Raw genomic sequence first — 72,089 nt, 5'->3', positions numbered from 1 at the left:
GTCCACGGGGCCCACTGGTCAGGTTTGACCAGTCGCCCCGCCTTCATCCTCCTCTGGCCGAACAGAGGTGAGGGCTCCGGCGATCAACGCCGGCGAATGACGGCTCCTCAAGGGCATCCGAGACTAGGTATGGATCCGCCACTCCCAGGCGGTCCTCCCGGTGGTCGACTAGCCGGTGGGGACGGGGGGAATCGTCAGCGGCGAGCTCCGCGACGGAGGGAGCTTCGGGCATGATTGGGGGATTTGTCTCCAGCGGCTCCCGATCAGAATTGAGCTTGGGGTGGACTCACGTGATGAAGAGAGGGCCTCTGGTGAAGAGAGTGGAGAGGGGGAGGCCCTGGTGGCGCCGAAGTGAACGAGGCAGTGGCGGCGGCCGTGGTTGCCGGAGAAGAAGAAGACGATCCCTCTGGTCTTTCTACTGCTACGGCCGGATCAGTGAGGGAGTGTGGGAGGTTGCTTGAGGGTTTGGTTACCTCGGGGGGTCCTTATATAGCGATCGGGGGTGGTTCCGATGATGGCCGAGGATAAGAACGCCGGCGACCGCCGTACTGTGCTGCAGCGCGACGTGGCAGCGACGAGGGCTTGCGGACAAGGCTGTGGATGATCTTGAGCTGTTCAAGGGGGCAGCTGGCGAGCGCTGGTGGCTCGGGCGGCGCCGTCCACGGCAGAGGCTGCTGTGGCCGCCCGCTAGCCGCCATTGCCGACCTGACAGCGGCGCTGTTGGGCGCCAGGGGGGCTTGGCTGGTTCCTGCGAGCGAATGAGGTCGGGGGGTGCGGCTCTGCAGGTGAGCAAGGGCCGGGGCGCGACGCGGCGACCCGAGCGCACGCACGTGCAAAACGCGCGCTGTGGGCGCTCCCAGAGCACGCACGGGACGTGCTCGACAATATGCCAAGGCATGCTAGGGGCCTCCAAACCACAAGGGAGTTAGCAGGGTGAGGCACTAGGCTAGTTCAAGTTCATGGGACAAGCTGGTTTGGTCAGGGATCAAGTTCACAATGTAATCTTGAAATCATGCCAAATCTGGTTGTGCACACAGGGTGTTTGACAAAATGCCAAAGGCATCTAGGCAATTCTTGGGGTGGCCAAATTCTCCAGATCAGGGTCTCTTTAGTTGAAAGAGAGGGTGGTGAGGTTAGTTTGACAAAATCAGAAACTTGTTAGTGCAAGTTTTGCAAAACATCAGTTTTGGACAGAAAGAAAAAGGCATGGTTTCATGATCTAGAAATCTTCCAATGGGTCCCTTCTTCTGGACTTAAGGGTTTTGCAAGGTGGGCTATAAGCAGGAGAAAACTCAAGGGTACTAGAGCAAATTAAATTAGGGTTGCTGTAGAAAAAGCCAAACTGGACCAGAAAGCAAAAGAGGTTGATTCACTCAAATTTTTCAAAGAACACCACTGGGTTTTTGCATAAAGTTGAATTACATACCACTACTAATATCCCACAATTTTGGTGGAAGCTAGAAAGAAATATTTAAATGGGTTGTAGTGCAAAATTGCCCACTGGACCAGATTTGAAAACTTGGAGTAGAGGTCAAAATATTAAGTGAATGAATTATATTTTTCCATAAAAGTGATTCAAAAACATCACATGACATCTCCAATTTTTGGTTGGAATTTTAGATAAATATATCAAGAGGTTGAAGTGCAAATTGGGTCCTGAAACTTAAAAAAACATTTCAAGGAATAAATCTCAGGGAGAATTAGTTATGCAATTAAATCCACTTTTAAGAGAAATGTTTTTTTCTCGAGGGAGAAAACAAGCCCAGTAATATATTTGGAAACTTTCACTTGGGATAAAACTCCATAAAAATCCAAGAAAGGATGGTATTGAAATCAAAGAAAACCCAGAAAAATGAAAAGTTTAATTTTCCTGGCAAAATTTTAATTAGTAAAACAAGGTTAAAATTTTGGGGTGTCACACAAAAGTGTTTGGAAAAGTAGATACGACGGAGACGTATCAACTCCCCCAAGGTTAAACCCTTGCTTGTCCTCAAGCAATTCAGTTGACAAACTGAAAGAAATAAAGAAAAACTTTTACAAACTCTGTTTGCTCTTGTTGTTGTAAATATGTCAAGCTAGCATTCAAGTTTTCAGCAAAGATTATAACTAACCATATTTGCAATAATTCTAAGGTCTCATGATTACCCATATCAATAGCATAATCAACTAGCAAGCCATAATAATAAATCTCGGATGACAACACTTTCTCAAAACAATCATAATATGATATAACAAGATGGTATCTCGCTAGCCCTTTCTAAGACCGTAAAACACAAATGCAGAGCACCTTTAAAGATCAAGGACTGACTAGACATTGTAATTCATGGTAAAAGAGATCCAATCATAGTCACACCCAATATAAATTAACAATAATGAGTACAAATGACAGCGGTGCTCTCCAACTAGTGCTTTTTAATAAGAGGATGATGACTCATCATAAAAGTAAATAGATAGGCCCTTTGTAGAGGGAAGCAGGGACCAGAGCTCGGTTTTGAAATAGAGGTGAATAATATTTTGAGCGGTATACTTTCATTGTCAACATAACAACCAAGAGATGGTGATATCTTCTATGCTACACACATTATAGGCGGTTCCCAAACAGAATGGTAAAGTTTATACTGCCCCTCCACCAACAAACATCAATCCATGGCTTGCTCGAAACAACGAGTGCCTCCAACATGCATCAGGTCCCAGGGGGAGTTCTGTTTTGCAATTATTTTTGATTTAGTTTGCATAAAGCATGGGACTGGGCATCCCGGTGACCAGCCATTTTCTTGTGAGTGAGGAGCGGAGTCCACTCCTCTTGAGAATAACCCGCCTAGAATGGAAGATACAGGCAGCCCTAGTTGATACATGAGCTATTCGAGCATACAAAAAAGGATGATTATTTGAAGGTTTAGAGTTTGGCACATACAAATTTACTTGGAACGACAGGTAGATACTGCATATAGGAAGGTATAGTGGACTCATCTGGAATAACTTTGGGGTTTAAGGAATTGGATGCACAAGCAGTATTCCCGCTTAGTACAGGTGAAGGCTAGCAAAAGACTGGGAAGCGACCAGCTAGAGAGCGACAACAGCCATGTACATGCATTAAAATTAATAAACATTGGATGCAAGCATGAGTAGGATATAATCCACCATGAACATAAATATCGTGAAGGCTATGTTGATTTGTTTCAACTACATGCGTGAACATGTGCCAAGTCAAGTCACTTAAATCATTCAAAGGAGGATACCACCCCATCATACCACATCATAACCATCTCAATAGCATGTTGGCATGCAAGGTAAACCATTATAAGTCATAGCTAATCAAGCATGGCATAAGAAACTATGATCTCTAGTTGTCATTGCAAACATGTTTATTCATAACAAGCTGAATCAAGAACAATGAACTCATCATATTTACAAAAACAAAAGAGGTCGAGTTCATACCAGCTTTTCTCATCTCAGTCAGTCCATCATATATCATCATAATTGCCTTTCACTTGCATGACCGAACGATGTGAATAATAACAAGAGTGCACGTGCATTGGACTAAGCTGGAATCTGTGAGCATTCAATAAACAGGAGAAGACAAAGCAATATGGGCTCTTGGTTAAATCAACAATAAAGCATATAAGAGCCACTTCAACAATTTAATTACGGCCTTCTCCTATCGACTTCCTGAGGGAGTCCTGGATTAGGGGGTGTTCGGGTAGCCGGACAATACCTTCAGCCGAACTCCAGGACTATGAAGATACAAGATTGAAGACTTTGTCCCGTGTCCGGATGGGACTTTCCTTGGCGTGGAAGGCAAGCTTGGCGATGCGGATATTCAAGATCTCCTACCATTGTAACCGACTTTGTGTAACCCTAACCCTCTCCGGTGTCTATATAAACCGGAGGGTTTTAGTCCATAGGACAACTTCATCATACAACAATCATACCATAGGCTAGCTTTTAGGGCTTAGCCTCCTTGATCTCGTGGTAGATCTACTCTTGTACTACCCATATCATCAATATTAATCAAGAAGGATGTAGGGTTTTACCTCCATCAAGAGGGCCCGAACCTGGGTAAAACATTGTGTCCCTTGTCTCCTGTTACCATCCGGCCTAGACGCACAGTTCGGGACCCCCTACCCGAGATCCACCGGTTTTGACACCGACATTGGTGCTTTCATTGAGAGTTCCTCTGTGTCGTCGCTTTCAGGCCCGGTGGCTTCTTCGATCATCAACCACGATGGAGTCCAGGGTGAGACTTTTCTCCCCGGACAGATCTTCGTCTTCGGCGGCTTCACACTGCGGGCTAACTCGCTTGGTCACCTTGAGCAGATCGAAAGTTACGCCCCTAGCCATCAGGTCAGGTTTGGAAGCCTAAACTACACGGCTGACATCCGCGGGGACTTGATCTTCGACGGATTCGAGCCACAGCCAAGCGTGCCGCACTGTCTCGATGGGCACGATATAGCTCTGCCGCCGAACAGCGCCTTCGAGGCCGCACACACATCGGTTCCGACCATTGATTCGGAGCCCACTGCGCCAATCGAGGATCAGCGGTTGGACACTGCCTCAGGGGCTGCGATCTCAAAGGCGATCGAGCCGAACTCCAGCCCCGCACTCCACATGGCCCGTGACTCCGAGGAGCCGGATTCCTCTCCGAACTCCGAGCCCCCCGCGCCCCCGCCGATCGAATCCGATTGGGCGCCGATAATGGAGTTCACCGCCACGGACATCTTTCAGCACTCGCCCTTCAGCGACATCCTGAATTCTCTAAAGTCTCTCTCTTTATCAGGAGAGCCCTGGCCGGACTACGGTCAGCAAGGTTGGGATACGGATGATGAAGAAATTCAAAACCCACCCACCACCCACTTCGTAGCCACTGTCGACGACTTAACCGACATGCTTGACTTCGACTCCGAAGACATCGACAGCATGGACGATGATGCAGGAGATGAACAAGAACCAGCACCTGTAGGGCGTTGGAAGGCCACCTTGTCATATGGCATATATATGGTGGACACTCCAAAGGATGGAGATGGCGATGGAACAGCGATAGACGATACCTCTAAGAAACAGCCCAAGCGCCGGCGTCAGCGGCGCCGCTCTAAATCCCGCCAAAGCAAAAACGGTGATTCCGGCATGGGAGATAATACTACTCCGGATAGCGCCGAAGAACACCCCCTCCAGCAAAATTCGGCACAGGAGGACAGAGAAGCCAGCCCTCACGAGAGGGTGGCGGACCAAGAGGTAGAGGACGATAATTATACGCCTCCCTCTGAAGACGAGGCAAGCCTCGACGACGACGAGTTCGTCGTGCCAGAAGATCTTGCCGAACAAGAGCGTTTTAAACGCAGGCTCATGGCCACGGCAAGCAGCCTCAAGAAAAAGCGGCAACAGCTTAGAGATGATCAGGATTTTCTAGCTGACAGATGGACTGAAGTCCTTGCGCCCGAAGAGTATGAACTCGAACGCCCCTCCAAGAGTTACCCAAAGCGCAGGCTGCTACCCCGACTAGAGGAGGAAGCACCTACATCACCAGCGCATGACATGGCCGACCGGCCACCTCGTGGCCGCGACAGAGAGGCCTCTTGGCCCTCCACTCAAGCCATGCCCCGGCACCGCGTCAAGCATACTAAGGCACGGGAAAATGCGCCCGACCTGCGTGACATCCTGGAGGACAAGGCAAGGCAAACAAGATCGATCTACGGATCGCGCAGGCGCCCCACGGCACGTGACGGTGATCGTCACTCCAGACGCGATGAATCCGGCCGGGCCGAACTCAACAGACAAATCTCCTTCGAGCTGCGTCGTGATATAGCCCAATACAGAGGCGCCACACACCCACTATGCTTCACAGATGAAGTAATGGATCATAAAATCCCTGAGGGCTTCAAACCCGTAAACATCGAATCATACGATGGCACAACAGATCCTGCGGTATGGATCGAGGATTATCTCCTTCATATCCTCATGGCCCGCGGCAATGATCTACACGCCATCAAATACCTCCCACTCAAACTTAAGGGACCGGCCCGGCATTGGCTTAACAGCTTGCCATCAAACTCAATCGGTTCTTGGGAGGACCTGGAAGCCGCATTCCTTGACAACTTCCAGGGTACTTATGTGCAACCACCGGACGCCGATGACCTAAGCCACATAATTCAGCAGCCAGAAGAATCGGCCAGGCAATTCTGGACACGGTTCCTAACAAAGAAAAACCAAATAGTCGACTGTCCGGACGCAGAGGCCTTAGTGGCCTTCAAGCATAATATCCGTGACGAGTGGCTGGCCCAGCACCTGGGACAGGAAAAGCCGAAATCTATGGCAGCCCTCACGACACTCATGACCCGCTTTTGCGCGGGAGAAGACAGCTGGTTAGCTCGCAGTAACAACTTAACCAAGAACACTGGTAATTCGAATACCAAGGACAAAAGTGACAGGTCGTGTCGGAACAAACAAAAGCACCGCGTTAATAGCGACAGCAACGAGGATACGGTAGTTAATGCCGGATTCCGAGGCTACAAATCCGGTCAACGGAAACAGCCATTCAAAAGAAAAACTCAGGGCCCGTCCAGTTTGGACCGAATACTCGACCACTTGTGCCAAATACATGGCCCCCCAAAAAGCCAGCCAATCACACCAACAGGGATTGTTGGGTGTTCAAGCAGGCAGGCAAGTTAAGAGCCGAAAACAAAGACAAGGGGCTGCATAGCGATGATGAGGAGGAGCCCAGGCCACCGAACAATAGTGGACAGAAGGGATTTCCCCCGCAAGTGCGGACGGTGAACATGATATACGCAACCCACATCCCCAAGAGGGAGCGAAAGCGTGCGTTACGGGACGTATATGCGATGGAGTCGGTCACCCCAAAGTTCAACCCATGGTCCTCCTGCCCGATCACCTTTGATCGAAGGGACCACCCCACTAGCATCCGTCACGGCGGCTTCGCCGCATTGGTTCTAGACCCAATCATTGACGGATTTCATCTCACAAGAGTCCTCATGGATGGCGGCAGCAGCCTGAACCTGCTTTACCAGGATACAGTGCGAAAGATGGGGATAGATCTCTCGAGGATCAACCCACCAAAACAACCTTTAAAGGTGTCATACCAGGTGTAGAAGCCAACTATACAGGCTCAGTTACATTGGAAGTGGTCTAGGAATCCCCGGATAACTTCCGAAGCGAGGAGTTAATCTTCGACATAGTCCCGTTCCGTAGTGGCTATCACGCATTGCTCGGGCGAACCGCATTCACAAAATTCAATGTGGTACCGCACTATGCATACCTCAAGCTCAAGATGCCAGGCCCTAGAGGAGTAATCACGGTCAATGGGAAAGCTGAACGCTCCCTCCGAACGGTGGAGCACACGACAACGCTCGCAGCAGAAGTACAAAGCAGCCTCTCTAGGCAGTTCTCCAGTTCGGCCTTCAAAAAGCCGGACACTGTCAAGCGCGCCCGGAGTACCCTACAACAAGACCGCCTAGCATGTTCCGAGCTAGCATAGCAATGCGGCCCCAACCCTAGCCCTCGCGATATAGCGAAACCAGCGCTCCGCGTACATAACTACGCTCTTGAAATACCATGGGCACAGGGGAAGGGGCACTATCACGGCACGCCCGAAATACGGCTTAAAACGCACCAGGGGCTGCCGGATTCCTTCCTTTTTCTCTTACTCTCAGGACTCCATACTTCGGACGACCCATTCGGCAATTCAACTGCCGCAAAAACGATGCAAGATCCAGGGAAGCAGACAAGCCACGCCGCACTATGGAACTCCCAGGTGGTCTCTATTGCGAGCAGTATACCTGTTTTTTAATACAATTTCGCAGCCTACCCCTGGCCAGGACATGTTAAATAGTCCAATTTATTTTGCTTATCGCACTATTTGTATCGTTCTGCTTTCATAGCAGCCTTTCTATAAACAATGCATAGCTTTTTGTCTATTTTTTGCATTACCCTCTTTTTATATATATGTTTATTAATAACATGCTGCATCCGTACACTGTGGTACGGCAAAATACGCCAGGGGCTTCAGTACCCGTCAATATGGCGTGAGAAGTCCGTCCACTTTCACAAGTGTGGCACCCCGAACTTATAGCACTATATGCATCGGCTCCGAATCATGATTTGGGTCAATAGTTGGGTTTGCCCGGCTCCTATATTTTGGTGCCTTGCGTTCCGCTATATCGGCTAAGGTAGCACTAGGAGAACCACTGTGATTGTGCCCTAGTTGAGCTGGGCCGAGCACCTCAGTGGAGAAAGCTAAAAACTGACTGCCATGATGAGGCGAGAGACCGGTTGCTGTTCGAGAGGTTTTTCGAGTCCTTAAAGGCTTATGCTGCTTCGAGCGAGGAACTGGCTTTGTCCGGCCAAGGCGTGGATAGCGCCCCGAACTCGGTCTTCAGAATACTAGGGGCTTCGCTGAAATTTAAAATTATAGAGTTCTATGGCTAAGTGAGAGTGTTCAAGCATTATAGTCCGATTGCCTTGTTCGTTGTGCTGACCGCCTCCCTCGACGGACCCAATCATGGGAAAAAGAGCGCTCTGGTTTATCCCGAACACCCCAGCACTAGTGGCATGGGGGCAGAAGCCGACGACTGGCCATCTCTCAATTTTTTGATAAACGGCCGCACAGAAAGTAATATTTTAAATTCAAGCATTTCTTAGCGCATATGAACAAGTTTTCAGCGCACAGGATAACACGAGCGAGTTCATTCAAAAATTACATCCTTGGTACATTCATCCGCCACAAGGCGGGCACCAGCAAGAACATCCTTGTAATAGTTCTCGGGCTTGCGATGCTCCTTCCCCGGCGGCGGCCCATCCTTCACAAGCTTCTCACCGTCCAGCTTACCCCAATGCACCTTTGCACGGGCAAGGGCCCTACGGGCACCCTCGATGCAGACGGAGCGCTTGATGACCTCGAGCATTGGACAAGCCTCCACCAGCCGCCGCACCAGTCCGAAGTAGCTCCCAGGCAAGGCCTCTCTAGGCCACAGCCGAACTATGAAGCCCTTCAGGGCCTGTTCGGCCACCTTGTGGAGCTCGACCAGCTGCTTCAGCTGGTCGCTCAAGGGCACAGGGTGTCCGGCCTCAGCGTACTGAGACCAGAACACCTTCTCCGTCGAGTTGCCTTCCTCGGCTCGGTAGAATGCGGCGGCATCGGATACGCTGCGGGGAAGATCTGCGAATGCCCCTGGAGAGCTCCGGATTCAGGTAAGTAACAAGTAGTTTACTTTTATATGTCTGCTTTGCATATAGAATGCCTTACCTGCCGCTATCTTTTTCACCGCATCCAATTCCTGGAGGGCCTTCTGGGCTTCGGCCTTGGCAAATTTGGTAGTTTTAAGGGCCGCAGCAAGCTCGGACGCTCGCGTCTTCGAGTCGATCTCCAAACTCTCATGTTTCTGCATGAGAACCTGAAGCTCTTGCCGCACCTCGCCGACCTGCGCCTCAAATTTCTCCCGCTCGGTGCGCTCCGTGGCCGCTTTCTTCTCGGCCTCGGATAGCGCCTGCTTGAGGGTCGCCACCTCAGTTGTGGCCCCTACAATAAGTAGTATACTCCTGTCATTTTTTGCAATTGCGCCTTCCTATAGGCATTTTTTCTATAAGGTATTTCTTACCTTCTTTCTCCTCGAGCTGCCGTCTGGCAAGGCCGAGCTCTTGCTCGGTCCGCTCGAGGCCCTGCTTCAGGGCACCCACCTCCGCAGTCAGTGCGGCGGTGGCCAGCAGCGAAGCCTGCATACGTATATTGACTCCTTTTTAGTTAGGCTCCTGCGATATTTAATAGATCCTCTATTCGGCTTTTCTTTCCGAACGCCAAACAGAGCATCAGGGGCTACTGTCTATATGGTAATATTTTTACACATTTTTACTTACCTCAAAGCCTGTTAGAAGGCTAGCACAAGCTTCAGTCAGTCCGCTTTTGGCGGACTGAACCTTCTGGACCACCGTACTCATGATGGCACGATGCTCCTCGTCGATGGAGGCGCCCTTAAGCTCCTCCAGCAGATTATCTGGCGCCTCCGGTTGGACGGAGGACGCCAGCTCAGTAGGCTTGCTCCTCATGGCAGGAGTTCGCCTACTGCGGTCCGAAACCGTTGATGATTCCGGCGCAGTGTCCGGCTTAAAACTGGACTTGGAGCCCAGGGGGGTCTTGTCCCCTTCACTCCTGGAGTCCGGGAGGTTGCCTCGTGGATCCTCCTAGACCACCTCCTCTCGCCCCGGAGCTTGTCGCGACGCCACTTCGGCGTCATCCGCAGCACAGGGGGAAGCAGCGGGCGGAACTGAATTCACGTCCGATGAATCCAGGGAGCCGCTCGACGACTCGTCGAGCCCGTCCTTGGGCGGACTACATGATTATATCCGACATTAGGGAAAGCTGTGCAACAAAAGGAATATCACGAGTTACTCTGGTATCCGAACACTTACGATCTCGCCGGACGCTTGGCCCTGTCCGGCCACTCCTCTTCGTCCTCGTCAGTGTCGGGGACGTAGTCCGGCGGAGGGGTTTTCCTCTTCTTGGACTCCTCGGCCTCCCCTACTGGGGCGGCCTTCCTCTTCTTTCCTCCCCCCGCTGGAGGGGGAGAGGTTTCTTCTTCCTCCTCCTCGTCTTCACGGGAGGAGTGCATCTCGGACTCGTCGGACAACGAGTCTGACACCACCATATGCCGGGAACTCTTTCGAGTCCCCGTGGCCTTCTTCTTCTTGGACTTCTTCTCCGGCACCACATAAGGTGCCGGAACCAGCAGCTTCTCTAGGAGAGTAGGGGCTGGGTCTTCGGGCAAGGGAGCCGGACAGTTAATCTGTCCGGACTTCTCCCGCCAATCCTGTCAAAGGTGAGGGAGTTTAGATCCCGCATAGAGTCAAACTATGAAAAAACTTAACATCCTGTAAAAGATGGAAATATCTTACCTCGCCAGCAAGACGCTGCAAGCTGAATCCGCGGTTTTCGGAGGCAGATGTGGGAGCCTCGGCGCCTTTGGTTAGCCCCCTCCAGACATCTTCGTACATCGTGTCCAAGAGCCTGCTCAGATTTCGGTGCTGCGCCGGGTTGAACTCCCACAAATTGAAGTCCCATTCTTGACATGGAAGGATCCGGCGGACAAGCATGACCTAGATTACGTTGACAAGCTTGAGCTGCTTGTTCACTAGGGACTGGATGCATTTTTGCAGTCCAGTCAACTCTTCTTCGTCGCCCCACGACAAGCTCGTCTCCTTCCAAGACGTGAGCCGCGTAGGGGTCCAGATCGGAATTCAGGGGCTGCGATCCACTTCGGATTGCGTGGCTCGGTGATGTAAAACCACCCTGACTGCCACCCCTTCAAGGTCTCCACAAAGGAGTCCTCGAGCCATAGGACGTTGGCAATTTTGCCCGCCATGGCACCTCCGCACTCCGCCTGGTTGCCGTCCACCACCTTTGGCTTGACGTTGAAGGTCTTGAGCCGGAGGCCGAAATGGGAGCGAATGTAGAGGAAAGCCTCGCACACGATGATAAACACCAAGATATTGAGGATGAAGTTCGGGGCCAGATCGTGGAAATCTAGGCCATAGTAGAACATGAGCCCGCGGACAAATGGGTGGAGAGGAAAACCCAGTCCGCGGAGGAAGTGGGGAAGAAATACTACCCTCTCATGGGGCCTTGGGGTGGGGAGAAGCTGCCCCTCCTCAGGAAGCCGGTGCACGATGTCTTTGGACAATTATCCGGCCTTCCTTAACCTTTTGACATGGCCCTCCGTGATGGAGGAAACCATCCACTTGCCTCCCGCTTCGGACATTGTCGGAGAGGGTTGAGGTAGGAAGTGCGGGCTTGGGCCCTGGAGCTCGGGTGCGCAGAAGATGGATAGGCAAAGGAGGAAGAAGGCGTAGGTAAAAAGGTGGATCCTTATCCCCTTATATGGGCGGATGCGACTATGCATCCCCACCAGCCTAGTAAAACTCGCTTGCCTCCCAAGCGCCGTGATAAGTGGCGCGGTTGGGTTACCCACGTCCGTATTGATGAGAATCATGTAAATGAAGGGGACACGATCTCTGCTTTGACAAGACGTGCCAAGGAAACCGCCTCGCAAAACACGCTGAGGTGGAAAAGCAAAAACGATTCGGACAAAGGCTTGGCCGTAGTGTGATGTCACGCTGCGGAGTACGTCAGCAGATTAGATTTGTGCTAATATTATTCTCTCTGTGCCAATACGTGGAAACTTATTTTGCAGAGTCGGACACTACTCTTGGTGTTTACAAACTTTTATGAAGAATTTGGAGGAGGAACCCGCCTTGCAATGCCGAAGACAATTTGCACGCCGGACTCGTCGTCATTGAAGCCTGGTTCATGGGCTACTGAGGGAGTCCTGGATTAGGGGGTGTTCGGGTAGCCGGACAATACCTTCAGCCGAACTCCAGGACTATGAAGATACAAGATTGAAGACTTCGTCCCATGTCCGGATGGGACTTTCCTTGGCGTGGAAGGCAAGCTTGGCGATGCGGATATTCAAGATCTCCTACCATTGTAACCGACTTTGTGTAACCCTAACCCTCTCCGGTGTCTATATAAACCGGAGGGTTTTAGTCCGTAGGACAACTTCATCATACAACAATCATACCATAGGCTAGATTTTAGGGTTTAGCCTCCTTGATCTCGTCGTAGATCTACTCTTGTACTACCCATATCATCAATATTAATCAAGCAGGACGTAGGGTTTTACCTCCATCAAGAGGGCCCGAACCTGGGTAAAACATTTTGTCCCTTGTCTCCTGTTACCATCCGGCCTAGACGCATAGTTCGGGACCCCCTACCCAAGATCCGCAGATTTTGACACCGACACCCCCAAAGAAAGAAAAGAAATAAAACTATTTACACGGGAAAGCTCCCAACAAGCAAAAGAAGAACTGGAAATATTTTTGGGTTTTCTTTTTAATTACTACTACAAGCATGGAAAGTAAATTAATTAAAAGCTACAACTAATTTTTTTAGTTTTTTCTTAAGGTTTATTAAACACACAAGAAGAAAGCATAAAAGGAAATAAACTAGCATGGATGATACAATGAAAAAGTATGAGCACCGACATCTAGCAATGAGTGTGTGTGAACATAAATGTAATGTCGGTGAGAAATACGTACTCCCCCAAGCTTAGGCTTTTGGCCTAAGTTGGTTTATGGCCACGGCTGGCCTGGCTGATATCCATAATAATAGTTGGGGTCGTACTGCGATGAGGAAGAAGAAGGCTCCGATTACCACTGGCGGGCAATCATCTCTCGATCCCACTGATAGTTAGACTGTCGTGAAGGATCAAATTGTGGTTCCGGTTCTGGCTCCTCGGCTGGTGCAGGGTTCCGGTAGGCATGAATAGTCGTCAACGGAACAAGGTACGTGCCTACAGTCAAATCAAACAAAGAAGGAGCAGGCAAGGTAATAGTCTCAGGATGATGTTTATTAAAGAACAAATGATATTTAGGCTCTCCTGCCCTATTCTTAATAATAAAATCATGTGCCACCATACTTTTATAATCTAGGTAAACACGAGGCAGCACTTTTTCTTCCTTCTCAGCATGCCTAATAGGTATGTTAAAATGTGCAGCTAGGCATGTAGCATAGATGCCTCCAAATATGGGACCCTTAGTACGGTTCATACTTAACCGTCTAGCAATAATGCCGCCCATACTAAAATAGTTATCACCGTATAAGCCGTGCTGCAAAATAATAATATCAGGGATACTCAGGTTTCCACAGTTTCCGCGGCCAGTTAAGCAACGACTAGCAAATAATGCAAAGTAGTGAAAAACAGGAAAATGTATGCTAGTGATTCGTGCATCGGAAACCTTCCTTGTTTCCCCTACAGTGATAGTGTCAATAAATCCCTCCACATCATCACGATGTGGTTCTTCTGTCTTGCCCCCAAAAGGGACTAAACAAATCCGACAGAAATCATAAAGTGCCATCTCCTTATGCTCATCATATAAATGAAATTCCACCATAGGTGGTGAGTTCTTAGAATGAAAATGAAAGTTTTGCACAAAGGTATTTGTGAGCAAGAGATACTGATCGCATTGGTCGTGGAGGAAGGCGGTAAGGCCTGTAGTCTGAGCCAACTCATGAAAATCTTCATAAATCCCGGCTGCTCTTAAGAAATCCTAGGAAGGCCATTCACACGCCCGAACCTCTGCGGTGCGCGGCAAATTATACTTAGGCTTTGGTGCCTTTTCCTTCGAGCTTTGGCTCGATGAGCCTCTCAAAAATCTCCTCATCATTTTCAAGGAACAATCTCCCCAAGCAGTTTTGTGAGAGGTGCTTTGAGCAAGGAGATCGAAAATGGCAACAAAGTGAGCTTGGACTCGGGTTTAAGTTGGTTTTTCGTGTGTGCGGGAGGAAGAAGAAGAGGATGGGTGCAGGAATAAGTGGAGGAGGGCCACCGTGGGCCCACGAGGCAGGGGGCGCGCCCAGGGGGGCAGGGCGCGCACTCCACCCTCGTGACCAGGTGGCAGCTCCCCCCGCGGTAATTTTTGCACCATAAATCCTCAAATATTCCCGAAAAAATCATATTGAATTGGCATGTCATTCTGAGGACTTTTATTTTCGGGACATTTTTATATTGCACGGATAAATCAGGAAACCGACAAAAAAATACTATTTTTACTTTATTTCAACTAAATAACAGAAAGTATAAAGAGGGTACAGAAGGTTGTGCTTCTAGTTTCATCCATCTCATGCTCGTCAAAAGGAATCCACTAACAAGGTTGATCAAGTCTTGTTAACGAACTCATTCCGAATAACATGGAACCGGAGAAATTTCGAATAACACTATGTTACCTCAACGGGGATATGCACATCCCCAATAATAAGAATATCATATTTCTTCTTGACAGTAGGAAGAGGAAATTCAAAACCTCCAAATATAATCGATGGAATTTTTCCGATAGAATTGATACTATGAACTTGAGGTTGTTTCCTCGGAAAGTGTACCATATGCTCATTACCATTAACATGAAAAGTGGCATCGCCTTTATTGCAAACAATAACAGCCCCTGCAGTATTAAGAAAAGGTCTTCCAATAATAATAGACATACTATCCTCCTCGGGAATATCAAGAATAACAAAGTCCGTCAAAATAGTAATGTTTGCAACCACAACAGGCACATCCTCACAAATACCGACAGGTATAGCAGTTGATTTATCAGCCATTTGCAAAGATATTTCAGTAGGTGTCGACTTATTCAAGTCAAGTCTACGATATAAAGAGAGAGGCATAACACTAACTATCGGTGTACTAGAATAGGGGTACCCTAGTACCCCGAACTTGTGCATGGGCAGTTGCAGCACCCCGCGGCAAGGCTTGCCGGGCGAATGCCAAGATCCTCCGTGGTTCCCTTGGAGCCATTCAAGAACAAAGTATTTAAGCTCAGGAGACAAGTCCCCGGCAAGAGGAGCTTGCCGGGAAGGCCAACCAAGGCACTCCAAGGAACTTGCCGCGACGCGCCACGCGCTTCGGCAAGGCAACAAGGCCCCGGCAAGAGGAGCTTGCCGGGAAGACCAACCAAGGTACCTCGAGGCCCGGTGAGCGACAAGCTTCCGGACCCGACAAGATAACAGCAGCGGCAAGGCGCTTGCCGCGGCAGGCGGCCACTCTGTGCCCACGCTCCAGCGCATCCACCAATGTGTCGCTCTGGGGGCCTCTCCAAGCGCGCGTGGCGGGAGGCTGTGCAGCCAGCGGTGCGCAGTGGCATGCGAAGCTGACAAAATCGCCATCGTGGCGAACGGTGGCGCCCCTAACGGTCCTTTTGTGCACTGTTTGGGCGACCCAGACGGGCATTTAATGCCCTTGTCCCCTGCCGTCAGGGTTAGGTAGGGTGCACTGTACAAGTAACTATACCAGCCACCCCACTTTTTACATTGGTACCCTTCTCTGCGTTGCCACCTGCCGGTGACCCCTTGAGAATATAAAAGAAGGCCCATGTGCAACGTAGAGAGGGTTCGATTCATTCGTAAGCCAGGAACACTTAGCTCTCGCGAGCAAGAACACAAGATAATCAAACAAGCAGCAGTACGAGTGTTATCTCTCCGGAGAGCTCCGAAGCTGGGTAAACTGCTCGTGTGCTTCGCCTCGATCTGCTCTTCGTGTGATCTCCGCCCCCCGCCGAACCGAAAGGGGCCCGGTCCGCCGGCCCCATAGGTGTTCATGGATTCAGTTTCCCCGACATCTTTGGCGCGCCAGGTAGGGGGCGTCGAGATTGTGTGAACCTGGTCCGGCGTTCACACGAGCTAGATCTTCATTCCCTTCATCAACATGCCACCGAAGAAGAAGATTTCGGCGGCAGCCGCTCCGTCCACGTCACTTCCGCCACCGTTGGAGCAAACGGGTGGTGGAATGGACGCCGGCGGAAGAATGGACGTCGACGAGGAAGCTTATGATGCTGCCCAGTCCAAGGACAAGGCTGCACAAACCTCAGTGACTGTACATGTTCCGCGCCACTCTCAGGAGGCGCAAGACCAATAGCGTCATGGCACTCACAGTGCCATACGCGTGATAGGCCAAGACCAAGCTGGTGGATCTCGGGGCGCTCAAGACCAGCATGCACTCCAGCGTGCTGGCACGAGCGGGGCACGGTCGCCTGGACGGGATACTGCTCCTTCTAACATAGTTAGAAGTCCGAGCACGTCCCGCTCCTCACGCCGTCCGCCACTGCCACCCACCACTCCAGCAGAAGCTTTGGCGCGAGCTCAACTGCTCCTAGATTACCCTCCAACGTCGGACAAGATCGACGAATGGAGGGCCACCATTCAGAGTCTCATCGGCTACGCCAACGGCGACACTCCACGGCGGCCGAGCGCGTCGCCGCTGCGGCAGGGTTGCCGGGCGCGAGCCGGGGGCGACGAAACGGGTGGAGGTGCAACTACCATGCAATCACCTCCCCGAAGGCCAAGATCGCTGACTCGCCGAATCCACCTCGACAGCGACTCCACCGCATCGTCGGATCCACGAGCTCGTCGCGATCAGCGCCAAGTTCTTCATGATCGACAACAAGAAGACGCTCGAACTCGCATCGAGAGCCGAAGAGAAGCGCGACGTCAATCCGACAAGCGCGCTGGGCCCTCTGTTGACATGCATGCGCCAGGGGAACCAGGCGATCTTCCGTACGCGGTAGGTTGCCCTGCGTTCACTCGTGAGCTGCGGCAAGTCCAGTGGCCCAGCACAAAGAACTTCAAGCCAGACGTACCGGAGAAGTACGGCGGCAAGACGCATCCGTCGGAGTTCCTCAGCATCTACACCATTGCGGTGCAGGATGCCGGGGGACGGGATGACAAGATCCTTGCCAACTACTTCCCACTGGTGCTCAAGCCCAACATCAGATCCTGGCTCATGCACTTGCCGGACAACTCCATATCCTCTTGGGCTGATCTGTGCCATCAGTTTGTCGGTGCCTCCACAGGCGGACACAAGCCTCATGGCTAGGAGAGTGATCTTCATCTGCTCGCCCCAGAAGGAAGGAGAGCCCCTGCGCAAGTACATTCAGAGATTCAGCAGTGTGCAGCACAACATCCCAGACGTCCACCCTGCCGCGGTGATCAGCGCGTTCCATCAGAACGTGCGAAACCGCAGGATGCGGGAGGAAATGGCGATGTGCAAGATCAGGGACGTCAGTGAGTTATATGCACCGGCCGACAAGTGTGCACGTGCTGAGGAAGGGAGGACACTCCCCGAAGAGAATGTAGGAGCGGGAGGATCTGACAGTGAAGATGCTGCCCCGGCAAGGAAAAACCGGCGGCGGAACAACAGGAGGAGGAAAGGCAAAGAGGTGCTAGTTGTTGAGCAGTCCGGCAACGGTGGTGACGCCAAGAAAGCCAAAGCTGGTGACTCCGGCAAGGAGGTTGCCACGGAGGTGGCGGTCGCCGACAAGCAGGACGGCACCAACAAGCAGTATTGCAAGATCCACCGCACCAAGGGCCATGATCTCCAGAGCTGCAGGAAAGTCGAGCAGCTTGTTGAGCAACAGAAAGCTGAATACGAGCGGCGCGACAAGGAGAAGGCCCGGGAAGGTACTGGGGGATCCGGCAAGAAACGTCCCGGTCGAGGAGGACGCCACGGCAAGGCCAAGCAGCGGCAAGGAGACAGACCTCCTCACGGCCGCGACAAGGATGAAGATGACGACGACGATGAAGACATGGATGATGAGGAGACTGATGAGCAGGAGTTCTAGAAAGCCACAGAGGTCCTGTGCGTTGACGGTGGTGCTTCTCTGCATACCTCGCACTGTCAGCTCAAGCAGTGGGTGCAGGAAGTTAATGCAGCAGAACCACCCGTCGAGTCGCGCAGGCCCCTGAAATGGTCCAGCATGCCTATCATCTTTGATATTGAGGACCACCCTGATCGCATAACTGCGGTCGGGTGCTTGCCGATGTTGGTTTCACCAACAATCCGCAACCTCAAGGTCACTAAGATGCTAGTTGACGGCGGGGCCGGCTTGAACCTGATCTCCTCCGCGCTGCTCCAGAAACTCCAGATCCTTGACAGCGAGCTCGAAGAGACAGGTACATTTCAAGGAATCAACCCGGGAAGGAGCAAGCCGAAGGGAAAGATCATGTTGCCGGTAACATTCGGCAGCGAGCTGAACTTCAGGACTGAGAGGGTCACGTTTGATGTTGCTGACTTTCCATTACCTTACAATGGAATCCTTGGCCGTCCGGCACTCGCCAAGTTCATGGCAGCCTCTCACTATGCGTACAACGTACTGAAAATGCCAGGCCTGATAAGTGTCATCTCTGTCCCTGGCGACAAGAAGGATGCTCTTATCTGTGCCGACAAGATCTACCGGGAAGCAGCAGCCGCAGCAAAACGCAAGACACTTGCCGCTGAAGCTCCCGGGGGGAAGAAGAAGACCAAGTCCGGCAAGAGCTCTGATGCCCACTCCGGCAAGCGCACCTCTTCGGAGTGCTGCGCTACCATTGAGGACGCACCATCGAGCTCCACCGGCAAGTGTAAGAAGGCAATGGCAGCTCCACCTAAGACCAAGAAGGTGTCCGCCAAGGAGGACGGCACTGGTGGTACCTTCACCATCAGCGCCACTCTTGACCCCAAATAGGAAAGCGCGCTTGTTGCTTTCCTGCGGGCGAATGTCGACGTGTTTGCGTGGCAACTGTCTGATATCCCCGGTGTTCCCAGGAAAGTAATTGAGCACCACCTTGCCGTCTGTCCTCATGCGCGGCCCGCCAAGTAGAAAGTCAGGAAACAGGCAGTGGAGCGCCAAGAATTCATCGCAGAAGAAATCAAGAAGTTGGAAGCAGCAGGCCTTGTCAGAGGAGTGCTCCATCCCACGTGGTTGGCCAATCCTGTTGTCGTGCGCAAGGCTAACGGGAAATGGAGGCTTTGTATTGACTTCACTGATGTTAATAAAGCTTGTCCCAAAGACCCATTTCCCTTGCCGCGCATTGACCAGATTGTTGACTCCACAGCCGGATGTGATTTGCTTTCATTTCTTGATGCATATTCAGGATACCATCAGATCTTCATGGCAAAAGAGGATGAAGAGAAAACCGCATTTATCACCCCGTGTGGCACATACTGCTTCGTACGGATGCCTTTCGGTTTGAAGAATGCTGGTTCAACATTCGCAAGGGTAGTCCACCACGCTTTTGAGCCGCATATGCACAGACATGTGGAAGCCTACATGGATGACATAGTGGTCAAGAGCAAGAACAGGGCGACCCTGATTCAAGATTTAGACGAGACATTTGCAAATCTGCGCAAGATCAACCTCAAGCTTAACCCCGAGAAGTGCGTGTTTGGAGTCCCTTCCGGCAAGCTTCTCGGGTTCTTCGTGTCTCAGCGGGGAATTGAAGCCAATCCCGACAAGATCAAGGCCATTGAGCAGATCGAAGCACCAAAGCGCGTCAAGGATGTACGAAGGCTTGCCGGTTGCGTGGCTGCTCTCAGCAGGTTTATCTCTAGATCTGCTGAGCGCGCCCTGCCATTTTTCAAAATTTTGAAAAAGGCAGGTCCAATAAAATGGACTCCGGAGGCGGAGGCTGCGCTGCAGGACTTGAAGAGATACCTGTCCTCCACTCCAACACTTGTCGCACCTAAGCCGCAAGAGAAGTTGCTGCTGTATATAGCGGCAACCAATCAAGTGGTTAGTGATGTGTTAGTGGTGGAGAGGGAGGCAGATGATGAGCCAGCAACCACGGCAGTTGCATCCAGCGACAAGCAGGGGGCTTCACCGACAAGCTCTGGTCCCGACAAAGATGGATCTGCGCAGGAGCATGATAAGATGCAGAAGAGAATGGTGCAGCGTCCAGTTTACTTTGTCAGCTCCCTACTACAGGGGGCTAGATCAAGGTACTCTGGTGTGCAGAAGTTGCTTTTCGTCCTCCTCATGGCCTCGAGAAAGCTGCGCCATTACTTCCAAGCACATGAGATCACAGTCGTCACTCGCTTTCCGCTGAAGAGGATACTACAAAATCCAGAAGCGACAGGCAAGATTGTCGAGTGGGCGCTGGAACTGTCAAGCTTTGGCCTCAAGTTTGAGAGCACTTGAACTATCCAAAGCAGAGCATTGGTAGAATTCATAGCAGAATGGACGCCAACACCAGATGAAGAAATTCCAAAGACGAGCATCCCCGTCAAAGAGGCAAGCAAAGAGTGGCTGATGTACTTTGATGGTGCCTTCTCGCTGCAAGGCACCGGTGCGGGCGTGCTGCTTGTCGCGCCCACCGGAGAGCACCTCAAGTACGTAGTCCAGATGCACTTTCCCAAGGAGCAAGCAACCAACAATACTGCAGAGTATGAAGGATTGCTTGCCGGTCTCAGAATCGCAGCAGACCTTGGGATCAAGAAGCTCATTATCAGGGGTGACTCATAGCTTGTCGTCCGCCAAGTGAACAAGAACTACCAGAGTCCATTGATGGAAGCATATGTTGATGAAGTGAGGAAGCTAGAAGAGCACTTTGACAGCCTACAGATGGAGCATATCCCAAGAGCTCAGAATGACATTGCTGATGGCCTGTCAAAGTGCGCCGCACTAAAGTTACCTGTGGAACTAGGGATCTTTGTGCTCAAGTTGACTCAACCATCCGTAACACCATCAACTGGACAGAGCAAGAAGAGGAAGTTGGTTTCTGGTGACTACTTTCTGGCAGAGCTCCCCGAAGCCGCCGCCAAGAAAGTCCCCAAGATCAACACCAAGGATGCTGAGGGGCAGTCTGCTCCGGCAAGCCTTATGGTTTGTTCCGTTGAAGCAGACGCTCCCGACAAGTTTTGCTCCGGCAAGCTTGCCGGGGAACATCAAGCTCCGGCAGGGCCGCAAGTCCTCGCCGTAGAAGCGGATGTTCCCGCAGCAGCAGATGTGCCTTTAGTCCTTGTTGTCGAGCCACAAGCTCCAGCATGGGCACAGCAGATTGTCCATTTCCTTCAGACAGGAGAACTTCCCGAAGAGCAAGAAGAAGCGGAAAAAGTAGCGCGGCAGTCAAGTATGTACTAGTTTGTCGATAGCATACTATACAGAAGAAGACTCAACGGTGTGAAATTGAAGTGTATTTGCCGGGAAGATGGACAAAAGCTGTTGGCAGAGATACATGGAGGCATATGTGGCCACCACATTGGCACAAGAGCACTTGCCGGCAAAGCTTTCCGGCAAGGTTTCTTTTGGCCGACAGCCCTCCAGGATGCAACTGCACAAGTAACCAAGTGTGAAGCGTGCCAGTTCCACTCCAAACAGATACACCAGCCAGCTCAAGCTCTCCAGACGATCCCTTTATCCTGGCCATTTTCGGTCTGGGGGCTCGATATCCTCGGCCCTTTCCCCCGAGCTGTTGGGGGCTTTGAGTACTTGTATGTCGCAATCGACAAGTTCACAAAGTGGCCGGAAGTGCAGCCAGTGAGGAAGGTGACAGCACAGTCATCAGTCAAGTTCTTCAGGTCAATTGTTTGCCGTTTCGGGATCCCTAACAGGATCATCACCGACAACGGCACGCAATTCACGAGCCGCACCTTCATGCAGTACGTCCAAGACCTTGGCGCCAAGGTCTGCTTTGCTTCTGTTGCTCATCCGAGAAGCAACGGTCAAGCAGAGAGGGCAAATGCTGAAGTGCTGCGCGGGCTCAAGACCAGAACTTTCGACAGGCTGCGCAAGTGCGGAAGAAACTGGATCGAGGAGCTACCGGTGGTTCTTTGGTCGATCAGAACGACACCAAATCAAGCCACTGGCCAGACGCCTTTCGCTCTAGTCTATGGAGCGGAGGTAGTTCTCCCCACGGAACTCATATACGGATCGCCTCGAGTGCTCGCTTATGATGAGCTTGAGCAAGAACAGCTGCGACAAGACGACGCGCTGCTCCTTGAGGAAGATCGTCTTCAGGCTGTTGTACGAGCTGCTCGATACCAGCAAGCTTTGCGCCGCTACCATAGCCGCAAAGTTAAGGCCAGAAGCTTCGAGGAAGGCGACCTTGTTCTTTGGCGCGTTCAGTCCGCCAAGAATTCCAACAAGTTGACGCCGAAGTGGGAAGGCCCTTATCGGGTCAAACGAGTCACAAGGCCCGGCGCTGTCCGCCTTGAAACCGAAGATGGCATTCCGGTGAGCAACTCCTGGAACATAGAACATCTTCGTAAGTTTTTCCCATAGGGCGCGGTTGCCGGAACCCGTTCCGGCAACCACCTTTTGTACAAGTCTTGCCGCTGTTGCATATAATCCTTTGTACAAAGCCGGGCGCAGATCCCGTGCATAAACAAAACCCCATGTGCTTCGCACAACTTGTCCATTTCATGCATTAGTTCCTTTCTTGCATGCGTTATCTGACACTTTGTGCAGCACCTACATCCGGTAAGCAATAACGAGCCGAAGGGCTCCATATCTTTATTTTCTCTTCTTTCTTCTTTTCAACAAAGGAAAAGAAGGTTCCCTCGCACACAAGTTTGCCGGGGGGAAGGAGAAGATTGTGTTATGGACCAGGCGTCGCTCAAGCAAAGTTTTGCCTTGCCGGGAAGCAAACGACAGAAAAGCTAAGTTGCCAAAGTTTGAGCAATCAGTTTTTAAAGTTTTGAGTTATCTTCCTCGAACGACCCTGCTTTGTATGGAAAACCTGTGCGCGGAGGAACCAACTCGTGGCTAGTTGCGCCCTTACTTTGTTTTGAGTCCGCTCAACAACTTAAGTGTGCTGCATCTAGTCGCGACAAGGTTTCTTGTCGGAAGCAGCGCCGCCAGCAGGCTGCTGACGTTCCGCACTCAGCGCTCGCGGCTCGGGTGCCTGCACCGACAAGTTCCCTAGAAGCGTAGGGTAAAAACATACAAAGGAAGGAATCTAGTAGAGGAAATAACCTAGCAATTGATAACAGAAATAAAGTTATATTACAAGATAACTTGTCGCAGCTCTAACACACTGTTTTCATAACATGATTAGCAGCGACAAGGGAAAAGAAGAAATGGGCGGCCTAGTCTACGCGGTCGCCCTCAACCCTCTTGATCTCGCTCACCTTGTCCACAATGGGTGCGACAAGGGCCTTGAGTGCGTCCCGATCGGCGTCTGGCGGCAAGGACTTGAGGACGTTGGTGAAGCTGAGGCCTTGATTGCGGAAGGCCACCTTCATCAGCACCTTCTGGAGAACCCCGGCGCAGATTTTGCGCGACTCGTCGGCCAGCTGCTTTGGGATCCTCTCCCGGAGCCGCTGGAGTGCCGTCGCCACACCCTTGAAGAACAGGCTGAGCTTGGTGCTGGGTTGGAGATTCTCGTCGGAGGGATACCCAAAGTCCTCCATCCCCAGCTGCACCAGCTCCTCGTTGATGACTGCGGCAATATTCACCAGACCCTCGGTCCAGTGCTCCACAGTATCTCTGAACGAGTTTTGGGTAACTGCGATGCTCTCCAGCAGCGCCTTCTCAGCTTTGACCTTCTCCGACAAGGTCTTCTCCCGCTCCTTGGCGGCCTCCAGCGTCTGCATCAGCGTGGCCAGCTTCAACTCCAGGTCCGCATTGGAATCCTTGGCGGCGCTGAGCATCTTGCCCCTCTCAGCGAGAAGACCTTGCAGCTCACCGTGGGCGGCAGCATCCTTCTCACGCTCACGCTTGAGCGCGGCAAGCTCCTCGCTGCTCTTCCCAATGTTGGCCTCCAGCTGCGCCACCTTCTCCTCCAGCTCTTTCTTGGCGGCCTCTGCGATTGCGGCAGCGTCCTTTGCTTCCTTGAGCGCCTCGCCAAGTGCTTGCTCGCGCTCGGCGAGCTCCTCCTCGTAGCTGTCGAGGTTGGCCTTCCGCTGCACCAATTCGCCTTCTCGCGCGGACTGCTTCTCGGCGGCCAGCCTTTGTTCCTCCTCAGCTTCGGCCTTGTCGAGAAGGAAGGTCGTGCACTCCTCTTCGAGTCGCTCCCGCTCCTGTGCTAGGGACCGGAGAGTTTCTTGATTGTGGCCCCGGAGCTCCTCCGCGCGCTTCTCCATATCAACTCCCGCCTTCGCGACAAGCGCTTCCCGGGAAGCCAGTTTGGCTTGTCGGGCGCGGTAGAGTGACAGCAGCTTCCGCAACAGCTGCTCCTCCTCAGGCTCGCCACTGCTGCTGCTGGGCGCGTCGACCAACGATAGCCCGCGGAGGCGAGCAGCTCCTCATCAAAAGTTTCTCCCTCGACCGGCACCCTGGAGCTCGACGGCCAGGGTAGCTTGATGAAGATATCATCGCCGGCCTTCAAGTAGGCGCCGGGCTGGGGCTCTTCAGAGCCTGGCTCCGCGGCAGCAGCGGAGGGATCGGCGGTCGGTGCAGCGCCTGGCGCTCCTGTGGCCTCAGGGCCGTCAGTGCGATCGCCCGACCCCTCGACGGCTTCTGCGGTGGCAGCCTTGGCGGCCTCTTCGCCGGCGGGCTCATCAGCACCGGCCCCTTCTTTGTTGACGGCGGCGTCGTCATTGCTGCCACGCGCGCCTTCCTCGCCGGCGTCCTCTGTCTCCATTGGCTCCACGGCAGATGGATCTGAAGAACGAAGAAGGAAGAAAAAGTCAAGCAAATATGCAATAAGAAAATCAGAAGAAGAAGAACCCAAGGGAAAGTTTTTGGACAAGTGAATTACCTGTGCCAAGATCTGCAGTTGCGGTCTCGGCCGCCGCAGGATCGACGGTGCTGCCCCTTGCCAGAGAGCGCTCCCTTACCGGGAACTCCTCCCTTGGCGGCGTAGTTGAAGCAGATGGCACTTCGAGACCAGCTTCCGGGCGCTCCTGATGTGGCTGCTCTGCTCCTAAACAAATCAACAAGCAAGATGTCAACAAAGGAAAAAGCACTCATGCGCGCCTGACAGCAGAAAGCTAACTATGAGCTTACGCTGGGGGCTGCGCTGGGGGCTGCTTTGAGGAGTGGTTGCCAGGTCCGTCAAGGTGGTCTCGGACCCACCCCCTGCTGACACGGTGGGGTCATCTTCGATGACAATCACCGCGGCCTTGGCCCTCTTTGCCGCTCGCTGGGCCAGCGTCCTGAAAAAGAAAGGAGTCCAGATTGAAGCAAGTCAGATACAAGATAAAAACAGCAAGATTGAAGAACTACAAGAGCACCAAAGAAACTTACTCTTCTTCCTCCTCGTCGGAGCTGAGCGCGGAAAGATCAAAGTCCAGCTCCCCTCCGGCGCGGCAAGGCGGAGGAGTAGGATCCCTTGCCCGCTTGGCGGGGGCGGTGGCGGTGGCCCGGGAAGATCCCGCTCCAGTTGCCGCTGTTGCGTGAGGCGCTCCCGCGGCAACATTGCTTGCCGCGGTAGAGCGTGTCGCACGGCTCGGCGGCTGTTGGCCCGACTGCCGCCCCGCTACGTCCACGGCCCTGCGAAGACGCCTTCTTGGCGGGGCCGGGGGCTCCGCCTGCGGCAAGCTTTCTGAAGGCTCGGGCTCCTCCTCGCCGGCCTCGCTCGGCTCAGCTTCAGAACCGGCAGGCTCTTCCTCGTCAATGAACTCCGGGCGCTCGGCGAGGTTTGCCGCCTCTGCCGCCTCCGCCTCCTCCACAGTGAACCCGAACGCGCCCGCGGCAGCTGCGGCCGCAACCTCTTCCGCCCTAGTGGCGATGCGCTGCAGCTCCTCGTCGGTGGTGTCACGGGTGAGGCTCTTCTGCTCGTCAGCGTGGACCGGCACTTCTTCCAACTTGTCGAAGAACGCTTGCACGACGTCATCTGCAGGCTCTCGCCAAGTTGGAACGATTCCGTGTGAATCGCACAACGGCATCATGGCGCGGATCCGATCAAGCGAAGAATTGTTGCACAATGGAACGACGCCCCTCGGTAGCGTGAATGGGTGCTGGGGATCGCGTTTGAACAACTCCAGGAGCATTGCATCCAACTCCAAGACTGTGAAGTTGTAGTTGAGGCCCGGCCGCAGCCTCATGATGTCCGTCGAGTTCTTGAATTCCCAGGCGGGCCTCCCCCTCTCCTGCAGGGGGGCGATGCGGCGGCAGAGGAAATCTGCGCCTACAGCGCCTACAGTGAGCCCGGCAAGCCTGAGGCGAAGGATCCTAGTAATGGCGATCTTCAGCCTCTCGTCTTCCGGGGCCACGTTGCTCCAGTCATTGCCGCGCACTATTGGAGCTTGGCGCATGGCGGTGAAGGGCTGCGGATTCTCCTCGACAATCCAGCACCACTCCGCTCTCCACTCCTCCCACTTGCTGCGGAGCTCACCCTCCAAGTACGCCTCCTTCTTGCCGACTCTCGAGATCCAGGCGATCCCTCCGGCAAGCGGCTCTCCTCTCTCTACCCGAGGTATGAAGAAGTGGCGGAAAAGGGCAACATTGGGGTGGACTCCGACAAAGTTTTCGCACAAATGTGCGAAAACTGCCATGGTCAGAACAGCGTTGGGGGTGAAATCAAGGAGGCGGAAGCCGTAGGTGTTCATGATATCGCAGAAGAACTCCGAGAAGGGCGGGCAGAGCCCGCAATAGAAGAACAGCGCGAAGAATGGGTACCCGTTTGGAGCCAGTTCCGAAGCAGCGGCCGGGAGTACCCTCGTGCGCGGATGCGCCCGCGTCTCCGTCGCCCAAAAGAGGTAGAAGTACTCCCTCAGCTCCTTCACGCCGAGCTGAGGGGAGAAGATCGCCCGCTCCTTCCGCAGCGCCGCGAGCCGCTGCGCCTCGGCCGACTTCACGCCCTTTCCCTTGTCGGCTTTCGGAGCCATGGCGGAGGTGGTGGGGGAGGTCGACGGCGTTGGTGATGCTGGTGGCCATGGGGGGCAGAGCGCTGCTCTCTCGGCTTCGAGAAGAAGGGGGGGAGCGGCGGAGGTTCGTGGAGATGGAGTAGTAGCAACCAGCGAGGGGGAACGAACTGCCCCTGTTTCCTCTGCTTATAAAGAGGGACGGGGCGGACGTTTCGCCCTTCCGAATAAAGAACCACCCACGATCTCACCCACGATGCCGCATTCAACGCGTGCCGTTAGGGGAGAGCGCAGTGGATATGGAGCGAGATTCGGCGTGGCCCAGTCCGCGTGTGCCCGTGCCCTGTCTTGGGCCTGGCCCAACAGCGCTCGGCACCGTGTCTGGCCCAGGCCCAGGGGCTCCTGTCGGTGTACTAGAATAGGGGTACCCTAGTACCCCGAACTTGTGCACGGGCAGTTGCAGCACCCCGCGGCAAGGCTTGCCGGGCGAGCGCCAAGATCCTCCGTGGTTCCCTTGGAGCCATTCAAGAACAAAGTATTTAAGCTCAAGAGACAAGGCCCCGGAAAGAGGAGCTTGCCGGGAAGGCCAACCAAGGCACTCCAAGGAACTTGCCGCGACACGCCACGCGCTCCGGCAAGGCAACAAGGCCCCGGCAAGAGGAGCTTGCCGGGAAGACCAACCAAGGTACCTCGAGGCCCGGTGAGCGACAAGCTTCCGGACCCGACAAAATAACAGCAGCGGCAAGGCGCTTGCCGCGGCAGGCGGCCACTCTGTGCCCACGCTTCAACGCATCCACCAACGTGTCGCTCTGGGGGCCTCTCCAGGCGCGTGTGGCGGGAGGCTGTGCAGCCAGCGGTGCGCAGTGGCATGCGAAGCTGACAAAATCGCCATCGTGGCGAACGGTGGCGCCCCTAACGGTCCTTTTCTGCACTATTTGGGCGACCCAGATGGGCATTTAATGCCCTTGTCCCCTGCCGTCAGGGTTAGGTAGGGTGCACTGTACAAGTAACTGTACCAGCCACCCCACTTTTTACATTGGTACCCTTCTCTGCGTTGCCACCTGTCGGTGACCCCTTGAGCATATAAAAGGAGGCCCATGCGCAACGTAGAGAGGGTTCGATTCATTTGTAAGCCAGGAACACTTAGCTCTCGCGAGCAAGAACACAAGATAATCAAACAAGCAGCAGTAGGAGTGTTATCTCTCCGGAGAGCTCCGAAGCTGGGTAAACTGCTCGTGTGCTTCGCCTCGATCTGCTCTTCGTGTGATCTCCGCCCCCCGCCGAACCGAAAGGGGCCCGGTCCGCCGGCCCCATAGGTGTTCGTGGATTCAGTTTCCCCGACACTAACACTGGCTCCAAGATCACATAAAGCAGTTTTAACATAGTTTCTTTTAATGGAGCATGGTATAGTAGGTACTCCTGGATCTCCAAGTTTCTTTGGTATTTCACCCTTAAAAGTATAATTACCAAGCATGGTGGAAATTTTCAGCTTCTGGTATCTTTCTTTTATTGGTAACAATATCTTTCATGTACTTAGCATAAGGATTCATTTTGAGCATATCAGTCAATCGCATACGCAAAAAGATAGGTCTAATCATTTCAGCAAAGCGCTCAAAATCCTCATCATCCTTTTTCTTAGATGGTTTGGGAGGAAAATGCATGGGTTTCTGAACCCAAGGCTCTCTTTATTTACCATGTTTCCTAGCAACAAAGTCTTTCTTATCATAACGTTGATTCTTTGATTGTGGGTTATCAAGATCAACAGGAGGTTCAATTTCTACATCATTATCATTACTAGGTTGAGCATCATCATGAACATCATCATTAACATTTTCATTAGGTTCATGTTCATTGCCAGATTGTGTTTCAGCATCAGACATAGAGATATCATTTGGATTATCAGGTGGTTCAGCAATAGGTTCACTAGGAGTTTGCACAGTTCTATCATTTTTCTTTTTCTTCCTTTTAGAAGAACTAGATGCATCAATATTATTTCTCTGAGAATCTTGCTCAATTCTCTTAGGGTGGCCTTCAGGATACAAAGGTTCCTGAGTCATTCTACCAGTTCTAGTAGCCACTTTAACAACATAATTATTTTCCTTACTATTCATCTCATTGAGCTATTCCTTTTGACCTTTAAGTACTTGTTCTACTTGAGTGGTAACCATGGAAGCATGTTTACTAATAAGTTTAAGTTCACCTTTGACATTAGCCATATAATCACCCAAGTGTCCAAGCATATTTGAATTATATTTTAATTGTCTACCAAAATAAGCATTAAAGTCTTCTTGCTTAGCCATAAATTTATCAAACTCATCTAAGCATGGGCTAGCAATTTTAGTAAGTGGGATTACAGCTTTATCATATCTATAGAGAGAATTTACCTTTACTACCTATGTCGGGTTATCGAGATCTGGAGGTTCTTCAATAAATAAAGGATTAAGATCATATGTTTCTTCAATAGGCGGTAAATTAAGACCATGTATTTCTTCAATAGGAGGTAATTCTTAACATCTTCAGCTTTATTACCTTTTTCTTTCATAGATTTCTTTGCCTCTTGCATATCTTCGGGACTGAGAAATAGAACACCTCTCTTCTTCGGAGTTGGTTTAGGAATAGGATCATTAATTGGAGCAGGAGCTGGCTCAGGAGGTGCCTAATTATTTTCATTTGTCAACATATTATTCAATAAGATTTCAGCTTCATCCGGTGTTCTTTCCCTGAAAAGAGAACCAGAACAACTATCCAGGTAATCTCTGGAAGCATCGGTTAGTCCATTATAAAAGATATCAAGTATTTCATTTTTCTTAAGAGGATGATCAGGCAAAGCATTAAGTAACTTGAGAAGCCTCCCCCAAGCTTGTGGGAGACTCTCTTCTTTAATTTGCACAAAGTTGTATATTTCCTTTAAAGCAGCTTGTTTCTTATGAGCAGGGAAATATTTAGCAGAGAAGTAGTAAATCATATCCTGGGGACTACACACACAACTAGGATCAAGAGAATTAAACCATATCTTAGCATCACCCTTTAATGAGAACAGAAATATTTTAAGGATATAAAAGTAGCGAGATCTCTCATCATTAGTGAACAGGGTGGCTATATCATTTAATTTAGTAAGATGTGCCACAAAAGTTTCAGATTCATAGCCATGAAAAGGATCAGATTCAACCAAAGTAATTATATCAGGATCAACAGAGAATTCATAATCCTTATCAGTAACAAAGATAGGTGAAGGAGCAAAAGCAGGGTTAGGTTTCATCCTAGCATTTAGAGATTGCTTATTCCATTTAGCTAATAACCTTTTGAGTTCATATCTATCTTTGCAAGCTAAAATAGCTAAAGAAGCTTCTTGACCAAATAAATAACCCTCAGGAATAACAAGTGATTCTTCATCATCACTTTCATCATCATAATCAAATTCAATATTTTCAATCCCTCTAGCCCTAGCAAGTCATTCCTCGAGAAAATCACTAAGTGGCATAGTAGTATCAGGCATAGAGGTAGTTTCATCATAAGTATCATGTATAGCAGAAGTAGCATCATCAATAACATGCGATATATCAGAACGAACAGCAGAAGCAGGTTTAGGTGTCGCAAGCTTACTCATAACAGAAGGTGAATCAAGTGCAGAGCTAGATGGCAGTTCCTTACCTCCCCTCGTAGTTGAGGGATAAATTGTTGTCTTAGCATCTTTCAAGTTCTTCATAGTGTCCAGCTGATATAAATCCCAAGTGACTCAAAGAATAGAGCTATGCTCCCGGCAACAGCGCCAGAAATTAGTCTTGATGACCCACAAGTATAGGGGATCACAACAGCTTTCGAGGGTAGAGTATTCAACCCAAATTTATTGATTCGACACAAGGGGAGCCAAAGAATATTCTCAAGTATTAGCAGCTGAGTTGTCAATTCAACCACACCTGGAAACTTAGTATCTGCAGCAAAGTGTTTAGTAGCAAAGTAATATGATAGTGATGGTAACGGTAACAAAAGAGTAACGAAAGCAAAGTAATGATTTTGGTATTTTGTAGTGATTGTAACAATAGCAACGGGAAAGTAAATAAGCGTAAACCAATATATGGAAAGCTCGTAGGGATCGAATCAATGATGGATAATTATGCCGGATGCGGTTCATCATGTAACAGTCATAACATAGGGTGACACAGAACTAGCTCCAATTCGTCAATGTAATGTAGGCATGTATTCTGAATATAGTCATACGTGCTTATGGAAAAGAACTTGCATGACATCTTTTGTCCTACCCTCCCGTAGCAGTGGGGTCCTAATGGAAACTAAGGGATATTAAGGTCTCCTTCTAATAGACAACCGGAACAAAGCATTAGCACATAGTGATTACATGAACTCCTCAAACCACGGTCATCACCGATAAGTATCCCGATTATTGTCACTTCGGGGTTAACGGATCATAACACATAATAGGTGACTATAGACTTGCAAGATAGGATCAAGAACTCTCATATATTGATGAAAACATAATAGGTTCAGATCTGAAATCATGGCACTCGGGCCCTAGTGACAAGCATTAAGCACAGCAAAGTCATAGCAACATCAATCTCAGAACATAGTGGATACTAGGGATCAAACCCTAACAAAACTAACTCGATTACATGATAAATCTCATCCAACCCATCACCGTCCAGCAAACCTACGATGGAATTACTCACGCACGGCGGTGAGCATCATGAAATTGGTGATGGAGGATGGTTGGTGATGACGATGGCGACGGATTCCCCTCTCCGGAGCCCCGAACGGACTCCAGATCAGCCCTCCCGAGAGGTTTTAGGGCTTGGCGGCGGCTCCGTATCGTAAAACGCGATGAAATCTTCTCTCCTATTTTTTTCTCCCAGAAAGCAGATATATAGAGTTGGAGTTGGAGTCGGGAGGTCTCCAGGGGGCCCACGAGGTAGGGGGCGGGCGCGCCCCCCATCCTCGTGGAAAGGGTGTGGGCCCCTTGGTCTTCATCTTTGGCAAGGATTTTTTATTATTTATTGTAAGATATTCCATGGAGTTTCAGGTCATTCCAAGAACTTTTGTTTTCTGCACATAAAACAACATCATGGTAGTTCTGCTGAAAACAGCGTCAGTCCGGGTTAGTTCCATTCAAATCATACAAGTTAGAGTCCAAAACAAGGGAAAAAGTGTTTGGAAAAGTAGATACGACGGAGACGTATCAATCATCGCTTCCTCATAGTTTGTAGGTTCGTCATGGTCAATTAACATGACCTCCAGAACAGGATTACCGTACCACTCTGGTGTGGATCTCACTCTAGTTGACCTATGAGGTTCGGTAGTAACTTGATCTGAAGTTACATGATCATCATCATTAGCTTCCTCACTAATTGGTGTAGGAGTCACAGAAACAGATTTCTGTGATGAACTACTTTCCAATAAGGGAGCAGGTACAGTTACCTCATCAAGTTCTACTTTCCTCCCACTCACTTCTTTCAAGAGAAACTACTTCTCTAGAAAGGATCCATTCTCAGCAACAAATATCTTGCCTTCAGATCTGTGATAGAAGGTGTACCCAACAGTTACTTTTGGGTATCCTATGAAGACGCACTTCTCTGACTTGGGTTTGAGTTTACCAAGATGGAACTTTTTCACATAAGCATTGCAACCCCAAACTTTAAGAAACGGCAGCTTAGGTTTCTTGCTAAACCACAGTTCATACGGTGTCGTCTCAACGGATTTAGATGGTGCCCTTTTTAATGTGAATGCAGCTGTCTCTAATGCATAACCCCAAAACGATAGTGGTAAATCGGTAAGACACATCATAGATTGCACTATATCAAATAAAGTACGGTTGTGACGTTTGGACACACCATTACGCTGTGGTGTCCCAGGTGGCATGAGTTTGTGAAACTATTCCACATTGTTTTAATTGAAGGCCAAACTCGTAACTCAAATATTCGCCTCTGCGATCAGATCGTAGAAACTTTATTTTCTTGTTATAATGATTTTCCACTTCACTCTGAAATTCTTTGAACTCTTCAAATGTTTCATACTTATGTTTCATCAAGTAGATATACCCACATCTGCTCAAATCATCTCTGAAGGTCAGAAAATAACGATACCCGCCGCGAGCCTCAACACTCATTGGACTTCATACATTAGTATGTATTATTTCCAACAAGTTTGTTGCTTGCTCCATTGTTCCGGAGAATGGAGTCTTAGTCATCTTGCCCATGAGGCATGGTTCACAAGCATCAACTGATTCATAATCAAGTGATTCCAAAAGCCCATCAGCATGGAGTTTTTTCATGCGCTTTATACCAATATGACCCAAAATGGCAGTGCCACAAATAAGTTGCACTATCATTATTAACTTTGCATCTTTTGGCTTCAATATTATGAATATATGTATCATTACGATCGAGATCCAACAAACCAATTTCATTGGGTGTATAACCATAGAAGGTTTTATTCATGTAAACAGAACAACAATTATTCTCTGATTTTAAATGAATAACCGTATTGCAATAAACATGATCAAATCATATTCATGCTCAACGCAAACGCCAAATAACATTTATTTAGGTTTAACACTAATCCCAAAAGTATAGGGAGTGTACGATGATAATCATATCAATCTTGGAACCACTTCCAACACACATTGTCACTTCACCCTTAACTAGTCTCTATTTAATCTGTAACTCCTGTTTCGAGTTACTAATTTTTTAGCAACCGAACAAGTATCAAATACCCAGGGCTACTATAAATACTAGTAAGGTACACATCAATAACTTGTATATCAAATATACCCTTGTTCACTTTGCCATCCTTGTTATCCACTAAATATTCAGGGCAATTTCCGCTTCCAGTGACCAGTCCCTTTCCAGTAGAAGCACTTAGTCTCAGGCTTAGGTCCATACTTGGGCTTCTTCACTTGAGCAGCAACTTGCTTGCCGTTCTTCTTGAAGTTCCCTTTCTTTCCCTTTGCCCTTTTCTTGAAACTAGTGGTCTTGTTAATCATCAACACTTGATGATCTTTCTTGATTTCTATCTTCATCGATTTCATCATCATGAAAAGCTCGGGAATCATTTACGGCATCCCTTGCATACTATAGTTGATCACGAAGTTCTACTAACTTGGTGATGGTGACTAGAGAATTCTGTCAATCACTATTTTATCTAGAAGATTAACTCCCACTTGATTCAAGCGATTGTAGTACCCAGACAATCTGAGCACATGCTCACTGCTTGAGCTATTCTCCTCCATCTTTTAGCTATAGAACTTGTTGGAGACTTCATATCTCTCAACTCGGGTATTTGCTTGAAATATTAACTTCAACTCCTGGAACATCTCATATGATCCATGACGTTCAAAACGTCTTTGAAATCCCGATTCTAAGCTGTTAAGCATGGTGCACTAAACTATCAAGTAGTCATCATATTGAGCTAGCCAAACATTCATAACGTCTGCATCTGCTCCTGCAATAGGTCAGTCACCTAGCGGTGCATCAAGGACATAATTCTTCTGTGCAGCAATGAGAATAAACCTCAGATCACGGACCTAGTCCACATCATTGTTACTATCATCTTTCAACTTAGTTTTCTCTAGGAACACATATAAAACATCGGGAAGCAATAACGTGAGCTATTGATCTACAACATAGATATCCAAATCCTATCTGGACTAAGTTCATGATAAATTAAAGTTCAATTAATCATATTACTTAAGAACTCCCACTTAGATAGACATCCCTCTAATCATCTAAGTGATCACGTGATCCATATCAACTAACCCATAACCGATCATCACGTGAAATGGAGTAGTTTTCAATGGTGAACATCATTATGTTGATTATATCTACTATATAATTCACGCTCGACCTTTCGATCTCCAGTGTTCCGAGGTCATATCTGCATATGCTAGGCTCGTCAAGTTTAACCCGAGTATTTCTACGTGTGCAAAACTGGCTTGCGCCTGTTGTAGATGGACGTAGAGCTTATCACACCCGATCATCATGTGGTGTCTGGGCATGACGAACTTTGGCAACGGTGCATACTCAGGGAGAACACTTTTATCTTGAAATTTAGTGAGAGATCATCTTATAATGCTACCATCATAACTAAGCAAAGTAAGATGTATAAAAGATAAACATCACATGCATCGTCATGATATGGCCATCATCATCTTGTGCCTTTGATCTCTATCTCCAAAGCATCGTCATGATCTCCATCGTCACCGGCATGACACCATGATCTCCATCATATTGATCTATATCAATGTGTCATCACATGGTCGTCTCGCCAACTATTGCTCTTGCAACTATTGCTATCGCATAGCGATAAAGTAAAGCAATTATTTGGCACTTGCATCTTATGCAATAAAGAGACAACCATAAGGCTTCTGCCAATTGCCGATAACTTCAAAAAAACATGATCATCTCATACAACAACTTATATCTCATCACGTCTTGACCATATCACATCACAACATGCCCTGCAAAAACAAGTTAGACGTCCTCTACTTTGTTGTTGCAAGTTTTATGTGGCTGCTATGGGCTGAGCAAGAACCATTCTTACCTACGCATCAAACCAGAACGATAGTTCGTCAAGTTAGTGTTGTTTTAACCTTCTCAAGGACCGGCCATAGTCACACTTAGTTCAACTAAAGTTGGAGAAACCGACACCCGCCAGCCACCTGTGTGCAAAGCACGTCGGTAGAACCAGTCTCGCGTAAGCGTACGCGTAATGTCGGTCCGGGCCGCTTCATCCAACAATACCGCCGAACCAAAGTATGACATGCTGGTAAGCAGTATGACTTGTATCGCCCACAACTCACTTCTGTTCTACTTGTGCATATAACATCAACGCATAAAACCTGGCTCGGATGCCACTATTGTGGAACGTAGTAATTTCAAAAAAAATCTACACACACATAGGATCATGGTGATGCATAACAACGAGAGGGAAGAGTGTTGTCCACGTACCATCGTAGACCGAAAGCGGAAGCGTTAGCACAACGCGGTTGATGTAGTCATACGTCTTCATGATCCGACCGATCCAAGTACTGAACGTACGGCACCTCCAAGTTCAGCACACGTTCAGCTCGATGACGTCCCACGAACTCTGATCCAGCAGACCTTCGAGGGAGAGTTCCATCAGCACGACGGCGTGATGACGGTGATGATGATGCTACCGACGCAGGGCTTCGCCTAAGCACCGCTACAATATGATCGAGGTGGATTATGATGGAGGGGGGCACCGCACACGACTGGGAGAGATCAACAGATCAACTTGTGTATCTTGGGTTGCCCCCTGCCCCCGTATATAAAGGATCAAGGGAGGAGGAGGCCGACCCTAGGAGGGGCGCGCCAAGGGAGTAGGATTCCTACTCCTAGTAGGAGTAGGTTTCCTCCTTTCCTAGTCCAACTAGGAGAAGGGGGGAAAGGAGGGGAGTGGAGAAGGAAGGGAGAGGGGGGCTGCGCCCCAAACCCTTTGTCCAAATCAGACTGGGCTTGGGAGGGGTGCACGCCACCTCCTGGCTGCTGCCTCTCCTTCCCACTAAGGCCCATTAAGGCCCAATACTACTTCTTCGTATTCCCGTAACTCCCCGGTACTTCAAAAAATACCCGAATCACTCGAAACCTTTCTGATGTCCGAATATAGTCGTCCAATATATCGATCTTTACGTCTCGACCATTTCGAGACTCCTCGTCATGTCCCTAATCTCATCCGGGGCTCCAAACTACCTTCGGTACATCAAATCACATAACTCATAGTACAAATCGTCATCGAAACTTTAAGCGTGCGGACCCTACGGGTTCGAGAACTATGTAGACATGACCGAGACATGTCTCCGGTCAATAACCAATAGAGGAACCTAGATGCTCATATTGGCTCCCACATATTCTACGAAGATCTTTATCGGTCAAACCGCATAACAACATACGTTGTTCCCTTTGTCATCGGTATGTTACTTGCCCGAGATTCGATCGTCGGCATCTCAATACCTAGTTCAATCTCGTTACCGGCAAGTCTCTTTACTTGTTACGTAATACATCATCCCGCAACTAACTCATTAGTTGCAATGCTTGCAAGGCTTAAGTGATGTGTATTACCGAGTGGGCCCAGAGATACCTCTCCGACAATTGGAGTGAAAAATCCTAATCTCGAAATACGCCAACCCAACAAGTACCATCGGAGACACCTGTAGAGCACCTTTATAATCACCCAGTTACGTTGTGACGTTTGGTAGCACACAAAGTGTTCCTCCGGTAAACGGGAGTTGCATAATCTCATAGTCATAGGAACATGTATAAGTCATGAAGAAAGAAATAGCAACAAACTAAACGATCAAGTGCTAAGCTAACGGAATGGGTCAAGTCAATCACATCATTCTCCTAATGATGTGATCCCTTTAATCAAATGACAACTCATGTATATGGTTAGGAAACTTAACCATCTTTGATTAACGAGCTAGTCAAGTAGAGGCATACTAGTGGCACTCTGTTTGTCTATGTATTCACACATGTACTAAGTTTCCGGTTAATACAATTCTAGCATGAATAATAAACATTTATCATGATATAAGGAAATATAAATAAAAACTTTATTATTGCCTCTAGGGCATATTTCCTTCACATCAACCATCCTCCATCACCAATTTCATGATGCTCACCGCCGTGCGTGAGTAATTCCATCGTAGGATTGCTGGACGGTGATGGGTTGGATGGGATCTATCATTTAATTTTGTTAGTTTTGTTAGGGTTTGATCCCTAGTATCCACTATGTTCTGAGATTGATGTTGCTATGACTTTGCTATGCTTAATGCTTGTCATTAGGGCCCGAGTGCCATGATTTCAGATGTGAACCTATTATGTTTTCATCAATATATGAGTGTTCTTGATCCTATCTTGCAAGTCTATAGTCACCTATTATGTGTTATGATCCGTTAACCCCGAAGTGACAATAATCGGGACCACTCCCGGTGATGACCGTAGTTTGAGGAGTTCATGTATTCACTATGTGTTAATGCTTTGTTCTGGTACTCTATTAAAAGGAGGCCTTAATATCCCTTAGTTTCCCTAAGGACCCCGCTGCCACGGGAGGGCAGGACAAAAGATGTCATGCAAGTTCTTTTCCATAAGCACGTATGACTGTATTTGGAATACATGCCTACATTACATCAATGAACTGGAGCTAGTTCTGTGTCCCCTAGGTTATGACTGTTACATGATGAACCGCGTCCGGCATAATTCTCTATCATCGATCCATTGCCTACGAGTTTTCCATATATTGTTCTTCGCTTATTTACTTTCCCGTTGCTATTGCTATCATCACTACAAAACACCAAAAACATTACTTTTACTACTGTTACCTTTTGCTACCGTTACCACTACTATCATATTACTTTGCTACTAAATACTTTGCTACAGATATTAAGTTTCCATGTGTGGTTGAATTGACAACTCCGCTGCTAATACTTGAGAGTATTCTTTGGCTCCCCTTATGTCGAATCAATAAATTTGGGTTGAATACTTTACCCTCGAAAACTGTTGCGATCCCCTATACTTGTGGGTTATCAGGTTCACACTCAGTTCTCTTCTCCTATTCGTGTGTTCCATGCTAACTCCGCTGGCGAGTATATTTCCAAAATGTTGTGTGGTGTTCTTGCTGAGTAGGGCACTCTTCCTTAGTTCTCTTGTCCTGGTGCTCATGCTCAGAATGGCGTGTCTAAGCGAAAGCATCGCCACCTTCTTGAGACGGCTCGTGCGTTGATGATCACCGCTTCTCGTCCACCTCATTTTTGGGCCGAGGCTATATTCACCTCCACCTATCTCATCAACCTTCAGTCGTCCGTTGCTCTCCAGGGTGGTGTTCCTTTCAAGCATCTCTTTGATCGTTCTCTTGATTATTCAACACTTTGCTTGTTTGGTTGTGTTTGCTATGTTCTTCTTGCCCCTCGCGAATGCACCAAACTAACCGCTCAGTCTGTTAAGTGTGTTTTCTTAGGCTATAGTGATGAGCATAAGGGCTATCGTTGTTGGGATCCTATCGGTCGTCGGATGCGTATTTCTCGGGATGTGACTTTGATGAGTCTGTTACCTTCTACCCGCGTCCATCTTTCTCGACCTTTTCTATGGAGGATATCTCTTTCCTCACTTTTCTCGACACGCCTATCACTCCAGTTGAGCCCTTTTCTCTCTGTCCTGCTCACTCTACTTCTCCACCTCTTGCCGATTTGCCACCACCATCTCCCATGGTTTCCTCACCTTGCATGTCACCAGATTTTGCACCTTCATCCCCGGTGATTTCTTCGTCTCCACCTCCTAATTCTACCTCGGCTATTCCTCCTCGTATTCTTCCATCCTTGCCTCAGTATTACCCTCGTCATTCATGTAATGTGGATGTGTCTGTTGACGTGTCGTCCTCCTCATCTCAGTCTACCTATGGCTTGCGTCCTTGTCCGCTTCCGCTTGTTGATCGCCTTGGTTTTTCAACCGCTGGTGTTGTTGTTCTTGAGCCGACTTCTTATCGTGAGGCTGTTGTTCATCCTGAATGGCAGTTTGCGATGGCAGAGGAGATTCCTGCTCTTGAATGCACTGGTACATGGGATCTTGTTTCTCTTCCTCCAGGTGTCCGTCCCATCACTTGTAAGTGGGTCTACAAGGTTAAGACTCGCTCCGATGGTTCTCTTGAGCGTTACAAAGCTTGTTTTGTGGTTCGTGGTTTTCAGCAGGAGCATGGTCATGATTATGATGAGACATTTTCTCCTGTGGCCCATATGACCACTATCCGCACACTTCTTGTCGTGGCCTCTGCACCACACTGGTTTGTATCTCAGCTTGATGTTAAGAATGCCTTTCTTAACGGTGAGTTGTGTGAGGAGGTATACATGCAGCCACCACCTGGGTATTCTGTTCTTGATGGCATGGTATGTTGTCTTCATCGTTCTCTCTATGGCCTTAAGCAAGCCCCCCGCGCCTGGTTTGAGCGTTTTGCCTCTGTGGTGACTCCCGTTGGTTTTTCAGCGAGTGCTCATGATCCAGCATTGTTTGTCCCCCTTTCTCCTCGTGGTCGGACTCTTCTTATTCTCTATGTTGATGACATGATCATCACTGGCGATGACCCCGAGTATATTGCCTTTGTAAAGGCCCGTCTTAGTGAGCAGTTTCTTATGGTGGACCTCTTTGCTACTTTCTTGGGATTGAAGTCTCTTCTACCTCTGATGGCTTTTTTATATCCTAGGAAAAGTATATACAAGATCTTCTTATTCGTGCTGCTCTTACCGCTGAGCGCATTGTTGAGACTCCAATGGAGCTCAATGTTCACCTTCGTGATACTGATGGTGACCCCTTGCCTGACCCAACGCGTTATCGTCATCTTGTTGGGAGTCTTGTCTATCTAGCTGTCACTCATCCGGATATCTCTTATCCGGTTCATATTCTGAGTCAGTTTGTCTCCCCTCCCACTTCGGTTCACTATAGTCACCTCCTTCATGTTCTCCAATATCTTTGGGACACGATCTATCACCGTCTATTCTTTCCTTGCTCCAGTTCTTTACAGCTTCAGGCCTATTCAGATGCTACATGGGCTAGTGATCCCTCCGATCGTCATTCACTTTCTGCTTACTGTGTTTTTCTTGGTGGTTCTCTCATTGCCTGGAAGGCGAAGAAACAGACTGCAGTTTCCCGTTCGAGTGTAGAGGCTGTGTTATGAGCTATGGCTCTTTTGAGGCAGAGGTGACTTGGTTACTGTCGTGGAATTGTCACGGCAGATATCCTAGTGTGAGGACTTAGTCATGAGGCCAACACATCTATGCATTAGCTTGAAGGGGTTGGTCAGAATCGAGAGACGCGAGACAGATCAACACACAAGACAAGGATCTAGGCAGCTTCGGGCCTCGGGAAACATCATCCGGTAATAGCCCTACATGTTGTTTGTGGCTAGGTCTCATTATGCTCATGAGGGAGACGCCGCATAAGCCGGCTCTCCTCTAGTTGTGTCTAGCCTTAGCTATCGTTTCTTGCTTCTTGTCCCTCTTTGGGGAGCCCTGCCCCTCCTTATATAAGTTGAAGGGGCGGGTTACATGACTAGTCCTAGTAGGATTAGGATTACTCTATTACAAGTGGAGTCCTAGTCTTGCTTCCTTTATAAGGAAATATTCCTTATACTTTCTCTTAAGCCGGCCCATCATAACATGAGCCGGCCTTCTGGGCCTTGGGCCTTGTCATCCATCTGAAACACTCGTCGGGTCACCAATGAGTCTTCAGGCTCATGGGTCGCCACAATAAGGAACCGCCAGACACGTAAGTCGCCAATCCTCTGGCGAGTTACCAATGAAACGCCAAGTCCGGCCGGGTCATATATCCGGTCGGGTCATATCGCAGGGTATATCCCCGACATTAGCCCCCAGTTTAATTTGGATTTTTCCATGTTAAACTGATCTGCAACATAAACACAAGAACAAATTTGATAGGTTGTGCTCCGGGTTAAATATTCTTATAAGCCGGCACCTGATCATCCTTAAGTCCTTGTAATTTCCTTCTTGTGGGAGGTCCGGGTCAATATACCAGCTTCATAATCAATTTGCTGACATTGGTTTCTCACAGAAAATATTGTGCAAAATAATTCACTTGAGTCGGCTTCCAAAGCACCGGCTTAAGAAATATTGGTCTTGACATACTCATCTGATATTCAGCCGGTTTAAAGATGTAGATCTTGCCGGTTTAATATTACCAAAATTGCTGGTTTGTAAATATTGATGGCACCTAGTCATAATTGTGGCCAACGTTGGATTATAATTATTGATGACGCCGGGTTATGATTGCTGCAGACACCGGGTCATAATGATTGGTGACGCCGGGTTAATCTGGTTTGCTCAAAACTGAGACTTTGAAAATACTTCTCCTTATATCCGTGTTACCTGTAGCCCCCAAGTCTTGAGCAGAACAAAGTGATGACTTAAGACTTACTTCAATATAAATACTACCACTTTGAAGAAATCCATGTTGTTCATGTCAATCACTAGTAAAAACTAAATACTCCATATATGTAGCCCCCAAGTGTCGGGTTGTCATGCTTGCGGCAACCTGGGACTTGTCATTGTCTTATGCTCATAAAAAATTCAACCAGTGTAGCCCCCAAGGGCCGGGTCATTATGCAATAAAGAGCAGGGACTTTGTAGATATGTAAACATTGAACAGCAATGTGTAGCCTCCAAGGGCCGGGTCAGTACGATAATACTGAGCTGGAACTTTATAATACTTCATTTGAAAATAACCTCATATGATGTAACCCCCATCATGGGGCTTGAACCCACGTCCACAAGGCTAAGAGCTTTGCGCTTTACCAACTGAGCAGTGGACTCTTCAATATGATGGATTAAGACTTGTGTACCTTGAATTGCTGACAAGAGCAATTAGTAGACTCCAAGGGTCGGCTCATTATGATGTGATGAGTCGGGTCTTCAATAAGGCCAGTAAAAGTGACTTTGCATTAGCCCCCAAGTGTCATGATGCATGCCTGCAGCGACATGAAACTTGTATATTTGATGTAATCTCAACTTGAATAATGTAGCCCCCAAGTGCCGGGTCGTAAGCCTGCAGCGACTCGGGACTATTCCTTCCATTGTAGAATAAATCATATCCATTCATAAGATAATAGCCATTGTGCTAAAGCAACTTTGAAAACCTCAATGATAATACTGGTTATTGATAACCATAAATAAAATCCAGCCATGTTGGCTATTCAAGATTTGAATAATATAATCCGGTATGAAAACCTCAATCATTCAATATCATCATGACAATCCAGCCCAGTTTGGCTATGAAAGATGTGAATACCTTATCGGTTGACAAGTAAATCCGGAGTTTAAATACTCGGCGGCTCTTGGCCGACGGCGACTTAATGCCCATTCATGGTAAGCCTGAATTTTTATAACCCGACGGCTTATAGCCTTTGAGAAAATCTAGAATGGATAACCCTTTTTGAAACATCAATTTTGATGATGAGCTTGAACTTAATCATTTATATAAGTCATAGTTCTGCAAATCCTGTGATATTGAATCGTACTGCCGGCTTATGATACCTGTGCAGTAAGGGTGATAACTCAATCTTTAGAAGTCAAAACTTCCAAATGTTTATGACTGTCATATACTGGCGACTTATCGTCCAAAGTCAAGCCGGGTTAAATAGAAACTACTCATATATGCTTCAGATATGATCAAAAAAGTCTCAAGACAAAACCCAAAAGACTTTTCAAAAAACTTAAGTCAAACAAAGAGAAAATTTTGAGGCTTCTGATTCAAATATGATCAGTAAAACGGACCAAAGGGGTTAAGCTAGGATTCGAATACGATCATGTAGCCCCCAGTGGCTTTGGCGTTGTGTCGATCAAGAGGGTACCGACAGCTATGTTCTCTTTGGTTTGAATACGACCTATGTTTGAACAGGAAGCCCCCAAATAACCTTGTGAGCTATGCTCAAGGGGCACCTATATTTGAACTATGCTTTTGCAACATCCTCTCTTTGGTCCCTTTAACCTGGGTAGTAAGCCCCCAAGTTTATTGTAAGCATGACGTATAAGCCGGATCAAGAGGGATATTCACAGCTATGCTCAATGAGCGGGAAGCCACCAAGTGATCAATAATATGATAAGCCAATAAGGCAGGATAACCCATGTTTGAACCGCGCATTATGGCAACAAATTCTCTTTGGCAACCTTTAATTTTTCTGAGAACTCGAACTTGCGAGAGATGAATTCTTTTTGAACCGGAATTTCAAACCGGATATTGAGAGCTTTAAAGCTTTGTGAGAGACAGAGTTACCTTGAGCTGGATTTTAAACCGAGATCTTTATTTTGAGCCGGAAATTTTTTGACGGCCTTTAAATTTTCATCAATATAACAGTAGCCTCCGGGACCGGGTTATCTTTCCCTCCAATGACCCGGAATTGAAAACACCTCGTTTTTCGTTGGACGTAGCAATCGAAGCAAATTTTCATCACGCAGGCTTTAATGGGTCTTCATATCCACCCATGCATCCATCAAGCTCTGGAGGGCATGCCCAAACAGCATTTTTTACGCCAATATACATCATTGCATTGGCCGTGACCAATCATGTTAACTTTGGCTGATTCCTATATTAGACCTCCCGTGAGATGTACTAGTAGTGTTTTTCTTATTCTCCTTTCTTCTGGTCTTTGACTTCCGCAGATTGTCGCTGCATGTGCGTGCAACGAGTCGTCAAGGCGGCTCGAGGTTAGTGAAGTGGCTCGGCGAAGCGAAAACTGTGAAGCAGGGCGCAATAGCGACTAGAAGCGGGGCCTTGAGGCACTTTGACGGGTCAACCGACGTGCGGGAGGCGGAGCCGGCGACCGGCACGGCGGCACGGAAAACGGTCAGGGCCGCAGGCACGGAGCAGGTGTGAGCCAAGCGCGGCGCAGTTGATGCTTAAGGAGCAAGGCCGCAACAGTTTACGGCGGCAATGGTGACCCGGCGCTGGACGAGCGCAAGGAGCTGTCGCAGTAGCCATCCGTTGATTGATTTATAGCACAAGTATGTGGATGCTTTCCTCACAAAACGGAGTACTCATCGGTTTAGTACTTGTTGACAGCGATGGATTGACTTGTACTGTAGTAGACTTTGGTCATCACGCCCGAAAGTGACAGCGGTAGACTTCTGTTTCCCCTGTGATTTGGCCCGCTCGTAAAAAACAGCTGACGTGCATGTGAAGCATAGCAGGAATCGGATCTGATTGTTGAATCCCAACATCTGACGTCTCCTTGCAGTATGTTTGCTGCGTCGAAAGACTTAGGGGATGTTTGTTTCCGGGCACTTTTTTACGTAGGGACTAGAAAAAGTCTCTCTTAGAGACTTTTTTACCAAACGAGAGGGATTTTTTAGGGATTAAACTAGACATTTGGAACTAAATGAAGAAGACTTTTAAGGAGAGTCTTTTTAGGACTTTTCCAACAATGCCCCTCCATGCATCCATTGGCCCGCCACCCCATGGTGTTGTTTGATTGTTATTTATCTATATACTAGAGGCGACGTGGTCATTTAATAACCTCTAGGAAGGGACTAGGGACTTTTTAGTCTCTGGAAACAAACAGGGAGGGACTTTTTAGGGACTAGGGACTTTTTAGTTGAGACTAGAAAAAGTCCTAAGACTAGAGAACCAAACACCACCTTATATCGATCTCGGCGACTTATGGTGGTGCACAAGCGCAATCCTAACTTCTCTTCGACTTTTTAAATCTCCCAACACTTAAATCTGGACTGATGAACTTTGAAGCGGTGGCTCACGGCGTAGTCCTAAATTTTTGTTTAACCTTTAAAACCCACAGATCATCAATCTAGTCCAACGAACTTGAAACTGATGCATATTTTTTCAAACTGGCTCTTCTTCGTCCGGAAAATTGCGAGCTCCTCGATCCCTAGGAGAGATCCCTCCAAGAACTCAACACCACCGTGTGATAGCCCCACGGTCGCGCTAACTGTCGTGGAATTGTCACGGCAGATGTCCTAGTGTGAGGACTTAGTCGTGAGGCCAACGCATCTATGCGTTAGCTTGAAGGGGTTGGTCGAAATCGAGAGACGCGAGGCGATCAATACACAAGACAAGGATTTAAGCAACTTCGGGCCCCTGGAAACATCATCCGGTAATAGCCCTGTTTGTGGCTAGGTCTCATTATGCTCATGAGGGAGGCGCCGCATAAGCCGGCTCTCCTCTAATTGTGTCTAGCCTTAGCTATCGTTTCTTGCTTCTTGTCCCTCTTTGGGGAGCCCTGCCCCTCCTTATATAAGTTGAAGGGGCGGGTTACATGACTAGTCCTAGTAGGATTAGGATTACTCTATTACAAGTGGAGTCCTAGTCTTGCTTCCTTTATGAGGGAATATTCCTTATACTTTCTCTTAAGCCGGCCCATCATAACATGAGCCGGCCTTCTGGGCCTTGGGCCTTGTCATCCATCTGAAACATCCGTCGGGTCACCAATGAGTCTTCAGGCTCGTGGGTCGCCACACCAGGGAACCGCTAGAAACGTAAGTCGCCAATCCTCTGGCGGGTTACCAATGAAACGCCAAGTCCGGCTGGGTCATATATCCGGCCGGGTCATACCGCGGGGTATATCCCCGACAGTTACGGTGGTTACTTCAGGATTTTGGTGTTTCTGTTACTACACCTACTCCGCTCTTATCTGATAGTACAGGTGCTATTAGTATTGCGCGTGATCCTGTGAAGCAAGACCTCACCAAGCATATTGGCGTTGATGCTTTCTATGGGCGCGCTGGTGTGCAGGATCGGGTTATTGCTCTTCAGTATGTGCCTTCCGAGTTATAGTTGGCGGATTTTCTGACGAAGGCCCAGACTAGAGCGCAGCATGGCTTCTATCTCTCCAAACTCAGTGTTGTTAATCCACCATGAGTTTGAGGGGGTGTTATATATATATATAACCTTTGGTATTTACCCTATTGTATAAGGGGTTTCCTGCATATATTCCACACCTGTACATGTATATATACTGGCCTATGGCCACCTAGAAATACAAGTTGCATATTTCCTAACACCATACACTTCAGGAAGAACTGAGATCCTGGGCGGTAGCAGTTGTAGCCTTTCTAGCCTATCCTTGTTCATGTGCGGGATTTTGTATTTATTGGCTCCACCATTCTTCATTACTTCGACCATGCAAGCCTGCAGAGTTATGAATACTCTGTTAAGTTTTGATACTTCATATCCATCGAACTCCTCTTGAACACCTTTAATCAGCTCTGGAATAGTTTTCAGACTTTTGTAGTCTGTTAGAGACTGAATAGAGCTGAAGAACCCAAGGTCCAGGGCGTTCATGTCCGGAGAATTTGGAGGCTGATACATTATTCTAATGTCCAGGCCACTTTCGTCCGCAGCTTTTGCGAATGCTTGATCATTAGGTAGGATATGTGTTCTCACATTATCTTGCTGGATAAAAATGGGTTGTCCATCATCATCTGCAGGCCACAATGCTTGAATTGCTGGCACAACCATCTGTATAATGTACTCTCTCATCACATCCCTCGTCACTATGACAGGCTTTGTTTCCAATGTCCCTTTTTCCCTGTTCTTGCTTCTTTTTGCTGTTGCAGTCACTCTCACGAATGGCCATACCCCAATTTTTCCGGAGAATGTCATGTTCCCATCTTCATCAAACCGTGGTCCTGCTACCGCTGTGAGAAACATCACTTTTCCAATAGAGTTTTTGATAGGTCTTTCTGGGTCCTCTTTGTCAGGCAGCAGATAGTAGTTCCTTTTTTCTTGGTCATGGAGAACCATTTCTCGTCGATGTAAACAATATTATGCATACTCCTCAAACTTGGACTTACATCTCCCAATGTTGCCTCATCTAGCATAGAGAGGCAAAAATACACCCTATCTCTCTTATTTTTCTCTGTCAGTACCGGCTTAACCCTGTTGGAGTGTCTCCTTATCTTATTCAACTTGAACTTCTTGTATAGTGTAGTAGGGCTTACACCTAGTGCCTTGTCTAGAGATCGAATAGTTGACCTCTTGTTTAAGGGAATTGTCGGAATGAGAGATAGGATATCATCATAAGATTTTCTTCCACAATTTTCCTTTCTTTTGTTTGAAACATCCACCTCCCGACCAAGGCCTTTCTGTTTCATTGCCGTCTCCCATATTCTTTGAATAACTTGAACATGTGCTCCAAATATTGCAGCCACATCCTTCTTATCAGTTCTCTTGAACTTGCCTCCTCTACTCTTATGGAGGGTTTCCAAGGACATGTAAGCGGCATATCTCTGTGCATCAGTAAGCCAATTCATTTGCCTTTGTACTCCTACAATTGCAATAGAATAATAAAATTAATTATTGCAAGAATATTACAAATTGGTTGCTCGAAATGTAAACAAGAGGTCAACAATAGCATTAAATTCCATGGGATAGGAGTATTGCTTGCTTTGCTTGCTATAAATATAAACATAAATGCTGGTTGCTGAAAATATAAATGTAAATTAAATTTGTAAATATAAACTAAACTTTATACTCCATGATTGACCTTTATTGCAGGCAAGCAAGCAAATTACTCCATAATTTTTTTTGCATTGCTTTTTCTTTTTAATTTGGAGTAGTATGAAAATATTTTGAGGTACACCGTTGTTCTTGCGGCAGTTTCTTTTCCATTCCTAGTTGTCAGAGTATATGTTTATTTACACACACATACATGATGTCAGAGTATATGTTGTTTGAGGTACACAACGGTTCTTGCGGAGTTTGTTCAGTTTGCCTATAAGCAAATGAGGAAAAAACTGAAATACCCCCGCAATTGTCCAGGAGACCTCTGTTGCTTGTTGAAAATATAAATGTTGCTTGCTTGATGAAAATATAAATGTAAATGTTGCTTGCTGAAACTAATGTTGCTTGCGTTATCTCCTTCTTTCTAGTAGGCCCTGTGTACCATGACATTTCTTTGTTGTCATTTTAATTACTCCATACAGTAAGAAAGAAAGGCAACAACAAATTTGATTACTCCACTAAAATGTTAATTACTCCATTCTAGTGGAGTAGTCTTTTTCAGCCTTCCATAGAGAAGACTATGATATCCATTTGATTTGATTTAGCCACTTTACTACTCCATAGTGGAGTAGTGTTGAATAACCTGTGAACAAAATGAAGCTTCCTCATATGCACTATTCAATCTTAGCAATCCCTTCTTTGTTACTTCTCTGAAGCATAATTTGATGCAAGATTAGAAGAAATTATACCTGAATTTTGACCACAGCATTGTTGCCTTCTTCTTCAGGTTCTTCGTTGCCTTCTTCCGGTGGAATGAAATTGAGGTCTAGAACTACCATGCTTGCAATTGGGCCAACGATCTGCTGTTGTTGCTGTTGAGGATCTGCTGCTGTTGCTTCTGTTGAGGGCCAGTGATTTGCTACTGTCGATGTTGAGGATCTGCTGCTGTTGCTTCTATTGAGCGCCAATGATCTGCTGTTGTTTCTTCTATTGAGGATCTGCTGCCGAAGGAAAGGAGCTACAGTTGAGGATCTGCTACTATTGCCAGGGGACAAGCCGGCAAGGAGCACCGAGCCTGGAGGTGGTCACGCATGAGAGGAGCTCCTAATCTTCTCCCCTAGCCCCTGGCGAGCTGGACCTTCTGGCGACACGGGGAAGAAGGGAGGTGGTTCTGGGCGAGCTTGAGCTTGCCGGCGAAGTGCTGCTGGGGCCGGCGGCCGACGAGGTGCCCTTCTGGGGCCGGCGACGAGGTTCCTGGATGAGCAAGAAGCTGGGTAGGGAGGAGGAGATTCTGGGCGGAGGAGAATCTGGGCGAGGTGGGAAGGGAGGAGATCCTGGCGAGGAGAATCTGGGCCAGGTGGGCAGGGAGAAGCTGGGCGGCGAGCCCGCGACACGCTGGGAGGCGAAGCACTTGGCGAAGCGATCCCGATGGTTTTTTAATTTCAAATTGATTGAAGGGTATTGTTGTTCATTAGCGATTTTGGGGGCTGTTGGAAATCTCCTTCCGCACCTTACAAAAGTGAACGGAGGGAGTAGCAAAAATGTTCAATGTGTAGTTAAAAATAGTTCAACACTAGCGAGATGCCCTTGCATTGCACGGAACATTAAGATGCATTTTTTACAGAACACCTGTTGTGATTGACCCATACAGGAGTGATCCCATGTGTAAAAACTAATGATATCTCTAGAAAGAGGAGAGATAAGGTGATGAGTAGTGGGGCGTGGTGGTGATTGGTGGTCGGGCTAAGCGGAGACATGGGGATGGACGACGCTGGCAGCGGCCACCATGTCAGATTGTTCCGAATGCTTCCTTTTTTAATTGCTCAATAATGAGGTTGTGGGAGATAAGGATGAATGAGGGAAGACCTTATCTGCAAATGTGGGGAGAGGTGCGGATATTTTTTTGTAAAATTGGCATAGTTTGCTTTCTATCCGTCAGATATAGATCGGACGGTCAATATTACAAGATGACAGGCACACCATCATCACCAACTCGATTTTTATAAGAGAAGAGATATATTATAAAAATGTTCAATGTATATTTAAAATTTATGCATCATATATCACAAAATTTTACACTGTGTAGTTAAAAATTGTTCGGCGTATTTTCATGAAAAATTCAATGTATATTTGAAGCGTATATCGCCAAATGTTCAATCACGTATTATAATTTTGTTTGACAAAACGTTATTCATTACTTGAAGGAATAATTAAAAGACAAATCAACCCCTGTACATAATACCTATAATTGAGCGCTGTAGTTTTGCATATGGCCTGTCGCTAGTGGAGTGGCGAGTAAGGTTGCTTTGTATCTATGTGTGGCGGGTTCGATTATCGAACGCTGTATTTTTTTCGTCGCACTTCTCTTTTAGGTTCGCTCGTGGGAATGGGCCGGCCCGTTTAACGCAAGCTCCTTCAGCGAAAGCTACTCGTTTTTGACGCACGCGAGTGTCAGCTAGGCTGGTTCCTATTTGGCGCCTTATGCGCCTGATTCTTCGTATTCCGCAAACCGGCGCACACCCACCATCCGCGCTGGGCCTGCCCATTTAGTTGGTTTTTTTCTGTGAAAAACTGCAACAAAAATTGCGTGGCGAGGTGATTCGATCCTGAGATCGACTTGTCCTACATGGAGCACAGTAACCACCACGCTAACAGCATCTCTTGTCAATACTAACCCTCGTCCTCACCCTTTTGTTCTTTACTTACTTTTTCTTTTTGTCGTTTAGTTTCTCTTTTTTTCTTTCTAAAAAATCCGCGAAATGTTTCTCAAAATCCGTTAACTTTTTCAAAATTACGATTTCTTTCAAAATGTTTCTCAAATTTGGTGACCTTTTTTCAAATTCTTTGAACTTTTTTCAAATCCGATGAACTTTTTTGAAATTCAATGAACGGTTTTTTTATTTTGATGAACTTTTTTCAAATTTAGTGAACTTTTTTTGAACTTCGATGAACTTTTTTCCAAAATCATGATTTGTTTTTCATATTTGATGAACTTTTTTTCAAATTTGATGAACTTTTGTCAACTTTGTTGAACTTTTTTCAAATTTGATGAACTTCTTTTCAAATGTGATGAACTTTTTTTTCGAAAATGATGAACTTTTTTCACTTTTCCATAAACGTTTTTCAAAATCGATGAACTTTTCTTAAAAATGATTAACTTTTTCTCAAAATCATTGAGTTCTTTAAGTTTATGTACTTTTTCTTCAAAAATGATGAACTTTTGTCTCAAAATCGATAATTGTTTTTGTAGTTTGTGAGATTTTTTCATCAAATGTTGAACTTTGGCTCAAAATCGATGAACATTGATTCTTTATTATTTTAAAATCAATGAACTTTTTTGAAATTCAATGAACTGTTTTTTATTTTGATGAACTTTTTTCAAATTCAGTAAACTCTTTTTGAACTTCGATGAACTTTTTTCAAATTCGATAAAGTTTTTTTCAAAATCATGATTTGTTTTTCATTCGATGAACTTCTTTCCAAAATCATGATTTGTTTTTCAAATTCAATGAACTTTTTTCCAAAATCATGATTTGTTTTTCATATTCGATGAACTTTTTTTTGAATTTGATGAACTTTTTTCAAATTCAGTGAACGTTTTTTGAACTTTGATGAACTTTTTTCCAAAATCATGATTTGTTTTTCATATTCGATGAACTTTTTTTCGAATTTGATGAACTTTTTTCAACTTCGTTGAACTTTTTTCAAATTTGATGAACTACTTTTCAAATGCGATGAACTTTTTTTTCGAAAACGATGAACTTTTTTCACTTTTCCATAAACGTTTTTCAAAATCGATGAACTTTTCTTAAAAATGATTAACTTTTTCTCAAAATCATTGAGTTCTTTAAGTTTATGTACTTTTTCTTCAAAAATGATGAACTTTTGTCTCAAAATCGATAATTGTTTTTGTAGTTTGTGAGATTTTTTCGTCAAATGTTGAACTTTGGCCCAAAATCGATGAACATTGATTCTTTATTATTTTGAAATCAATGAACTTTTTTGAAATTCAATGAACTGTTTTTTATTTTGATGAACTTTTTTCAAATTCAGTGAACTCTTTTTGAACTTCGATGAACTTTTTTCAAATTCGATAAAGTTTTTTTCAAAATCATGATTTGTTTTTCGTTCGATGAACTTCTTTCCAAAATCATGATTTGTTTTTCAAATTCGATGAACTTTTTTCCAAAATCATGATTTGTTTTTCATATTCGATGAACTTTTTTTTGAATTTGATGAACTTATTTCAAATTCAGTGAACATTTTTTGAACTTTGATGAACTTTTTTCCAAAATCATGATTTGTTTTTCATATTCGATGAACTTTTTTTCGAATTTGATGAACTTTTTTCAACTTTGTTGAACTTTTTTCAAATTTGATGAACTACTTTTCAAATGCGATGAACTTTTTTTCGAAAACGATGAACTTTTTTCACTTTTCCATAAACGTTTTTCAAAATCGATGAACTTTTCTTAAAAATGATTAATTTTTTCTCAAAATCATTGAGTTCTTTAAGTTTATGTACTTTTTCTTCAAAAATGATGAACTTTTGTCTCAAAATCGATAATTGTTTTTGTAGTTTGTGAGATTTTTTCGTCAAATGTTCAACTTTGGCTCAAAATCGATGAACATTGATTATTTATTATTTTGAAATCAATGAACTTTTTTGAAATTCAATGAACTGTTTTTTATTTTGATGAACTTTTTTCAAATACAGTGAACTCTTTCTGAACTTCGATGAACTTTTTTCAAATTCGATGAACTTTTTTCCAAAATCATGATTTGTTTTTCATATTCGATGAATTTTTTTTCGAATTTGATGAAATTTTTTCAACTTTGTTGAACTTTCTTCAAATTTGATGAACTACTTTTCAAATGCGGTGAACTTTTTTTCGAAAACGATGAAGTTTTTTCACTTTTCCATAAACGTTTTTCAAAATCGATGAACTTTTCTTAAAAATGATTAACTTTTTCTCAAAATCAATGAGTTCTTTAAGTTTATGTACTTTTTCTTCAAAAATGATGAACTTTTGTCTCAAAATCGATAATTGTTTTTGTAGTTTGTGAGATTTTTTCGTCAAAAGTTGAACTTTGGCTCAAAATCGATGAACATTGATTATTTATTATTTTAAAATCAATGAACTTTTTTGAAATTCAATGAACTGTTTTTTATTTTGATGAACTTTTTTCAAATTCAGTGAACTCTTTTTGAACTTCGATGAACTTTTTTCAAATTCGATCAAGTTTTTTTCAAAATCATGATTTGTTTTTCATTCTATGAACTTCTTTCGAAAATAATGATTTGTTTTTCAAATTCGATGAACTTTTTTCCAAAATCATGATTTGTTTTTCATATTCGATGAACTTTTTTTTGAATTTGATGAACTTTTTTCAAATTCAGTGAACGTTTTTTGAATTTTGATGAACTTTTTTCCAAAATCATGATTTGTTTTTCATATTCGATGAACTTTTTTTTGAATTTGATGAACTTTTTTCAAATTCAGTGAATGTTTTTTGAATTTTGATGAACTTTTTTCCAAAATCATGATTTGTTTTTCATATTCGATGAACTTTTTTTCGAATTTGATGAACTTTTTTCAACTTTGTTGAACTTTTTTCAAATTTGATGAACTACTTTTCAAATGCGATGAACTTTTTTTTCGAAAACGATGAACTTTTTTCACTTTTCCATAAACGTTTTTCAAAATCGATGAACTTTTCTTAAAAATGATTAACTTTTTCTCAAAATCATTGAGTTCTTTAATTTTATGTACTTTTTCTTCAAAAATGATGAACTTTTGTCTCAAAATCGATAATTGTTTTTGTAGTTTGTGAGATTTTTTCGTCAAATGTTGAAGTTTGGCTCAAAATCGATGAACATTGATTCTTTATTATTTTGAAATCAATGAACCTTTTTGAAATTCAATGAACTGTTTTTTATTTTGGTGAACTTTTTTCAAATTCAGTGAACTCTTTTTGAACTTCGATGAACTTTTTTCAAATTCGATAAAGTTTTTTTCAAAATCTTGATTTGTTTTTCATTCGATGAACTTCTTTCCAAAATCATGGTTTGTTTTTCAAATTCGATGAACTTTTTTCCAAAATCATGATTTGTTTTTCATATTCGATGAACTTTTTTTTGAATTTGATGAACTTTTTTCAAATTCAGTGAACGTTTTTTGAACTTTGATGAACTTTTTTCCAAAATCATGATTTGTTTTTCATATTCGATGAACTTTTTTTTCGAATTTGATGAACTTTTTTCAACTTTGTTGAACTTTTTTCAAATGTGATGAACTACTTTTCAAATGCGATGAACTTTTTTTCGAAAACGATGAACTTTTTTCACTTTTCCATAAACGTTTTTCAAAATCGATGAAATTTTCTTAAAAATGATTAACTTTTTCTCAAAATCATTGAGTTCTTTAAGTTTATGTACTTTTTCTTCAAAAATGATGAAATTTTGTCTCAAAATCGATAATTGTTTTTGTAGTTTGTGAGATTTTTTCGTCAAATGTTGAACTTTGGCTCAAAATCGATGAACATTGATTATTTATTATTTTGAAATCAATGAACTTTTTTGAAATTCAATGAACTGTTTTTTATTTTGATGAACTTTTTTCAAATTCAGTGAACGGTTTTTGAATTTTGATGAACTTTTTTCCAAAATCATGATTTGTTTTTCATATTCGATGAACTTTTTTTCGAATTTGATGAACTTTTTTCAACTTTGTTGAACTTTTTTCAAATTTGATGAACTACTTTTCAAATGCGATGAACTTTTTTTTCGAAAACGATGAACTTTTTTCACTTTTCCATAAACGTTTTTCAAAATCGATGAACTTTTCTTAAAAATGATTAACTTTTTCTCAAAATCATTGAGTTCTTTAAGTTTATGTACTTTTTTTTCAAAAATGACGAACTTTTATCTCAAAATCGATAATTGTTTTTGTAGTTTGTGAGATTTTTTCGTCAAATGTTGAACTTTGGCTCAAAATCGATGAACATTGATTATTTATTATTTTGAAATCAATGAACTTTTTTGAAATTCAATGAACTGTTTTTTATTTTGATGAACTTTTTTCAAATTCAGTGAACTCTTTTTGAACTTCGATGAACTTTTTTCAAATTCGTTAAAGTTTTTTTTCAAAATCATGATTTGTTTTTCATTCGATGAACTTCTTGTTGGGGAACGTTGCAGAAAATTAAAATTTTTCCTACGGTTTCACCAAGATCCATCTATGAGTTCATCTAAGCAACGAGTCAAGGGAGAGAGTTTGCATCTACATACCACTTGTAGATCGCGTGCAGAAGCTTGCAAGGTGATGATGGAGTCGTACTCGACGTGATTCGAATCACCGATGACCAAGTGCTGAACGAACAGCACCTCCGCGTTCAACACACGTACGGGACGGGAGACGTCTCCTCCTTCTTGATCCAGCAAGGGGGAAGGAGAGGTTGAGGAAGACAGCTCCACCGGCAACACGACGGCGTGGTGATGGTGGAGAAGCAATACTCCGACAGGGCTTCGCCAAGCACACAACGGAGGAGGAGAGGTGTTGGGGAGGGGAGGGCTGCGCCTTGGAGGGTGGTGCGGCTGCCCTCCCCTCACCCCTCTATTTATAGGGGGAAGGGAGAAGGGGGCCGGCCCCTCTAGAACCCATCTAGGGGGGTGCGGCGGCCAAGGGGAGAGGGGAAGAGGGTGGCTTGCCCCCCAAGCCAAGGGGCGCCCCCTCTAGGGTTCCCCCCCTCAACCCTAGGCGCAAGGGCCCAAGGGAGGGGGTGCGCCCAGCCCACCAGGGGCTGGCTCCCTGCCCCACGCAGCCCATGTGGCCCCCCGGGAGGGGTGGCCCCTCCCGGTGGACCCCCGGAACCCTTCCGGTGGCCCCGGTACAATACCGGTATGACCCCGAAACTTCCCGGTGCCCGTTTGACAACTTCCCATATATAAATCTTTACCTCCGGACCCTTCCGGAGCTCCTCGTGACGTCCAGGATCCCATCCGGGACTCCGAACAACATTCGGTAGTCACATACTAGTCTTCCTAATAACCCTAGCGTCACCGAACCTTAAGTGTGTAGACCCTACGGGTTCGGGAGACATGCAGACATGACCGAGACGCTCTCAGGTCAATAACCAACAGCGGGATCTGGATACCCATGATGGCTTCCACATGCTCCTCGATGTTGTAATCGGATGAACCATGATGTCGAGGATTCAATCAAACCCTGTATGCAATTCCGTTTGTCAATCGGTACGTTACTTGCCCGAGACTCGATTGTCGGTATCCCAATACCTTGTTCAGTCACGTTACCGGCAAGTCACTTTACTCGTACCGTAATGCATGATCCCGTGTCCAACACCTTGGTCACATTGAGCTCATTATGATGATGCATTACCGAGTGGGCCCAGAGATACCTCTCCGTCATACGGAGTGACAAATCCCAGTCTCGATCCGTGTCAACCCAACAGATACTTTCGGAGATACCTGTAATGCACCTTTATAGTCACCCAGTTACGTTGTGACGTTTGATACACCCAAGGCACTCTTACGGTATCCGGGAGTTACACGATCTCATGGTCGAAGGAAGAGATACTTGACATTGGCAAAGCTCTAGCAAAACGAACTACACGATCTTTTATGCTATGCTTAGGATTGGGTCTTGTCCATCGCATCATTCTCCTAATGATGTGATCCCGTTATCAACGACATCCAATGTCCATAGTCAGGAAACCATGACTATCTGTTGATCACAACGAGCTAGTCAACTAGAGGCTCACCAGGGACATATTGTGGTCTAAGTATTCACACGTGTATTACGATTTCCGGATAATACAATTATAGCATGAATAAAAGACATTTATCATGAACATTGAAATATAATAATACTTTTATTATTGCCTCTAGGGCATATTTCCAACAGTCTCCCACTTGCACTAGAGTCACCAATCTAGTTACATTGTGATGAATCGAACACCCATAGAGTTCTGGTGTTGATCATGTTTTGCACGCGAGAGAGGTTTAGTCAGCGGATCTGCGACATTCAGATCCGTGTGCACTTTGCAAATCTCTATGTCTCCATCTTGAACATTTTCACGGATGGAGTTGAAACGATGCTTGATGTGCCTGGTCTTCTTGTGAAACCTGGGCTCCTTGGCGAGGGCAATAGCTCCAGTGTTGTCACAGAAGAGTTTGATCGGCCCCGACGCATTGGGTATGACTCCTAGGTCGGTGATGAACTCCTTCACCCAAATCGCTTCATGCGCTGCCTCCGAGGCTGCCATGTACTCCGCTTCACACGTAGATCCCGCCACGACGCTCTGCTTGCAGCTGCACCAGCTTACTGCTCCACCATTCAACATATACACGTATCCGGTTTGTGACTTAGAGTCATCCAGATCTGAGTCGAAGCTAGCGTCGACGTAACCCTTTACAACGAGCTCTTCATCTCCTCCATAAACGAGAAACATGTCCTTCGTCCTTTTCAGGTACTTCAGGATATTCTTGACCGCTGTCCAGTGTTCCTTGCCGGGATTACTTTGATATCTTGCTACCAAACTTACGGCAAGGTTTACATCGGGTCTGGTACACAACATGGCATACATAATAGATCCTATGGCTGAAGCATAGGGGATGACACTCATCTCTTCTTTATCTTTTGCCGTGGTCGGTGACTGAGCCGAGCTCAGTCTCACACCTTGTAACATAGGCAAGAACCCCTTCTTGGACTGATCCATTTTGAACCTCTTCAAAATCTTATCAAGGTATGTGCTTTGTGAAAGACCTATGAGGCGTCTCGATCTATCTCTATAGATCTTGATGCCTAATATGTAAGCAGCTTCTCCAAGGTCCTTCATTGAAAAACACTTATTCAAGTAGGCCTTAATGCTGTCCAGAAATTCTATATTATTTCCCATCAAGAGTATGTCATCTACATATAATATGAGAAATGCTACAGAGCTCCCACTCACTTTCTTGTAAACGCAGGCTTCTCCATAAGTCTGCATAAACCCAAACGCTTTGATCATCTCATCAAAGCGAATATTCCAACTCCGAGATGCTTGCACCAGCCCATAAATGGATCGCTGGAGCTTGCATACTTTGTTAGCATTCTTAGGATCGACAAAACCTTCCGGCTGCATCATATACAGTTCTTCCTTAAGATACCCGTTAAGGAATGCTGTTTTGACGTCCATCTGCCATATCTCATAATCATAGTATGCGGCAATTGCTAACATGATTCGGACGGACTTTAGCTTCGCTACGGGAGAGAATGTCTCGTCGTAGTCAATCCCTTGAACCTGTCGATAACCCTTAGCGACAAGTCGAGCTTTATAGATGGTGACATTACCATCCGCGTCTGTCTTCTTCTTAAAGATCCATTTGTTTTCTATCGCTCGCCGATCATCGGGCAAGTCTGTCAAAGTCCATACTTTGTTTTCATACATGGATTCTATCTCGGATTTCATGGCTTCAAGCCATTTGTTGGAATCTGGGCCCGCCATCGCTTCTTCATAGTTCGAAGGTTCACTGTTGTCTAACAACATGATTTCCAGGACGGGGTTGCCGTACCACTTTGGTGCGGAACGTGTCCTTGTGGACCTACGAAGTTCAGTAGCAACTTGATCCGAAGTACCTTGATCATCATCATTGGTTTCCTCTTCAGTTGGTGTGGGCATCACAGGAACATTTTCCTGAGCTGCACCACTTTCCCGTTCAAGAGGTAGTACTTCATCGAGTTCTACTTTCCTCCCACTTACTTCTTTCGAGAGAAACTCTTTTTCCAGAAAGCATCCGTTTTTGGCAACAAAGATTTTGCCCTCGGATCTTAAGTAGAAGTTATACCCGACAGTTTCCTTAGGGTATCCTATGAAGACGCATTTTTCCGACTTTGGTTCGAGCTTTTCAGGTTGAAGTTTCTTGACATAAGCATCGCATCCCCAAACTTTTAGAAACGACAACTTAGGTTTCTTCCCAAACCATAATTCATACGGTGTCATCTCAACGGATTTAGACGGTGCCCTATTTAAAGTGAATGTAGCTGTCTCTAGAGCGTATCCCCAAAATGATAGCGGTAAATCAGTAAGAGACATCATAGACCGCACCATATCCAATAGAGTGCGATTACGACGTTCGGACACACCGTTTCGCTGAGGTGTTCCAGGCGGCGTGAGTTGTGAAACGATTCCACATTTCCTTAAGTGTGTGCCAAATTTGTGACTTAAATATTCTCCTCCACGATCTGATCGTAGGCACTTTATCTTTCGGTCACGTTGATTCTCCACCTCATTCTGAAATTCCTTGAACTTTTCAAAGGTCTCAGACTTGTGTTTCATTAAGTAGACATACCCATATCTACTTAAGTCATCAGTGAGAGTGAGAACATAACGATATCCTCCGCGAGCCTCAACGCTCATTGGACCGCACACATCGGTATGTATGATTTCCAATAAGTTGGTTGCTCGCTCCATTGTTCCGGAGAACGGAGTCTTGGTCATCTTGCCCATGAGGCATGGTTCGCACGTGTCAAACGATTCATAATCAAGAGACTCTAAAAGTCCATCGGCATGGAGCTTCTTCATGCGCTTGACACCAATGTGACCAAGGCGGCAGTGCCACAAGTATGTGGGACTATCGTTATCAACTTTACATCTTTTGGCATCTACACTATGAACATGTGTAATATTACGCTCGAGATTCATTAAGAATAAACCATTGACCATCAGAGCATGACCATAAAACATATCTCTCATATAAATCGAACAACCATTATTCTCAGACTTAAATGAGTAGCCATCTCGTATTAAACGAGATCCAGATACAATATTCATGCTCAAACTTGGCACTAAATAACAATTATTAAGGTTCAAAACTAATCCCGTAGGTAAATGTAGAGGCAGCGTGCCGACGGCGATCACATCGACTCTGGAACCATTCCCGACGCGCATCGTCACCTCGTCCTTCGCCAGTCTCCGTTTATTCCGCAGCTCCTGCTGTGAGTTACAAATATGAGCAACGGCACCGGTATCAAATACCCAGGAGTTACTACGAGTACTGGTAAGGTACACATCAATTACATGTATATCAAATATACCTTTGGTTTTGCCGGCCTTCTTATCTGCTAAGTATTTGGGGCAGTTCCGCTTCCAGTGACCCTTCCCCTTGCAATAAAAGCACCCAGTCTCAGGCTTAGGTCCATTCTTTGACTTCTTCCCGGTAACTGGCTTACCAGGCGCGGCAACCTCCTTGCCGTCCTTCTTGAAGTTATTCTTACCCTTGCCCTTCTTGAACTTAGTGGTCTTATTGACCATCAACACTTGATGTTCTTTCTTGATTTCAGCCTCTGCTGACTTCAGCATCGAGAACACTTCAGGAATGGTCTTTTCCATCCCCTGCATGTTGTAGTTCATCACAAAGCTCTTGTAGCTTGGTGGGAGCGACTGGAGGATTCTGTCAATGACCGCCTCATCTGGGAGGTTAATGTTCAGCTGGGTCATACGGTTGTGCAACCCAGACATCTTCAGGATGTGCTCACTGACAGAACTGTTTTCCTCCATCTTACAACTGTAGAACTTGTCGGAGACATCATATCTCTCGACCCGGGCATGAGCTTGGAAAACTAGTTTCAGCTCTTCGAACATCTCATATGCTCCGTGATGCTCAAAACGCTTTTGGAGCCCCGGTTCTAAGCTGTAAAGCATGCCGCACTGAACGAGGGAGTAATCATCAGCACGAGTTTGCCAAGCATTCATAATGTCTTGGTTCTCTGGGACGGGAGCGTCACCTAGCGGTCCTTCTAGGACATATTGTTTCCTGGCAGCTATGAGGATGATCCTCAGGTTCCGGACCCAGTCCGTATAGTTGCTGCCATCATCTTTCAGCTTGGTTTTCTCTAGGAACGCGTTGAAGTTTATGTTGACATTAGCGTTGGCCATTGATCTACAAGACATATTTGCAAAGGTTTTAGACTAAGTTCATGATAATAAAGTTCTAATCAAATTATGAACTCCCACTTAGATTAGACATCCCTCTAGTCATCTAAGTGTTACACGATCCGAGTCGACTAGCCCGTGTCTGATCATCACGTGAGACGGACTAGTCATCGTCGGTGAACATTCTCATGTTGATTGTATCTTCCATACGATTCGTGTTCGACCTTTCGGTCTCCATGTTCCGAGGCCATGTCTGCACATGCTAGGCTCGTCAAGTTAACCCTAAGTGTTTTCGCTGTGTAAAACTGTCTTACACCCGTTGTATGTGAACGTAAGAATCCATCACACCCGATCATCACGTGGTGCTTAGAAGCGACGAACTATAGCAACGGTGCACAGTTAGGGGAGAACACTTCTTGAAATTTTTGTAAGGGATCATCTTATTTACTACCGTCGTCCTAAGTAAACAAGATGCATAAACGTAATAAACATCACATGCAATTATATAGTTGTGACATGATATGGCCAATATCATATAGCTCCAGTGATCTTCATCTTCGGGGCTCCATGATCATCTTGTCACCGGCTTGACACCATGATCTCCATCATCGTGTCTTCATGAAGTTGTCACGCCAACGACTACTTCTACTTCTATGACTAACGTTTAGCAATAAAGTAAAGTAGTTTACATGGCGTTATTCAATGACACGCAGGTCATACAAAAAATAAAGACAACTCCTATGGCTCCTGCCGGTTGTCATACTCATCAACATGCAAGTCGTGAATCCTATTACAAAGAACATGATCTCATACATCACAATTCATCATTCATCACAACTTCTGGCCATATCACATCACATGATCAATCGCTGCAAAAACAAGTTAGACGTCCTCTAATTGTTGTTGCATCTTTTACGTGGCTGCAATTGGGTTCTAGCAAGAACGTTTTCTTACCAACGAATCACCACAACGTGATTTTGTCAACTTCTATTTACCCTTCATAAGGGCCCTGTTCATCGAATCCGCTCCAACTAAAGTGGGAGAGACAGACACCTGCCAGCCACCTTATGCAACTAGTGCATGTCAGTCGGTGGAACCGGTCTCACGTAAGCGTACGTGTAAGGTTGGTCCGGGCCGCTTCATCCCACAATACCGTTGAGCAAGAAAAGACTAGTAGAGGAAAGTAATATGACAAAATCCACGCCCACAACAAAATTGTGTTCTACTCGTGCAAAGAGAACTACGCATAGACCTAGCTCATGATGCCACTGTTGGGGAACGTTGCAGAAAATTAAAATTTTTCCTACGGTTTCACCAAGATCCATCTATGAGTTCATCTAAGCAACGAGTCAAGGGAGAGAGTTTGCATCTACATACCACTTGTAGATCGCGTGCAGAAGCTTGCAAGGTGATGATGGAGTCGTACTCGACGTGATTCGAATCACCGATGACCAAGTGCTGAACGGACAGCACCTCCGCGTTCAACACACGTACGGGACGGGAGACGTCTCCTCCTTCTTGATCCAGCAAGGGGGAAGTAGAGGTTGAGGAAGACAGCTCCACCGGCAGCACGACGGCGTGGTGATGGTGGAGAAGCAGTACTCCGACAGGGCTTCGCCAAGCACACAACGGAGGAGGAGAGGTGTTGGGGAGGGGAGGGCTGCGCCTTGGAGGGTGGTGCGGCTGCCCTCCCCTCACCCCTCTATTTATAGGGGGAAGGGAGAAGGGGGCCGACCCCTCTAGAACCCATCTAGGGGCGTGCGGCGGCCAAGGGGAGAGGGGAAGAGGGTGGCTTGCCCCCCAAGCCAAGGGGGCGCCCCCTCTAGGGTTCCCCCCCCTCAACCCTAGGCGCAAGGGCCCAAGGGAGGGGGTGCGCCCAGCCCACCAGGGGCTGGCTCCCTGCCCCACGCAGCCCATGTGGCCCCCCGGGAGGGGTGGCCGCTCCCGGTGGACCCCCGGAACCCTTCCGGTGGCCCCGGTACAATACCGGTATGACCCCGAAACTTCCCGGTGCCCGTTTGACAACTTCCCATATATAAATCTTTACCTCCGGACCCTTCCGGAGCTCCTCGTGACGTCCAGGATCCCATCCGGGACTCCGAACAACATTCGGTAGTCACATACTAGTCTTCCTAATAACCCTAGCGTCACCGAACCTTAAGTGTGTAGACCCTACGGGTTCGGGAGACATGCAGACATGACCGAGACGCTCTCAGGTCAATAACCAACAGCGGGATCTGGATACCCATGATGGCTCCCACATGCTCCTCGATGTTGTCATCGGATGAACCACAATGTCGAGGATTCGATCAAACCCTGTATGCAATTCCCTTTGTCAATCGGTACGTTACTTGCCCGAGACTCGATCGTCGGTATCCCAATACCTTGTTCAGTCTCGTTACCGGCAAGTCACTTTACTCGTACCGCAATGCATGATCCCGTGTCCAACACCTTGGTCACATTGAGCTCATTATGATGATGCATTACCGAGTGGGCCCAGAGATACCTCTCCGTCATACGGAGTGACAAATCCCAGTCTCGATCCGTGTCAACCCAACAGATACTTTCGGAGATACCTGTAATGCACCTTTATAGTCACCCAGTTACGTTGTGACGTTTGATACACCCAAGGCACTCTTACGGTATCCGGGAGTTACATGATCTCATGGTCGAAGGAAGAGATACTTGACATTGGCAAAGCTCTAGCAAAACGAACTACACGATCTTTTATGCTATGCTTAGGATTGGGTCTTGTCCATCACATCATTCTCCTAATGATGTGATCCCGTTATCAACGACATCCAATGTCCATAGTCAGGAAACCATGACTATCTGTTGATCACAACGAGCTAGTCAACTAGAGGCTCACTGGGGACGTATTGTGGTCTAAGTATTCACACGTGTATTACGATTTCCGGATAATATAGTTATAGCATGAATAAAAGACATTTATCATGAACATTGAAATATAATAATACTTCTATTATTGCCTCTAGGGCATATTTCCAACACTTCTTTCCAAAATCATGATGTTTTTTTCAAATTCGATGAACTTTTTTCCAAAATCACGATTTGTTTTTCATATTCGATGAACTTTTTTTTGAATTTGATGAACTTTTTTCAAATTCAGTGAATGTTTTTTGAACTTTGATGAACTTTTTTCCAAAATCATGATTTGTTTTTCATATTCGATGAACTTGTTTTTTGAATTTGATGAACTTTTTTCAACTTTGTTGAACTTTTTTCAAATGCGATGAACTACTTTTCAAATGCGATGAACTTTTTTTTCGAAAACGATGAACTTTTTTCACTTTTCCATAAACGTTTTTCAAAATCGATGAACTTTCCTTAAAAATGATTAACTTTTTCTCAAAATCATTGAGTTTTTTAAGTTTATGTTCTTTTTGATCTCTTTATGAACTTCGATGAACTTTGTCTCAAAATCGATGATTGTTTTTGTAGTTTGTGAGATTTTTTCGTCAAATGTTGAACTTTGGCTCAAAATTGATGAACATTGATTATTTATTATTTTAAAATCAATGAACTTTTTTGAAATTCAATGAACTATTTTTTATTTTGATGAACTTTTTTCAAATTCAGTGAACTCTTTTTGAACTTCGATGAACTTTTTTCAAATTCGATAAAGTTTTTTTCAAAATCATGATTTGTTTTTCATTCTATGAACTTCATTCCAAAATCATGATTTGTTTTTCAAATTCGATGAACTTTTTTCCAAAATCATGATTTGTTTTTCATATTCGATGAACTTTTTTTTGAATTTGATGAACTTTTTTCAAATTCAGTGAACGTTTTTTGAATTTTGATGAACTTTTTTCCAAAATCATGATTTGTTTTTCATATTCGATGAACTTTTTTTCGAATTTGATGAACTTTTTTCAACTTTGTTGAACTTTTTTCAAATTTGATGAACTACTTTTCAAATGCGATGAACTTTTTTTTCGAAAACGATGAACTTTTTTCACTTTTCCATAAACGTTTTTCAAATTCGATGAACTTCTCTTAAAAATGATTAACTTTTTCTCAAAATCATTGAGTTCTTTAAGTTTATGTACTTTTTCTTCAAAAATGATGAACTTTTGTCTCAAAATCGATAATTGTTTTTGTAGTTTGTGAGATTTTTTCGTCAAATTTTGAACTTTGACTCAAAATTGATGAACATTGATTATTTATTATTTTAAAATCAATGAACTTTTTTGAAATTCAATGAACTGTTTTTTATTTTGATGAACTTTTTTCAAATTCAGTGAACTCTTTTTGAACTTCGATGAACTTTTTTCAAATTCGATAAAGTTTTTTTCAAAATCATGATTTGTTTTTCATTCTATGAACTTCTTTCCAAAATCATGATTTTTTTTCAAATTCGATGAACTTTTTTCCAAAATCAAGATTTGTTTTACATATTCGATGAACTTTTTTTTGAATTTGATGAACTTTTTTCAAATTCAGTGAACGTTTTTTGAACTTTGATGAACTTTTTTCCAAAATCATGATTTGTTTTTCATATTCGATGAACTTTTTTTTCGAATTTGATGAACTTTTTTCAACTTTGTTGAACTTTTTTCAAATGCGATGAACTACTTTTCAAATGCGATGAACTTTTTTTTCGAAAACGATGAACTTTTTTCACTTTTCCATAAACGTTTTTCAAAATCGATGAACTTTTCTTAAAAATGATTAACTTTTTCTCAAAATCATTGAGTTTTTTAAGTTTATGTTCTTTTTGATCTCTTTATGAACTTCGATGAACTTTGTCTCAAAATCGATGATTGTTTTTGTAGTTTGTGAGATTTTTTCGTCAAATGTTGAACTTTGGCTCAAAATCGATGAACATTGATTATTTATTAATTTAAAATCAATGAACTTTTTTGAAATTCAATGAACTGTTTTTTATTTTGATGAACTTTTTTCAAATTCAGTGAACTCTTTTTGAACTTCGATGAACTTTTTTCAAATTCGATAAAGTTTTTTCAAAATCATGATTTGTTTTTCATTCTATGAACTTCATTCCAAAATCATGATTTGTTTTTCAAATTCGATGAACTTTTTTCCAAAATCATGATTTGTTTTTCATATTCGATGAACTTTTTTTGAATTTGATGAACTTTTTTCAAATTCAGTGAACGTTTTTTGAATTTTGATGAACTTTTTTCCAAAATCATGATTTGTTTTTCATATTCGATGAACTTTTTTTCGAATTTGATGAACTTTTTTCAACTTTGTTGAACTTTTTTCAAATTTGATGAACTACTTTTCAAATGCGATGAACTTTTTTTTCGAAAACGATGAACTTTTTTCACTTTTCCATAAACGTTTTTCAAATTCGATGAACTTCTCTTAAAAATGATTAACTTTTTCTCAAAACCATTGAGTTCTTTAAGTTTATGTACTTTTTCTTCAAAAATGATCAACTTTTGTCTCAAAATCGATAATTGTTTTTGTAGTTTGTGAGATTTTTTCGTCAAATTTTGAACTTTGGCTCAAAATTGATGAACATTGATTATTTATTATTTTAAAGTCAATGAACTTTTTTGAAATTCAATGAACTGTTTTTTATTTTGATGAACTTTTTTCAAATTCAGTGAACTCGTTTTGAACTTCGATGAACTTTTTTCAAATTCGATAAAGTTTTTTTTCAAAATCATGATTTGTTTTTCATTCGATGAACTTCTTTCCAAAATCATGATTTGTTTTTCAAATTCGATGAATTTTTTTCTAAAATCATGATTTGTTTTTCATATTCGATGAACTTTTTTTTGAATTTGATGAACTTTTTTCAAATTCAGTGAATGTTTTTTGAACTTTGATGAACTTTTTTCCAAAATCATGATTTGTTTTTCATATTCGATGAACTTTTTTTCGAATTTGATGAACTTTTTTCAACTTTTTTGAACTTTTTTCAAATTTGATGAACTACTTTTCAAATGTGATGAACTTTTTTTTCGAAAACGATGAACTTTTTTCACTTTTCCATAAACGTTTTTCAAATTCGATGAACTTCTCTTAAAAATGATTAACTTTTTCTCAAAATCATTGAGTTCTTTAAGTTTATGTACTTTTTCTTCAAAAATGATGAACTTTTGTCTCAAAATCGATAATTGTTTTTGTAGTTTGTGAGATTTTTTCGTCAAATGTTGAACTTTGGCTCAAAATCGATGAACATTGATTATTTATTATTTTAAAATCAATGAACTTTTTTGAAATTCAATGAACTGTTTTTTATTTTGATGAACTTTTTTCAAATTGAGTGAACTCTTTTTGAACTTCTTTCCAAAACCATGATTTATTTTTCAAATTCGATGAACTTTTTTCCAAAATCATGATTTGTTTTTCATATTCGATGAACTTTTTTTTGAATTTGATGAACTTTTTTCAAATTCAGTGAATGTTTTTTGAACTTTGATGATCTTTTTTCCAAAGTCATGATTTGTTTTTCATATTCGATGAACTTTTTTTCGAATTTGATGAACTTTTTTCAACTTTGTTGAACTTTTTTCAAATTTGATGAACTACTTTTCAAATGCGATGAACTTTTTTTTCGAAAACGATGAACTTTTTTCACTTTTCCATAAACGTTTTTCAAAATCGATGAACTTTTCTTAAAAATGATTAACTTTTTCTCAAAATCATTGAGTTCTTTAAGTTTATGTACTTTTTCTTCAAAAATGATGAACTTTTGTCTCAATATCGATAATTGTTTTTGTAGTTTGTGAGATTTTTTCGTCAAATGTTGAACTTTGGCTCAAAATCGATGAACATTGATTATTTATTATTTTAAAATCAATGAACTTTTTTGAAATTCAATGAACTGTTTTTTATTTTGATGAACTTTTTTCAAATTCAGTGAACTCTTTTTGAACTTCGATGAACTTTTCTCAAATTCGACAAAGTTTTTTTCAAAATCATGATTTGTTTTTCATTCTATGAACTTCTTTCCAAAATCATGGTTTTTTTTCAAATTCGATGAACTTTTTTCCAAAATCATGATTTGTTTTTCATATTCGATGAACTTTTTTTTGAATTTGATGAACTTTTTTCAAATTCAGTGAACATTTTTTGAACTTTTTTCCAAAATCATGATTTGTTTTTCGTATTCGATGAACTTTTTTCCGAATTTGATGAACTTTTTTCAACTTTGTTGAACTTTTTTCAAATTTGATGAACTACTTTTCAAATGCGATGAACTTTTTTTTTGAAAACGATGAACTTTTTTCACTTTTCCATAAATGTTTTTCAAAATCGATGGACTTTTCTTAAAAATGATTAACTTTTTCTCAAAATCATTGAGTTCTTTAAGTTTATGTACTTTTTCTTCAAAAATGATGAACTTTTGTCTCAAAATCGATAATTGTTTTTGTAGTTTGTGAGATTTTTTCGTCAAATTTTGAACTTTGGCTCAAAATTGATGAACATTGATTATTTATTATTTTAAAATCAATGAACTTTTTTGAAATTCAATGAACTGTTTTTTATTTTGATGAACTTTTTTCAAATTCAGTGAACTCTTTTTGAGCTTCGATGAACTTTTTTCAAATTCGATAAAGTTTTTTTCAAAATCATGATTTGTTTTTCATTCGATGAACTTCTTTCCAAAATCATGATTTGTTTTGCAAATTCGATGAATTTTTTTCCAAAATCATGATTTGTTTTTCATATTCGATGAACTTTTTTTTGAATTTGATGAACTTTTTTCAAATTCAGTGAACGTTTTTTGAACTTTTTTCCAAAATCATGATTTGTTTTTCATATTCGATGAACTTTTTTCCGAATTTGATGAACTTTTTTCAACTTTGTTGAACTTTTTTCAAATTTGATGAACTACTTTTCAAATGCGATGAACTTTTTTTTCGAAAACGATGAACTTTTTTCACTTTTCCATAAACGTTTTTCAAATTCGATGAACTTCTCTTAAAAATGATTAACTTTTTCTCAAAATCATTGAGTTCTTTAAGTTTATGTACTTTTTCTTCAAAAATGATGAACTTTTGTCTCAAAATCGATAATTGTTTTTGTAGTTTGTGAGATTTTTTCGTCAAATGTTGAACTTTGGCTCAAAATCGATGAACATTGATTATTTATTATTTTAAAATCAATGAACTTTTTTGAAATTCAATGAACTGTTTTTTATTTTGATGAACTTTTTTCAAATTCAGTGAACTCTTTTTGAACTTCGATGAACTTTTTTCAAATTCGACAAAGTTTTTTTCAAAATCATGATTTGTTTTTCATTCTATGAACTTCTTTCCAAAATCATGATTTTTTTCAAATTTGATGAACTTTTTTCCAAAATCATGATTTGTTTTTCATATTCGATGAACTTTTTTTTGAATTTGATGAACTTTTTTCAAATTCAGTGAACGTTTTTTGAACTTTTTTCCAAAATCATGATTTGTTTTTCATATTCGATGAACTTTTTGTCGAATTTGATGAACTTTTTTCAACTTTGTTGAACTTTTTTCAAATTTGATGAACTACTTTTCAAATGCGATGAACTTTTTTTTCGAAAACGATGAACTTTTTCTTCAAAAATGATGAACTTTTGTCTCAAAATCGATAATTGTTTTTGTAGTTTGTGAGATTTTTTCGTCAAATGTTGAACTTTGGCTCAAAATCGATGAACATTGATTATTTATTATTTTAAAATCAATGAACTTTTTTGAAATTCAATGAACTGTTTTTTATTTTGATAAACTTTTTTCAAATTCAGTGAACTCTTTTTGAACTTCGATGAACTTTTTTCAAATTCGATAAAGTTTTTTTCAAAATCATGATTTGTTTTTCATTCGATGAACTTCTTTCCAAAACCATGATTTATTTTTCAAATTCGATGAACTTTTTTCCAAAATCATGATTTGTTTTTCATATTCGATGAACTTTTTTTTGAATTTGATGAACTTTTTTCAAATTCAGTGAATGTTTTTTGAACTTTGATGATCTTTTTTCCAAAATCATGATTTGTTTTTCATATTCGATGAACTTTTTTTCGAATTTGATGAACTTTTTTCAACTTTGTTGAACTTTTTTCAAATTTGATGAACTACTTTTCAAATGCGATGAACTTTTTTTTCGAAAATGATGAACTTTTTTCACTTTTCCATAAACGTTTTTCAAAATCGATGAACTTTTCTTAAAAATAATTAACTTTTTCTCAAAATCATTGAGTTCTTTAAGTTTATGTACTTTTTCTTCAAAAATGATGAACTTTTGTCTCAATATCGATAATTGTTTTTGTAGTTTGTGAGATTTTTTCGTCAAATGTTGAACTTTGGCTCAAAATTGATGAACATTGATTATTTATTATTTTAAAATCAATGAACTTTTTTGAAATTCAATGAACTGTTTTTTATTTTGATGAACTTTTTTCAAATTCAGTGAACTCTTTTTGAGCTTCGATGAACTTTTTTCAAATTCGATAAAGTTTTTTTCAAAATCATGATTTGTTTTTCATTCGATGAACTTCTTTCCAAAATCATGATTTGTTTTTCAAATTCGATGAATTTTTTTCCAAAATCATGATTTGTTTTTCATATTCGATGAACTTTTTTTTGAATTTGATGCACTTTTTTCAAATTCAGTGAACGTTTTTTGAACTTTTTTCCAAAATCATGATTTGTTTTTCATATTCGATGAACTTTTTTTTGAATTTGATGAACTTTTTTCAAATTCAGTGAACGTTTTTTGAATTTTGATGAACTTTTTTCCAAAATCATGATTTGTTTTTCATATTCGATGAACTTTTTTTCGAATTTGATGAACTTTTTTCAACTTTGTTGAACTTTTCTCAAATTTGATGAACTACTTTTCAAATGCGATGAACTTTTTTTTCGAAAACGATGAACTTTTTTCACTTTTCCATAAACGTTTTTCAAATTCGATGAACTTCTCTTAAAAATGATTAACTTTTTCTCAAAATCATTGAGTTCTTTAAGTTTATGTACTTTTTCTTCAAAAATGATGAACTTTTGTCTCAAAATCGATAATTGTTTTTGTAGTTTGTGAGATTTTTTCGTCAAATTTTGAACTTTGGCTCAAAATTGATGAACATTGATTATTTATTATTTTAAAATCAATGAACTTTTTTGAAATTCGATGAACTGTTTTTTATTTTGATGAACTTTTTTCAAATTCAGTGAACTCTTTTTGAGCTTCGATGAACTTTTTTCAAATTCGATAAAGTTTTTTTCAAAATCATGATTTGTTTTTCATTCGATGAACTTCTTTCCAAAATCATGATTTGTTTTTCAAATTCGATGAATTTTTTTCCAAAATCATGATTTGTTTTTCATATTCGATGAACTTTTTTTTGAATTTGATGAACTTTTTTCCAAAATCATGATTTGTTTTTCATATTCGATGAACTTTTTTTCGAATTTGATTAACTTTTTTCAACTTTGTTGAACTTTTTTCAAATTTGATGAACTACTTTTCAAATGCGATGAACTTTTTTTTCGAAAACGATGAACTTTTTTCACTTTTCCATAAACGTTTTTCAAAATCGATGAACTTTTCTTAAAAATGATTAACTTTTTCTCAAAATCATTGAGTTCTTTAAGTTTATGTACTTTTTCTTCAAAAATGATGAACTTTTGTCTCAATATCGATAATTGTTTTTGTAGTTTGTGAGATTTTTTCGTCAAATGTTGAACTTTGGCTCAAAATCGATGAACATTGATTATTTATTATTTTAAAATCAATGAACTTTTTTGAAATTCAATGAACTGTTTTTTATTTTGATGAACTTTTTTCAAATTCAGTGAACTCTTTTTGAACTTCGATGAACTTTTTTCAAATTCGACAAAGTTTTTTTCAAAATCTTGATTTGTTTTTCATTCTATGAACTTCTTTCCAAAATCATGATTTTTTTCAAATTCGATGAACTTTTTTCCAAAATCATGATTTGTTTTTCATATTCGATGAACTTTTTTTTGAATTTGATGAACTTTTTTCAAATTTAGTGAACATTTTTTGAACTTTTTTCCAAAATCATGATTTGTTTTTCGTATTCGATGACCTTTTTTCCGGATTTGATGAACTTTTTTCAACTTTGTTGAACTTTTTTCAAATTTGATGAACTACTTTTCAAATGCGATGAACTTTTTTTTTGAAA

The sequence above is a fragment of the Triticum aestivum genome, chromosome 5A (genome assembly GCF_018294505.1).
Source record: "Triticum aestivum cultivar Chinese Spring chromosome 5A, IWGSC CS RefSeq v2.1, whole genome shotgun sequence".
Lineage (NCBI taxonomy): Eukaryota > Viridiplantae > Streptophyta > Magnoliopsida > Poales > Poaceae > Triticum > Triticum aestivum.
This window is presented reverse-complemented; position numbering follows the sequence as displayed.